Source organism: Lutjanus erythropterus, chromosome 16, assembly GCF_056507025.1.
Source record: "Lutjanus erythropterus isolate fLutEry1 chromosome 16, fLutEry1.hap2, whole genome shotgun sequence".
In the NCBI taxonomy this organism is placed as follows: Eukaryota; Metazoa; Chordata; class Actinopteri; order Lutjaniformes; family Lutjanidae; genus Lutjanus; species Lutjanus erythropterus.
Genome location: NC_139332.1, coordinates 5,521,996 through 5,594,084, shown reverse-complemented (window position 1 = coordinate 5,594,084; position 72,089 = coordinate 5,521,996). Strand labels below are relative to the sequence as shown.

The following is a 72,089-nucleotide window of genomic DNA, read 5'->3' as shown; positions in this document are numbered from 1 at the left end:
AAAAAAGAGCTCTGCTTCAACGCAGCTTTAAAATGTGTAAGATCAAGACAGTTTACTGAACACCTGTGTGTGAGAAAAGCACACACACATTTTATTAATATATGAACATACCTCACTTAAGCCCAGAGGGAACAGTGTACTGTCTTTGGAGCTGTGAATTTAGCACATGAATAAAAGCCCAATAGGACTGTGTGACACTTGTAGCCTCTTACTGACCTTTACTGGGAAAACTGCTGTCTTCACGTTCCTGAAGCGTCCAGCAGGGGGGTCAACTTTCTCTGTGACAACAGAAAAGAAAGGCGAGTGAAATTTCTTGCCACAAAGAAGAAACTGTTCAATCAAAACTCATTATGGAAGGAATATTAATACACATTGTGTCTTTTTTTGTCTGTTTCTACCTGGATTAATTACCTTCTCTTCATTACTGAACACTGTAAATACCAATGTGCTCACTCATCTTAAAGGTTTACTGTAAACTGCTTGCACACAAAACTTTTACTGCGAGCTATATCCTTTTCAGCTGGTTCAACTTAGAAATAAAAGTTAACGGAAATAAATAGGTGAATTAATTAATTTATTATTTTAATCTTATTTGAGTTAAGACTTGAGGACTTAGATTAACTGGGCTTGAGAAAACATGTTCAACATGCTGAAGATATTATTTATTTCCTTAGTTTGAAGAGAGTTCATTTTACTGAACTGTGTATACAAGAAAATAAGTTACTAAAACTTTTTTCCTTAAAGAGATAGTTCCCTCAAAAATGAAAATTCAGTCATTATCTGTTCACCTTCTTTCTGACTGAGGGTTGAGTTTATTTTGTTAGTCACGTCAGGTTTAGTTTTTTAGTCCACAAAACACTGCAGGAGTTTCAAAGGAAAACAGTGTTGCAGAATCTCCCAAACAATGGAAGTGAATGGTGACCAGGTTCCAAACGTAAAAAACAACCAAAAAAAAAAACAAAAACAAAAAAAAAAAAAACACAGAAAATGCCTCCATACTGCTTGTCTGGTGTTATCCAAGTCTCCTAATGTCCCAAAATGCTGTTTGCACACAACACGCACACCCAGTTCAGACAGTGCGCGTGTGCATGTGAATGTCCAAGCTAAAGATCTACAGTGAAGATTCAGGTTAAAAACAGGTTGTAAATATTTTTTTAGTCAATTTGGCATGTCAGGGATTGTCTGGATTACACCAGACGAGCAGTATGGAGGCATTTTATATTTTTAGTCTGTTGTTTTCTTCCATCTGAAAACTGGTCACCATTCACTTCCATTGTTTGGGTGATTCTGCAACAATGTTCTCCTTTGAAACTCCTGCAGTGTTTTGTGGACTAAAAAACTAAACCTGACCTTCAATCAGCATGAGTGCGAGTCGATAATGACTCAGTTTTCATTATTGGGAGAACTATTACCTTAAGTGAACACGATTTATTTGTTTCATTAAACAAAATAAGTGCACAATGTGTTGTTAATTGATCGCCAATTACAGTTAAATCTAAATTACTGATTAAACCAACTCAAATATTTTCTGTTATGTAACTCAGAACTTTCCTACATCCCTCTTTTTGTAAAAGTGAAACAGAACTGAAAAAGCTTTCAGTAGAACTTTTCATCAGTGAACTCAACAGTAATAAATAATATAGTTATGCTTAAAATATTAGTGTTTTAGAGACCTTACATCTCACATCAATCAAATATTATGAGTTTAATAAAATACAAAAACAAAATTTTGCTGGAACAACATTTTTAAATTCGTAGAACCTCTTAGCAAATTTTAATTAATCACTACTAAGTACAAATATACAAATAATTCATCTGAACATGGTTTTAGAGTGTAGATTTTTTTGGTAAAATTAAAAACTTTTCTTCCAACTTAACATAAAAAAGTTGGTCAATTTCACATCTTTGGTCAAGTGAACATAAAGTTTTCATGTCATTTTGATGGTCCTAAACATTTATATGGACTCTACAGTAAAGTTTTGTGGATGAATCAGGGTTTACAGTAAAGGGGGCACCAAAATAATAAAAGGATCATCTTATTTCAGGGGTTTTAGAGGAATATTCGAACCAGAAAGGTATAAAGTAGTATTCAGGTTGTCCTAAAATCTTAAAATCACATTTGGATTCATCAAACCAAACTGTTTGTTCTCAGTTGTTGGACTTCAGACTTTGCTTTCTGGGGCTACCTCCTTTTGTCTAAAATGAAAACCAGCACAAGTTATGAATTATTAATGCCTCTACAGCTGTCAATCTCCAGCTTTGTCAGATCCCAAGAAATGCAGTTTTTCTTTCTCAGATGCGTCTGGAGTTCGGAGCTGCTCACATTCAGGAGTTTTTTGCGAAGAAAAGAAGGATTCCTCTTTGAATCCAGACTTTTTTAACACCCTGCTGAGAACCAACGGTGGCAAACAAAGAGTGAATCCACGCACGTCTATCTCCATCTCCTCGTCAGGCAATCCCAGCAGGCCTTTCAGCTCTTCATCCTCCCCTGCCTGCAGCTCCCCCGGTGCGGCGCCGCCTTGGGTCTGGCTTTTTTTTTCTCCCTGAGAATGTGGACCCGTGTAGATGCCCCGAATGGCACGATGGAGTCTGATGGAACCTGCTGGGGCCTGTGTGGTTCCAAGAGTAGTCATCCAGGGAACGTCTGGAACGTACTGAACAAGAAACAACACGGCCAAAGAGTAGTTTCATTAATTTCTTATTTTGAGTATATAAAAAAGAGACAAATAGCAGAAATTACATTTTAAAAAAAAGACATATGATGATTTCTACTTTTTTGTTTCTTTTACTGGTGTGCCAAATCTTCTAAAAAGTACCACAGTACCAGGCCAGGTTCTACAAGGGTGCAAAGGCATACACTGCACCCTCAAGTTGAAATTTGAGTCATGGATGTAAAGTTCAAGGTAGTAGGTCACGCATTAATTTGGAGCATATAAAGGGCAGATGGACTGAGCGCCTCCACACACACCTTATATTTTGGCTCATGTGTGTGTAGTAACAGCATGAGAAAGGGCTGAGTGGAGGCAAATTCATCAGCAGATGTTGTGATTATTAAAAGTGACTTCCTCAGCCAGTCACATCACTGCTACAATAGCTCTGAAACAGCTGAGCCAATTACAGTTAAACGTGACCACAAGGTGAACAAACCAACAGCTTCAATTCAAGAAATGTCAGGATGGTGTGATTTTCCATCAGGTTGTTACAAAAACAACAGAAGTAAAAAGTAAAAAAAATGATTCGGTGATGATTACTGGACTAAGACTATTTTAGCAACAGTTCTAATGTATGTCTCTTCCTATATGGTCACATAGTTCGTGTTAATTGATATGATCCGTTTTAAGTATAAAATATGAGCTACTTCTGCTAAAAAAACAAGTAAGGAAAGCAGAGCCCAGGGGCCTCACTTCTAAAGCCGTTCTTAGATTTGCACTTGAACTTGGTCTGAAGATCATTTCTGACAGTGTGCTTATGTTTGATTCATAAAAGAGCATTTTAAAAAAAAAGCATTTAAAAAAACTTGGAATAGGCAAATTCTGAAAAGAAAATTTGTAACTTAGTGATCATCACCAGTTATCGATAAATCTCAGCTCAATGTATTGACAGCAGCTGCCTGACAATCTGATATAATGAAGCACAGATGAGGGTTTCATCATGAACACTGTAAAAAAAGAAAGCTGAGAAAACTCAGCTTCAAGGCAGCTGTCATCACAGAACTTTTGAGTTTTGTATAAAACTCAAACTTTTTTAAAATAAACTTTACAAAGTATTTACAACCTATAATCTTTTGTTGACAATTTACTTTTGTTCTTTGATTTAAAAAAAGAGAATCTTTGAGTTTTTGAAACAAAATATTTTGTATTTCAAAAATGATTGATTGATGATGAACTCTTTAAAGTGAAAGTGAATAATGGTTAATTCAAGTTCCCAAATAATGATAAATTGGGTGAACAATTTTTGAAATACAGAATTCTTTGGGTTTCTAAAACTCAAAGATTCAAGTTTATCTAACGAGGAAAAGGTAAATTAGTAAACCAATAAAAGATTATAGGTTGGGAAAACCTTTTTTAAACTTCACTTGAGTCAAGACTAGAATTTCTTTTTTAGAGGTAAGATCATTTTCACGTCAAAGTAAGGTTTTTAAATAACTACTTATACTTGGTTTTCTACTTAAGTCATGAGATCACAATTAATCATAAGTCCATTTTATAAATGAGGCCCCTGGTAATCAGACATCTTCATTAAAAAGCAGAACACTGAGTTATAGCTGACCATGCTGATGTATGTGGAGCTCTGTATGGTTATACTGCAGCAGCCTGGTGTTGTTTTGAGATGATTCAATGACCAGTGTACAGCGGTGCATAACAGCTGCAGTCAGGCACGGCACTTCTCAGAGGCTGCAGATTTATCAACATGTCATTGATGCCGTTCTGGCTCACAAAGCAAATTGCTGCTGAAACTCACTTAATTCTTTTTTTAACTTTTGCCAGTTGTGTTCCTGCATAATCTTTCCATCAGGGACCACACTCAGACCTGGGACACCTACAGGCTTTTTCAGTTGTTGTCAGTCTGAACACTACATATTAGTGCAGCCCCACTCATTTCCTTCTTGAACCAGGCCTGCGCAATTATTCCATGACAAGAGTCCTTTAGATGTGATACTCTTAATGGTTTACTTTGGCCTGAGACGTGCACCCAGCACACATCCTGCCTCAGCTCATGGCTGAATTCAGCTGGGTCACAGCACAGTTTGATGACAGCTTGTAATCCCACACTGATTATCAGCTTATTAACATACACATCTGGAATCATATGATTTTTTATGACAATTTCGGTTTGTCAGCTGATGAATTCCAAAAATGTATCCAGAAAGCCTGCAAAGATTTTAGTGGTATTGTTTCCTTTAAATACTAAATAAATTTGGGAAGAATGAAAAATGGAATGGAAATGTTGTGATCTGTTGATTGGATTATGATATTTAATGTTAACATGTGGAGATATCTCCATATGAATGCAGAATATGTCCGCAAGAGACATAATTTTGGTATTGGAAGTGTTCTGGTTTTTTGTTTGTAGCTGGCAGAGTACTGACCAATCATATCTGAGCAGGCTTTAGTTGCATGCAGGTAAACTGTCCGCATGATAATTAGATCTTTTTAAATTTAACTGCATTAATACACAGTATGTAAGAAAAAATGTACAGTGTGCAGGAAGGAGTGTCTTGAATCATCTACTTATTACATGGTTACTTACGAAAAAGTATATATATTTGGCACACATTAATTAAGTTTAAAATGATTTTATGGATTTCTTTTTCACAATAGCAACCTTCTCAGTCCTGCATCATCTCGTCGGGGTTCATTTCACAAAAACAGCCAGCTCACTGTTCATTATTCCACAGTTACATGTATATCTGGCACACATTTAAGTGACAAAATATTTATTTTAAAATGATTTATGGCTTTCACAATACTGACCTACTGACTTCACATTATCCTGCTTGTTACCTGGCTATGTACCAGAGGAAAACAACAATTTGAGACAAAAGATTATTTTTAAAATGCATTTAAAACAGTGATTTTATTGTTCTTTCCGTCTATAATCAGAACTGTGTCCATAGCAAAGGTGTGTTCTTCATAACGGTCTGTTATACACAGAAACAGTCTGTACAGAAATAACAGACGTTAGAATGCTGTCATTGAAAAATCTGAATTAAGTATTTAACAAAGCCATGTAATAAGTGTATATAAAGATTACCCTCCAACTCCATTCTCACATCTGACGTTGCTAATCGGAGTGTAAACAATGACTGACTCATGGAAGAGGAAGCCTTGGCCTTGATATCTGTTTCCTATTATTCAGAAATCCACTGGCTCCACCTGAAGCTCCAGAACACTGCCCGCTGCTCCACAACACTAAATCATCAGTGGGTTCCAATATTGCATAATTGAGGGACCATACTGTAAATATCCAGATCAAATTTCACACATATCCAGACAGCTTTATGAAAAACCAAAGTACTAGAGGACTTTTAACATGACAGAGGTGTGAGAGAAAAGATCGGAGGGTCACCACAGTTATTAGGAGTCATTCTCTGGGGACGGCTACCATTACAAAGCAATTTTGCCAGTAGTGAAGATAACTTGCTATAAAAGACAAACAAACTGCCTGACATTACAATGCCTAAGGGTTTAGTGTGTTTCAAAAGAACTAGATCACAAAAGGTGTTGTCCTTCCATATCTGAAGTTCTCATACCTGGTTCCAAATAGCCAGACTCTAAGCTGGGTCCAAAAAATCAGCCATCATAACGACCTCCTGATTACATGTCGCCTCCCTGACCTCTGTTTTTGCTGTCTCTACATTAAGATTTGTACAAACAGGGATAAAAAAAAAAGTCTCTCCTCTTCATCATGTAGCATAACCTGATATTCCAGGCGGTTTGTTACAAAGATCCGTTAGGAGAGTTGTTCTTGAAATATGTTTGGAAAAGGACATACACTTTTAAAACATACTTGGCAGGTGACCGGATGAACCAAAGCCAATCAAGAATTTTCCATTGGAAAAAAAAAAGCCTCAGTTGTGATATAGCTGATGCTTTAGCACCATTGTTGTTGTCGAACCAACAGTTGCTTCTCGCCGTCATCACACTTAAACCTCGCCCGCCCTCACCTGATTTTGTGAATGCAGCTGCCTCGCAAGGTAAGGTGTTGCACTCAGCTGCACAAAGTGACTGAAGTAGTAAGATTAAAAAAACAGCATTCATACCTTCGCCCACATGGCCAGCCACTAGTTTCCTTTTTCAGAAAGATACAAAAAATTATCTGATGCAGCCCATCCAGATTTCACCATTGAAAGGGGGGCTTGAGGTGCTGTAAAGCATACTGATGCTAGTGGGCCAGAAAAAAAAAAAAAAAAAACTGGACCAGATGGAAAATAAATTGAAATGGTTCAGATGACAATTGTGTAAAGGCGTTACATTAACAAACAGTGGCTGCTGTGTAAACTGTTCCAGCTGTTATGTGAGCTTCTTTTGTCAGTGAAGCAGCAGGTGGCTGGACAGGCTAATTTCATTCCACTGGACTTATTATATGAAAGAAAGCGACAGCACTTCCTGTTTAACAGCACATTCGGTTACTTAGTTAAAAGCTCTAGCGTTTGATTCCTGGAACCTCATTCCCTCCCTAGGCTATGACACTGTTCCTGTGAACTGCCCAGACTAGTTCAGCACATGCAGGCAAACCTTACTACAATGAAATGTCAATTTGACTTGCACAATGTTATTTCTCTCTCTCTCTCACACACACACACACACACAAAACAAGACACACCCACACACTGTTGCAAGAGGGAGTGTTTGGTGTGGAGTTACTTGTCCTTAGGCCATAAAGCCACATTGCTTAACATTCTGAAATTAAAGGTAGAATGATTAGAATTTGTCCTGAGCTGTTCATAAACGCACCAGAAAGATAGTCGATTGTTGAGTGTCAGTCCTACGACATCAAATATCAACAGTTTGGGTTGGTAAAGTGTCCTGAACACAGCAAAATAATGAGTGGGTCATTAGTTATGACTGGAATGTATTATTTTTATATGAATCTATACATTTTTTTGTAGGAATTTTAGAAAATGTTGCACTAATATGGAAAAAATATATATTTATGCAATAAATTACCTGTCTTACACAAAAGCCAATTTGTAGTCTCCCATTGGACAACTGTAGATCATAAAACTTTAGAAAGAAGAAGCAAAAAGCAGGTCATGTATGAAATTCCCTGTGGACCAGTCAATAACATACATTTCACAATGTTTTGATCTGTGATTGTACCTCCTCTTTAACTCATACCAACAATATGTGAATATTCTACCTTAAAATCTGTGTAAAAGAAAAGGAGTTTTATTTCGCAACACTTTAAACATATTTAAACAAATTGTTGTTGAAAACATGAAAAGCCTGAGAACTATGTAGTACTGAAATGTGGAGTTAGACAGTTGAACTGTGTTCAGGATTTTTTGAGCAGACCTGAAACATGACACAGTGACGTGCCGGAGCCCCACAAACCAACACATGAACAACACTACCTCCCCCTCACAAAAAGGTCAGTTACAAACGTCCCTTCAGTGACTCTCTCAGTCCAAATCAGTCCAGCAGTTCACTTCAGCTCACTTCAGTTCCAACAACCCAACACAAAAGAAAAAAAAATACCATCCTGTCACCGTCCTCTGCCTCTGGTGGCTCAAACATGTCTGGACATGTCCAATAAAGCTGCTAGACAGAGTGTCCATGTTTCAGGTCATAGTGGTGTTGGACTAAGACAGAAGAATGGACGGACCAAAAGCGTTTCAGAGCAGAGAAAATTGCTATGATTTTTTTTTCCATAATTCAAATTTGGCTGGGTGGTTAATAACACATTTCTGTGGTGTGAAACTCACAACACACATTTACTGTTGCTGTACAAGATCTAAGATATTTGTAGAATCCAATCAGTCCTCACATCAGTTAGTCCTGCAACAGATTCCCCCTGCAAGAATCTCAAAGTTTAATCTTTTTATACCTGACGGCCAACACTGACATAAAGGGTTGTTGCTGAGATTATAAGACTCGTACTGTATGTTCCTGATTCTGTTGACAGCTCATTTTCATGACCTATATACTGTAAGCTCAGTATACTTAATTCTGGTCTCTAGAGATACTTGTGTGAGTTACATAAACAGCTCATGAGCCATTGTTAGGAAAACTACACATAAACACACTCAACACCGACCTTTTGAAACCACCGACGGTCTGTGCATCTCGTCAACTGCAACACTTAACGCAAAGATTATTAAAAGACAGCTTGTCATTATGGAATTTCGTTTGCGCTCTGTTGGTAAATTAGCACATAAACAATGTAATATTAAGCAGTTTTTGCTGCAAATGGTCTCAAAGGTGTTACATCAGTTTAGAATTTTCTTCTAAAGAACATTATGCAGTTTATGCTCTGAAAAGTTTTATGGTTAATAAACTTGCAAGCATTTTGACTGTTAGAACTGTTAAATGTTACAGGAGCTGCTACCATCTATACAACATGCAACCTTTCTGCAGTATTTACCAGGGTGGACGGCCAACAATAAGCATTGTTTGACCATTTGTTTTCCGTCTTGGATTCTGGGAAACTGAGGACTGAGTGTAGTTCTAAAAGCAAAGTGTCTTAAACAGGGCAGGAGATTTTAAAGTCTTCTTTATATCCAACAATCATGACATCATTTGCAGGGTACCCACAAATTGACCACACAAATTAATTAAAAACCAACAAAAAATATATAATCTATACATAAAAATAATCAAACAAAGAAGCCTGAACAATACTTCAGTGCAGCAATTATTTGTAGGAAAGAATAAACTGATCACCGATTTAACATCTTTAGACCAAGACATAAGGCGATCAGCTATAGTACATAATGAATAACTAAATTTAACCAAAACAATTCAGATTTATGCGACCTTAAAAATGTGGGCAGCTTTTACATCCTGATCAGCTGTAATCCAGTACTGTGATGTCTTTATGTTTCACCTGCAGGCAATCCGCTAATGATCTATCGACTTGAAATGCTGCTCATCAATGGTTGAGAAGATGTGACCTTCATTTACCAGATACATCAAGGAGGTTCTGTGCAAAAAAAGGAGACAAAATCATAATCATGTATGCAGTATGTGCAGTGACAGGGCTTACACTGGATACTGCTTGTAGTGCATCATCACCCTAATGTGCTAAAAGGACTAGTATGGACTATATAGGACAACATCCAAAATTTACAGACACCAAAAGAGGTTATGAAGTGAGGACGTACCTGATGTGTCTCATACTGAGGTGGTCCAGCTGGGTCTTCAGCTCGTGTAAGCTGATGCCTTCATGTCGGACAGAGAAACTCCTGATCACATGCAACACCTGACACACGAATCAAGACAGAATAAAGCCTCGTGCTGCTGTCTGTCACACGGCATTTCATTAAATGTTTGAAAGGTTTAATTTTTTCCATTTTTATCAACAGCCATGCGTCTCTCTAGAAACAACATCACTTAAAATAACCTGGACAGTCTTCATCACAAACTATTTTCTATAGCGAAAAAAAAGTCTAGAAATTCTCTGCTGTTGAAGTCTTATAATGCAATTTAGAACATGCCTTGTGACTATGAGCAGTGTTGTATTAATTTGTAATTGTAATTTGATTATTTACAGTAAGCAAGTGTTTCGTTTCAGCAATAAGCTGCTGTAATTTATTGCCACATTTTCTAAATCTGATCTAAATTGTTTTCTTTCCTACATTTATCATTTATTCCCCCAATCAAAAATAGATAAATACATATGCCATTAAATTCACAAAATGTAGGCATTTATTTATCAAACGTGAGAATGATATTTGTGTTTTAATCTGCTTCTGCATTTATTTACCTTTTGATTGTCCTATTTTACTTTACTGTTATTTATTAATTTATACATTTATCATATTAATTTCTGTATAATTTCCCTTTGCATTATATACACACACTTCTTGCTATACTATTATACTATTTATTTTGGATTTTGGCAGGTACAGTCCTTATGTTTATAACTCAAGGACAGGTGAAAAAAGTTTCGTTAAATACATAAATTTTCTTCACCTGTGAAACAGTTGTAAAAAACGAAAAAAAGACAGGTGATTTTTATTAATTTCAGTAATTAAGACCATTTAAGTGTTTGTTGTAATGCTAATTTTGGCCATAAGAAGCTGAAGTGAAAACGTATCCTGACAAAAAAAGAAAAATTTCCACCACAGAAAAAGAAATTCTCTTCTTTGAGACTATGGAAGCCTATTAGGGCCAACCATCATGGAAAACAAAGGAGGAAGTTTTTTTTTTCCATTTTGAGAATAAAGTTGAAATGTGGGGAATAAAGTTGAAATGCCATTTCAACTTTATTTCTGACTCTGTTGAAATACAAGTTAAAAAAAGAAAACAAAACTTTTTTCTCTTGTAATGTGGCCTTGACTTGAAAGTAAACACAGAAAGAAGCCACATGGAACAGCCACTATTGCCAACTACATAAGGATCTAAATCTAGGTCAACTTGCGTATCTATTTTTTTTGTTTTCTTTCTTATTGTTATCATGGTGGCTGGAACATGTTGCTTGGTAAATACTGTTTGGCTAAACGTCACTACCGGACAGCAGGAAAATATGTCTGATTTGGGTGACCTGAGCCTTTAAACCCACTGACCTGACCCTGGACGGTGGTCAGACCATGTGGTAAGATGCCTCCAGGACATGTTCCAGACTGCGAGGCCGCGGTGGTATTCATATTCACATCAAACGCCTGAATAAACAACATTAACACACCATTTACACAACATTACATGCTTACATACTGCAGGAACATTTGTGCACATCAAGTGATTCAAACTCGATTATGATCAGTATCAACATGCTGAGTTCTGGGAATACTTCCTGACTTTGAGAAAAGTACCACAAGTTCCTGTACCTTTCCAAAAAGCTCCATGTGGGCATATACCACTTCTAACATGTGGGATGTGATCTCATTCAGGTCCATGATACAGCGAATATTCAGGGCCAGCAATGACCTTTGACCCTAAGGCAACATAAAATGGAAATGAGTCTCATATTGTCACAAAATCAAGAACTCTGCAGTGCTCACTTCTCTTAAAAGCTCACTTCTACTTACACTGAAGCTGCGTAGACTTCCTGTAACCTTCACGTATGTTCCAGGAGAGATAAATGACATCAGAGCAGAGTCCTGCAAGAAACAATTTCAAACTGATTATTTGCTTAAAAAAAAAAAAAAAAGAAAAAAAAGCACACATTTGGTTCCCAGCTGTAGTTCTGAACAGAGCCTGCTGCTGACCTCTGTGTTCACCCACTGCTTCACACTTAAAGGTGGACCCGTCATGTCGTCCACAGAGTACTGGACATTTGTCACGAACGGAGCAAATCCCTTGACGATGCCCACCACAGACACCTGCAGAGAGACAAAGCACACAAAGAATTTGGTGACTTAAACCTATAATCTGCAAGATTTCCACACTGAAGTCTAAAACTGTGATCTGTTTTGCATTTTCACTCGTTGCTATAACTTACAGAGAAACACAGGATGCATCAGAGTGAGGAGAGAAGCTGGCAAATGTGAATAAAACTTTAATATCACATTTAATATTTCACCTCATCCATGAACATGATTTCTACTGAGTCACCTCAGATTTTCATTAACTATGGTGGCCATTTAACAATAAAGACAACAACTCCCATGATCCCACTCTGCTTCATGATGATATCAAACTACATCTTTTGTTATCGTTTTAATATGAGAGAATTATGTATTTAATTACTGTGCGTCTAAGACCAAAGAGTTTTGCATGACACCTAAGAAAGCGTGGTTGGTAAACAAGTGACCATTTCAAGATTGCAGAATTTCTCCAGATCCCAAATTTTGGAAAAACTGACAGGCTGCACTTTTCACTCCACACATTCTTAGAGACTTACAAAGTAACCCTGAGCCAGAGGTAGGACAAAGTCATTGTTTTGCAAGTCATGAGTAAGTCTCAGGTCTGGGCTATGAAGTCCTAAACTTTGTGTTTCAAATCCAAAACAATATTGTTCAATCCTGATGATGGAAACATCAGCTAACAAACCAATCTCACCTCAAGATGAATTTAGTAGGTGTTAGTTTACTAATTAGTTGTGCAAATGTGCATTTTTCTGAGCACTTTAACAGGACTACCCATGCACGTTGTCTTAAAAACTTGGTGAGTCATTTTTCTGCTGGTGTGCACCGTCAAACCCACATTTCCTCCTGTTTGCACAACATGACTCCCTGCTATCAGATTGAAAATATATTCATCAACAGGAAGATGAAATGTTGAAAAACACATTGCAAAATTTGTGATGAGAGCTTTAAGAATGTCACTTCAGTCGGTCTGTCACTTTAGTCCTGATGGAAAGCTCTCACTATTGGATGGATTGCCTTGAAGTTTGTTACAGATATTCAAGGTCCTGTGAAGATAACTTTCCTCTAACATCACCAGCAGGTTGAAGTTTTCATTCATTCAGTAAAATTACTTTTTAGATATGTTAGCACAACATTTTGACAGACTGATATACTGTCATTATGAACTTAATGATCTGACTTTTCATACAATGCCACCAATATCTTGGCAGTTTTTACATCACGCATTCAACTTCCATGGGGATAAATTGTTGATTTATGACCAAATACCTGCTAAAGTAAGGACATGTCAATCAGCTGTACTTTAGATTTAGTGCCAATTGGCAAATGTTAGCATGCTAACATGCTAATGAATAAATAATGAACATGGTAAACATAGTATGTTAGCACTGAGCCTAAAGCACACCATATCTTCAGAGTCTCAGGCATTGCTGTTGACAGGTTGATCTTTGGTCTTGGGGTGGGACAAAAGTCCTTCCTAGACAAAAGGCTAAAGTCTAACTGAAGATAAGTCTTTTTGTCATGTCCAGTCCAGACTCATAAGTTTAGTCCAAGTGATGAGGTTCAAGCCCTGTGCATAACTATAGTGACACACACACACACGTACAATTGCTTCCCATACCTGGTTCAGTTCTAAGTTGCAGATCACAAATGAATCATGGCCGACTTGAGGGGCAGATAGCAGCTGAGACACAGTGCAGGGCAAAATCTGTAGAGCTGCCCGCTGTGGAGAGATCAGGGTGAGGGAATCCATTACAGTAACACGAGCACATTTTCTTCGGATCCTTGCATCATATTTCAGTCATCGACAGAAGACAAGACACACCTTTGATATCGCTGCTTTTTGGCTGGTCATCCCACCTGGGAACTGACTACAAGCTGTGCAGAAGCAAAAGATGCAAACCATGACGTGAAAGAGATGATACATTCAAAGCTTTTTGTTGTTCGGCTCAGATATGTTACCTTACCTTGTTTCTACAAGACAAAATATCCTCAAATTAAATTGTTATATAGGCAGCTACATGTATTCTTCAGGAACATTAGACCAAAAACCTGATACTTCAGCACTATCAGAAACCAGTACATAAAGACAGGCAGGCTAGAAGAGTAAAGCTAATTTAGCTAGTAGCTTCTTTATGCCCAGGCCATCAGGTGAATTGAATTACAGCAATTACCAGTGGTGCAGCGCAGGACCAAAGACAATGAGCTGAGGAGGAAGTGGTCAGATGTAAAGGAACTTGCATGTTCTCCATTTCTTTAAAGCAGATCAGTTATCATTTCAGTTTGTTTTATTAAAAATCCATCAATTCAACAGTGATTGACAGGTGTTCACGCCACTTTTGATAAACTTCATTTAATCTCTTCAAAATATCTTACAATGACATAAGAGCAAAAATTGTTCATACAAAAGTGTGAGAGCAGAAGTTTGCCTGGCTGTGAGTGCGGATCTTATTTGACATGATTCCAAGAGTGTTCATCTGCCACAGGACATTTTTTTATGTTACATGTGGCCCTGATCCAGGACTCAGTCATATTAGGTATCACAGTCCTGCATCGGTATCTCCTGGAACTTAAGATAGCTAGGCGGTTTATAAAATTTGTTATGGGAAGAATGTAGACAATCTGGCCCCACTGAATGGTATGTAATCTTCTCAGTGACCAGTAAGGTGGGGAAATTAGCTTATTCAGGTGCAACGTATGGATGTTCCAATGTCAGTTTTTCCTTCTCCATATAAATTCCAATGTTTGAACTTTGTGTAACAGCTGATACCAATAGTCCCATTTTGGAGCAAATAAATAAGGTGATATCGGTTTAGTGCGTAGATTTGGGAACTCACCAATACCCAAACCAGTATTTTAGGCTCTATCAGAGAAATTTCTAATACTGGTATTGGAACAATCCTACTTTTCCTCCATCTAGCTGCTGAAAAGATTGCCAACCATGCGTCGAGTTCTTATTTTAGGTTCTTCTTATAACAAAACAAATTTTCTCTGATTCTTGAACCATTTAAGATTCTTGGTGCTATCTAGTGAACCCGCCCAGGTTTCCATTGTAACAATTACAATCAAGGATGCATCATCAACAAAGCACAAAAACCTGAAGAATATGGCAGGTCCACTTGGACTTTCTTATGGGCAAGGAAATCCTAGTACTCGTGGTTCCAGCTTGTAACCAACTTTCTGGGGTCAAAATCAATTTATTTTTTGTTGAAATGTTTCAACAATTCAAAATTAGGTGAGCCAGAGCTGAGTTGATTCCACATTGATGGAAACTGTCTATTAAGGCCCTTTTCTACCAAATTAGCTCTGGTTCTTCAGCTGGTTCTGTTCAAAATTCTTGGAACCTTGATGCTATCTAGTGAACCAGTCCGCGTTGAACCAGTTTTGAGAGCAACTATTTTAACCGAGGATGTGTCATCAACAGAGGCTGTTGCACAATGCACAATGACCACTGGTTCCCAAGGAAAACCTTCTATTTTGAGTTGAGGTTATTTTTGGTTGAAATGGTCTGAATGGTTCAAGATTCAGTGACTGAAATGTCTGAGTTCCAGGAGACGGAAGAGCAGTACGGTGGTGCGTTGTTTGGTGATCCTGGATCAGGGCTAGCATAAAGTGGTGACAATTGACTGATGTCCCAGAGTTCCACAGAAGACCGTTCCATTTCCAAATAGCCTGGTACCGGACAGAAAAGACGGCTGGAGTTGACCCACGTTGTAGACCAGCTTTGCTTACACAAAATCACAAACAGGCCAATGAAAAACATACAATTATCACTAGCACACCAACAGTATTGACCTGTAAATATATCACATCTTTTCCATGATTGAAGTAAACTGAAGCTGAATTAAGAGCTGAAGTAAAATTGAATCCATCACAGCAATTTACATGTCAAACAAGTCGGGCTCTTAAAAACAGAGCACATCCAGTCAAATATACATAAACCTTGTTCATCCCCTGTTGATCCTATACAGTATTTACACATGTGCAAAAGAATTTAATACAACAAATCAAAGGGTGGAATCTCTCAATACCCCTGACCTAGCATTTGTTTGGCAAACCTCACAGGAAGCCATGTCTTCCTCCTCCTCCCTCTTGTCTAGAAGGGCTATAGGAAGAAATCTGGCCGGAAGTGACTCTACCCATCATCCTCTCCTTTAGCGCTCCGAGGATATGGGTGACCTACTTTTGAGTCCAAACTTTGATGCTCGTGAACACAAACGCCACAAAATACCACATTCTTGAAGCAAAGCAACATTGTCCAAAGCAGCTTAGATGCCCTGCAGTACAGACAGGCGTTTAACATTTTAATACTGATTGGTGGTATTGCTATTCATACCAAAGTACCACGCTGAGACTTGGTGAAGACACGATGCATCTCAAGCACTACGTCTGCCAATTCTGTGTTTGAGTGCAATATCACAGAGGCCACTCTAGTGTCAGAAAGAAAACTGTGAGTTTCAGGAATAAGGCAAATCTCAATCACATCATGACAGGAAATGAAACTATTAGGGCTGAGGGGAGAATTAAAGGCCATAAGGCAGATAAATATTGGCAACAAGTTGAAGAAATTTTGATTTGCCGCCAGAGTTTGAGAGCAGTGAAGAAGCAAGGATTGTTCGGTTTTATAGGTTCCTGTAAAAGTGCACAAATTATGTATGACCTGAAAGGCAAAAGGGGTCCCGAGCATGATCCTCTGCCAAGTGCTGCAACAACTTAATAGGCTTAGAATTAGCCTGTCGGAAGCATGAAGAAAGGGATTACTGTAAGATCCAGAGCCAAAGGAAACGAGCAGCAGTGACACAGTGAGAGGAGATCAAGTTAAACACAACAGTATTATGTATCAAGAAGAAAAAAAAAAAAGCAGAGATCCTCTGGCTCATGGAGGATTGTGCGTGCGTGTGTGTGTGCGCTGGTGTCTTCTCTCACTTCTTCCCTGAAGGTGAGAGGCACTGCATGCATAAGTCGACTGTTGGCTGACATTGTGTTGGCCTGGTAAACAAATACCGACGCAGTTATCGCACTGAATCCAGCCTTGCAGAGCTCTTCGATAGAATGCAGTAGGTAGTTATGAGGAATAAATATAAACAGCAAAAGAAAAGTGCGTTCAGTGAGATTCACTGAATCCCTCGCCCCTTTTACTCATTCAGGTCTCTTGTCTAAATGGATGTGAATATTCATTTCAGTGCTCTTGTAATACCTTTCAGATAATTAAATCTATGTTTGGGCAACATAGGGATTTCTCTCGACAGTAGATTTGTTTGCCATGTGTGGGGGAGTCACTCTACAAAGTCTTTTGAATGTAGGCCAGCCTGCTTCATTGTAGTGTGCTCGCTTATTTGGATTTTCTTGTTCATGGATAATTCTGGTTTATTACAACTTGGGTTTCATGATGATAGTTTTGGACAAGATTTCTATTGGCAATGTTAACACTGTGCTCACCAAAACAATAGAGATCAAAACACAATGAAGTCCAATGGGGCAACAAATACCACCAGACTGTTGGCTGTAACTCAGCCAACAGTGGATCTTCATTATCTAAACCACTTATTTGGAGATGAAACTGAAACTAAGGGCACCTGAAATGTCGTTACCATCCCTCAATACACAGAAAAACTGAGTGAGCATAAGTGCATTGCGCAATGACCTGTAGAACATGACATGCGCACTTCGGTTCACACTTTAGATCAAGGTCCGTTGGCTTTTCTTTAGTTCCAGCTGGGAACCAACTTTTAAGGTTCCAAACCATTTATTTTTGTTTAAAATGCTCAGAGCGGTTCTAAATTAGGTGCACAAACTGGAACAAAGGCTACAGTATCACAGTTTAAGGTCACATTAAATGCTGTGTTGTGCTACTTATTGGATGAGAAAACACGTCAGTCAAACTCAGTGCACTGATGCTCAAAGCTTTTCTCATGTAAAACTGAAATGTTACTTGAAAGCAACTTGGCAAGTAAAGCCAACTCTGATTCTTCAAATACTTACATTAAAGCTCAAATTCAACCTTTCTAATGTATGTGCAAGTTAGGTTTAATTTCTATCATCAACATCTGAGCAGCAGTAAGTATGTGTTAGTGCTGCATGTAACAATTACTTTTCATTAATGTCCCAGAATCCTTCCAAAATGTCAAATGTTTGAGATATGACCACAAATTTCTAGTGGCAAATCTGCCATAGTTATCACTGTAAATTGCATACCAGCCATGCTAGAATGCTTAGCCAAGGTGAGCTAACAGGTGAACAGTGTTTAGCAAACCGTCAATTAACTTGGTGAGTACCAACACAGTGTTTCCTCTACATTCATTTAGGAGTGGCGGGCCGCCACTCCTAAATCCTAGCCGCCACTGCTTCAAATTTCTTTTTTTTCTTTCTTTTTTTTTTTTTTTTTTTTTTTTATTGTTGACGCAAATACACCACCGCCGCATCTCTCCACCTTCAAAACAGACTCCTGTCGGGTACTTGCGAGCACTAAGGTAAACTGCAGATAACTATCTTGCTCAGTATGGAAATATACTTGCGCGTGCTCATTTGCATGATGCTAGCGTTGTTTGGGGGGCGCGGTCGTCAAGCACGTCAAGCACCTAAGCGACAGGGCAGAGTCAGAGGAGCGAATTCCCGAATTACAAATAAACAATAAAGCAGCGAATTACCGGCCGGAGAAGAGGTAGACATAAGTTATTAGCTTGAGATAACTCGACATAGATTTTACAAGTTAAACAGACGTTCACAATATGTTGATGACCAGCTAATGTTACGTAACTTATCGGTAGTTTAAGTTAATTTGGCCCGGTGCCAACTCAGTGTCGCTAACGTGAGTAAACTAATTGATAGTATTAGGCTAACGTTAATATCTACACACCATTATGTAACAACTGACTGCATTTTTCAGATGAGTTTATTGAAATATTTCTCTAAGAAGAGAAACAGAACGCCCCCCCCGCTGCTGAAAAAAATCCTAGAGGAAACATTATTGTTACTGACAGGAATTCTGATGGTATATACCAGGGGTCCCTAACTGGTCCAGACCACACGCCGTCCTATACTGACCCAGACCTATAACCAAAAAATTATTATGAGATTTTAAATTTTGACGGGAAGCTTCTATTTTAACTGGCGCAACTTTTCTAGTCTTTCCGCCGCTGGTTTAGCTGATCAAGAAACACACAGACCAACTGCAGAGAAGCTGCGTGTGGAGGAGACTGTTGTTAATGACGGAGTTCATTACAACAGTCGAAACTAACGTAATGACATCGACACCAACCAGATGCACTTATAAAATAAAACAACTGTATAAGGAGGCCTATATGTAAAACAGGAGTCTGTGTTTCTCTGTGAGAAACTTTCAGACCTTCTCACAGCAGAGTGAACAGGTGAGGGAGGAGAGGAGGACAGACTGATCACTAATCAATCACTGATCACTGATACCGTCGTCCTCTCGGACTGATTAAAAAATAAAAATGACAAAACCTGGGTGTCCACACAAATAAAGTCTTTGTGTGAAACACTGCAGACTGTAACATCGTGCTGTTTACAGACAGTCTGCTGTCTGTAGTATGACAGAGAGACAGAGAGGGTTGTGTCTAGAAGGGAACCCTAGACCCGCGAAAGATCGCGCGAGTTTGATATTTTAGTAGAAATAATGAACATGTCGTGGTGCCAATATTTTTAATGTGGTGGCTGCCATAAATAAAACACTATTCACTGATCCACAGAGAGTCACTGAAGCACTGATCACTGACCTGCTGTGATGAAAAAAATACTCAGATTCTTTACTTAGGTATTTTTACATTGTGGCATTAGTGTTTTTACTTTACAATTTAAATATTTTACATATTATTGTTTCCTTCTTTGAAAAATCAACATTTTTATTGCTGTTGTTGTACTTTAACGGTATTCTTATTGGTATTTTTTGATGACTAAATACAGACCTGCAAACTCATAAGAGGAGAAAAAGGTGGCATGTTGGTAAACCAGTCCCCTGTCCTCTGGGGGTCTGGGAGCGTCTGTCCTGCTCCAGAAGAAAAATGTTGTGATTTTAACATGCTAACAAAACATTCTGGTGACTGTTTCAGTTAAAAGAGTTAGTTCACTCTTATGTTTGTGGTTTCTGCAGACATTACTACCTTTACTTTTACCTTTGTGCTTGAAAAAAAAAAAGTAAAAAGTACAGTAAATACAGTAAAAGTAAATCTACATACTGAGTATCTTTACTTTAGCAATTTATAGTTGTTCATTTAATAGACTGTCTTATTTTCTATTTTGTATATTACCATCTTTCTTAAATAAAGCAAAAGACGTAAGAGAAAAAATGCAGAACACGCAATATTTCTTATCTGATTACTCGATTAATCGCCAGAATAATTGATAGATTATGCTTTAATTTTACTGGTTCGGCCCACTTGAGATCAAATTGGTCTGTATGTGGCCCCTGAACCAAAATGAGTTTGACACGTCTACACTGTAGACATTGATACAACTACTACACTACTTCAGTATATATCACTCTCATAACACAAGTTAGACATTATGATGTTCCGGACCTTTGCTTTAGGAAATTTTCTCTAACTGGACCTCTTTGAATTTTAGTTGAATACCCCTGGTATATACTATGGAACAGTAGAAATGTGTCCACTGCTACAGATATGGAAATACCACTTCCACTACTGGAGCTATCTCTTAGTGCTCTGATGTTCAGAGCAGGCTATGCAGCAAATCAGGGCTAGACTCATGCATGATCTCACAAATTGAGCGTCCTTGCAAGGTGATTTGGGCAACAGGACTGCTTACTGTGTTCTCCCATGGCATGACAGCGACAGTTGGTGGTGGTAATGCAACTCTGAGCTGGTTTGCCAGCAAGAAACATGGAAGCAGAGATTGAAGCTGTAAACACCGAGCAGGAGGTTTTCCAACCTTTGCAACGATGGGGGGACTCGTGAGGCAATTGGTTTTGCTTGTAGGGAAGTTCAAAATAAAAAAAAAAGAAAATAACCGAATATGATGAAGTAGGGTGTGGTTACTTTAAACCATTTCTTAATTAAATTTATAGAACAATTACTGAATTGTGATATATACTATCAGATTGTTACCAAATTACCCATACCATGTTAGAAGATGTTGGCCACATCACCCAGCCTTAACAGGAATGATGGCCAAAACCCCAAAAATAATCCGAAGTTGCAATACTGTGAACCAGAATTATCCTTTAGGCTCTCTTGCTCAATAAGTGTGTGAAACGCTTTGTCATTAAAATGAAATGTTCCTGTGTTTAAGGCTCTGTATAAATAAAGGTGACCTGTCTTGATCATTGTACATTCTGTTACACTGGTTAGGGGTGTGTCGGGTACCAAATTAGCTTATCTTGAAGTCTGTAATGGGCAGAAAGAGAAAAAACACCAAACACAAGCACGTGCTGGCTGGACACTTACTGATAAAAATGTCCCCCACCCTACACAACCAACGAAGCAGCCTTCAAAAGAAAATAAATGTTATCTTCAAGCACCAAAGTTTGGTATTCTTCCCCTCCAAGACTACGGAGCAAAACTGACCTTGAAAGTTTGTCTACAAATCCCATCATGCTGTGTGGTTTTATTACCTGAGCATTCAGGGCATATCTACATTTGACGCCAAACAGAATCAAATCTGGATGCAAATATCAATGCTGGTGATCATGTACCAGGCTGAAATCAGTTTGTAAGTCAGGTTCTGTCAAACATTCCACATATTGAGGTGATTGTGTCTTAATATTGGCCCTTTGGATAAATGTACGCTGTAATGATCACAGGATAATGTCTCATATTGCATTTAGTAACAATTAGCACCAAGTCCAAAGATGGTATTTGTAGACAAACCATTTGACTGTCACTTTGACTTTCATTTTTAATTGAATCCAGGACTTTTTGGGGTCATTTTGCTCTTCCATCACGCTTGAGTGATTCTGTATGGAGGAAGTGGAAGCTGTGATGTGATTAGCCTGAGACTAAGCTGCAGTTTGGAGCAGCAGCAGCGGTGGGTGTCGCCCCCCTCCCCTTCAATATAAAGACACAGCTAGTAGAGGACTGTATGTGCTTGGACAGTGGATGAAAGTTGAAGCCATGATACAAACAATGACTACTCTAATTATTGTTCCCTAGTTAAAAAACAATAATCCCCTGTTATGTGACCACCTAGGTTAACAGTAGCTGATGGGATGTGCACGTGTGCTTGATCAGCTGGAGTCTGTGGTGCCATTTGCTCATCCATCACGTGTCCCAGTCCAGCTCTCTGCAGGCGATACGGACCAGTCTGAGCTCCAGTTCGAAGGCGTCAGGCCGTTCCTGAGGGTTGGCTGACAGCATCTCCCTGATCAGCTGCTTCATGTGGCTGTTCATGCTCTTTTTTCTGGCGGGGATCAGCAGCTCCATCTTTGGGTTCTCTAGCAGGGCCTCCCCTAAGGGTACAATCTCTGAGCCCTGCTGTACGTAGCTCCCCAGCAGCTCCTTCTGCGTCTCCACATCCACAAAGGTTATCCGCTCCACCATGGCCCAGATAATCACCCCCAGGGCGAAGATATCTGCCTTGGCCGTGTAGTGGCCCTCCCACACCTCTGGGGCCATGTAGAAGTCTGTTCCACAAGCTGTGGACAGGAAGCACTTGTTGACGCTGGCCGGCTCCTCAGGGTTGAGCCCAGAGGTGGAGCAGACCTTGCTCAGGCCGAAGTCGGCCACTTTGAGCGTGGGCTCGATCGAACCGGCTGGCGTACATGCCTGCGAGATGAGGATGTTGTCCGGTTTGAGGTCACGGTGTATGATCTGGTTGCGATGCAGGAAGGCCAGGGCGCTGCCCAGCTGCAGCATGAAGCTGGTGTTGGTCTTGCGGCTGGGCTTGCGGGACAGAAGGTAGGCGTTCATGTCACCCCCGTCACAGAAGTCCGTGACAAACCACAAGTAGTAGGCACAGCACGGGTCGAATGTGATCTCGCCTTTCAGGGAAGTCTCCACCAGCTGCAGTAGAAACACAGAAGAAAAAAAACTCAACAGGAGACTACTGGTGGGTGAGGGATAGAGAGGGACTGAGGGACAGTCAGCCCCTGCAGGCCACTGTTCTGCTACAATTATTGCAGGCAAAATGTTAACAGTTTTGTCATGATACTACTAAAATATTCCTTAAATAGTACTGAACAAAAACTGAACTATATACTGCAAATTTGTTGGACACTTCTATGCTCTTGTCTGACCAAATTATCATTGTTGTGTTACTTTCACAAGGACAAAAAGCACTTCTCAATCCATTATTTTGGGTGAAGGAAGGGACATATGCAGACCTGATGTATTTTATTTTTGAGTGACAGGCTACATCAGCGCCCAGCCTCAGGGGACATAAAAGTGGATAGAGGAAGCAAATGAAGTGTGTGGATTTTACTCCACTGGACTGCTTTCTCAACAAGGGCCAGCTGGTAATGGTTCAAGCTCAATGATGAACCAATACTGGCTGTCCATCACCCGACTTCCAACTGTAGAGCTGAAAGTTTTATGTTGTTTTACTATTTATTTTACAGATCATCCTGTTGAACTTGGTGTTAGCATGTTGCACAGCTATCATTGCTATTCCCACAGGCTGAGGTGATGTCAGACTAATGCTGTAATACTGAGGGCCAGTCAAGAGAAGCTATTAATGTTCAGCCTTGTTTGAGGCAAACTGAATAACGAGAGTAGTAGGTCCAATAGTGATAACTGTTTATTCGTGTTTCTTTTGTTTATGCTGCAGTATTAACTTAGCTATGCATGGAAAGTAACAATACAACAAACAAAAAAAAAAACGGCCAACCTGCAGGATTTAATTTGTTTGGCAATATTGTGCAACTTTGATTAGCACCCATTTAGGCTAGCAGGAAGAGCGCATTCTGTGGCTGATTTAATCATTTTAAGATGCAGATGTCACCCCCCAAGAGTAGGTAGACTTTCAGTCAACCCAGATTTTCTTTAGTTGACTACAGCCCTAACTCTTTGAAACCTTTGGAAGAACTTTATGTGTGTGATCTTGAGGCAGCAAGTTTGCTCTTTGACAGTCATCTAAAATTAGTGCTGGTTGTACTCCAGGAAGCTGACTAGTTTGTTAGCATAGCAGAACAAGACAGACATAGAGCATGATTTGCTATCTTTTCTGTCTGCTCTGCCTCTGAATGACCAGTAGAAAGGAGCAACCTTGGGGCAAAAGAACAACCCCCATACACACAAACACACACACACAAAAAAAACATTCTGAAAAGTGTCAATAGCAAAGATAAAAGCTGAAGTGATTCTGCTTAAGAGAAAAAATAATCTCCAAACAGCCAAAAGTAAGCCACTGAACAAGCTGTCAGACATCTGTACTTACAGGAAATAAAAACAAAGGAAAGCATTACCTCAAACCCCAACACACTAAGCTGCAGTAAGCAGAACCAAAACGATTATATCGCTTAGGCCTGCTCTGGCTTACTCGATTATTGATACAGCGGGTAACAGCTCTGCAGTGTGTGGAGAAGAAAATGTCACTCATAACTAAACAAGCGAGGTGGTTCTGGCTTTGTATTCATAACAGGCTGTCTCCCACCTTCCTTTGCAGGACATTTTTTACATCAAAGCAGCGTCAGAGGCCTCTCATCTTTTATGCCTGCTGCAGGAAGTGAGTTCATTTAATCTCCTTTTTTGACAGCGGACCACAAACCTGTGAGGTTTCATCCATCTCACATTAAATTAAGATTAAATGGGATGCGCTTCTGGGATTTGATAGATGGTGTTTTGTATGAAACGCAGAAAAGCTACAGGTTTGTTCAAGAATAATAGCTAAATTTGATGAAGGAAGTTTCTGTGTGCTTGCAGCATAACATTTTAATTTGGGAAATTTTAAATCGTTGAAATAATGCAAGAAGTGGCAGTTAAAATACAAGTAGTGGAGGGAAAAAAGCTGAGATGGTGTTAAAAAAAATGTATTTATTGGCACATCGCAACCCAACATCAAAAGGTGCATATCGCCACCTATTGCATTGGTATGTAGATGCTGCACATCTTAAGTAAAAAAAAAAAAAAAAAGCAATGCAGTTTTGTGTTATCATATTTGGCTTTACATTATCATAATAATACATACTATAAATTTTCCATTACCTGGAATTAAATCATCATGCACCTTGGTTATCATGGTCACACATGTTTACAGTGCTTACACTCAAACAAATGAAGCAGCAGCAACCATTCACTCTCTAAACACCCCTGAAGAAGTTTATGCAGTTAAAATTACAGTTTAAGAGTAACAGATGAAGGACATTGAGAGTTCATGTGTGATCAGTCAATTCAAGCAGTTAGTTAGTGAGCAGTTAGTCAGTACAAGAGTGAGCTTTGATTGTAGTCAATACAGCAGTTGAAGACAAAGAGCCAGAGAACACAAAGTGTGTGCATTGTATCAGTTGGTAGGTAACTAGCAGGGCTGGGCGATATGTCAGTATATATCGTTCAATGGTAGAAATGTGTCCACCAGTAGAGATCTGGCGAAGCCATTTCCACCACGCGAACTGGTCTTTTGTGATCTTGCATGATTGCACAAATCCAGGTGCATCGCAACGCCAACCGAGTGACAAGATGACAAGGAGGAGGAGAACTAAATTGTACACAAACCAACAATGCATAACTAACTATTTTGATAATCAATTATTCAGTTTTGACTAATGTTTTAGTTTCTCTATTCCATTAAGACAGCTAACTGAATATCTTTGGCTTGTGGGCACAGCTCCAATGATTAATCGATTAAATCGAACGACTGATTCATTCATTTTTGAAATGGTTAGCAATTAATTTAATAATCGGTTTGTTTTTTTTAGGGGAAAAAAAGGCAAATTCTCACAATTTCAGCTTCTAAAATGGATATATTTTCTGGTTTCTATACTCCTTTTCTGTACCCCTTTTAAAAAAACAAGACAAGAAGACACATTTCCCACCATGTTCTGACATAGTAAAAACAAACAACTATTAATCGAGAAAATAACTGACCAATTAATCAACTATGAAAATAACCATTAGTTGCAGCCCTAGTTGCTGAAAAGACAAAACATTTAAGAACATCATCCTGTACTTTGGGGAACATTTTGTTTTACAAATTTCTGACATTTTATAGACCAAACAACTATTGATCACTTAATTGAGAAAATAATCAAGCGATTAATTGACTGTGAAAATAATCTTGAGCTGCAGCACTAATTGTAAATACAGCATAAGATTTCACATCACCCATCCCTTGGTGAAAGCACTTAAAATATTGGTAAAAAGATTACTGACAATTGAGTAAAAATTAGTTTAAATGTCAGCGGAGCCACAAATGAAAGCTTTTGATGTAAATTGTTGGACAGGCAACAGAAATGCTCTGAATGTGCATAGTAGGAAATACCTAGAGGAAACCCTGCTGTAAACAAATGGCTGCAAATTGTCTGACATGCCACTAGCCAAAGAATCCACTACCCAAAAAGAATAGATGCAAATTATCCCACAGTTGGTGCGGTCAGATAATTCTGCCCTATTATCATTCGTTCTTCTGTAAGCACGTACTGGAACATTACAGAGCAATAAAAAAGGAGCTGGAATAAAGGGATTCTGGGAAAGTGTCCAATGCTAGCGCTGCACAAAACAGAATGGATGGTCTGACAATAGCCCGCGTGCCGCTGAGAGACTATAATCAGGCACCGGCAGAGTGCCTGTGTGCCCGCCGTCAGACAGCGGGGAGGCACTGCGACATGACAGGCTGCAGACAGGTTGACTGGGGAGGGGAGCCCCCCGCCACCTCAACCTGACAACACATTCACGTGACTGTGGGGGCACAGAGGCCAGAGACACAAAAGATCCTACCAGAAACATCCAGCTCTTCTGTTAATGCACATCAGCAGCACACACACAGGAATAGAAATCAGGGTTCAACTGCTTATTTTTTTCAGTAAAAGTGCCAATATTCCCCATAACTGCAATCTCTCCCAATAACTATAATACGAGTTGACACAACTAGCATGCTGCTGATGACGCACTTTGCAGTACTGGAAAAATCAGTGACCTTTATGTTTAACTTATTAGGTCTTCATTGTCATCTTTGCCAGAGGCAATATGACAGCAATATATCAACAGTGGTTGGCGGTGGATGGAAAAATAAACATTCCTTTTATAATCTGGGATATGTCAGAGGATATCATGATACACTTTGTAAATCACAACAGGCTTCCAATTCATTACACAAATTATAGTGTTAGTCTATTTTGAGACACAGCAACATGTGGCCGACCAACAAGTGTTTTTCAAATGCCTGCTAAAATGTCAATTACACAGGGTCGAGCTGGATTCCTCTCCTGGCTGTTGTCTCCTTCCTCTGTGATCTGTCATCATCTCTGTGACTTGGGGACAGGAATGTTTGGCCCAACATCTTGCCAGCAAAGATTCAGTCTGCAGATATTAACGACATCTGCTTTTGGCAGGGGTGTAAAGCAAACAACAGTCTTCAGAAGGGCAAGTGTGTGGGGCAGTTAATGACATAACATTAGTTTATCTGATGCAACAGAATTATTAGGTGCGTTCGAGATGAGCCAGGCCTGCGCAGAACCGATCAGCGGCGGTCAGCGCACAATGCATGCCGGTTAGATTTGTGTCCGACTTGATCCCGACTTGCTCTGACGTCATGCACACATGGGCAACGATAACCTCACGAGATCGAGGCGGCCGCAGTTTGTAGAGCCAGGCACCGCAGCTGCCCTCCACCGACTGCAAACGCCTGGCTGTTACCTGATCGACAAGCTGACAGGCTCTGATTGGTTCTTAACTTTGACAACAAACACCACGTGTTGTATAAAATACTAATTTTCTGTGTAATTGTAATATTTAATGCTCGACATATCCGCCTTCTGTTCTGCAATGAAGTTTTAATCTGTCAGCAGCAGATATTTAGTGTCTGATAATAATAAAGGTTATATATATATGACTTATCAAAAGAACAGTTTAGTGCTTTACAAGGCAGATAAAAGAACAGATGTTACAAGCATCAAAAGGAGGATCTCTTCTATTTTAACTTAAATTAGCGATCAAGAACGCACTTTATTTCTTCAGCTATGATCATGATCTGCAGACTACAGGTAACCTACAGTAGTGATCTAACAGGATGTTCGTGTCTCTTCCTCTAGTCTCTCCTAAGTCTGTTGAAAACTGTCCGACTTGACTGCAGCTTTTTGTCTCCACCTCCTGCTGCGGCCGCCTGATCTCGTCTACTCTCCAGGCGAGGCGCAGTTCATCTCGAACGCACCTATTGTTACAGGCACTTTAAAACGACCAGTGTGCAGGATTTAGGTTAGAGGCAACTAGTTTGAGCTCGCAAATTCCAAACCCCTCATCTCACCCTGTGCTTCCAAGCATGTAAGAGAACCTACAGTGGCCATCAAACAAAAAAAATATATAAAAGGCTGTATCTAGAGCCAGTGTTCTGAGCTACTGTAGAAACATGGCAGTTCAACATGGCTGTCTCCATGGAAGAAAACCCTCTGTAGATAGAAATGGTTCATTCTAAAGTAAGAAAAACACTACAGCTCCTATTTTAAAGTGATTATACACTAATAAAAACTTCAATTTCTGCTGTGTCCTGCCAATAAATCCCCCAAAATCTTACACACTGAACCATTGAAATTGAGGTTTATCATTATATTTGGACAACCAGCCGATCTAAGGATTGAGATTTCGATTATCATTCAAATTTGGCAATTTTAAAAACATTTCTGGTAAATTTATATGATGTGTTATTCTGATAACAGAATTGAAGTCAATAAATAGATGCAATAACACAAAACAATATTGCTTTCATTAAAGTTGGTTTGTGCTCCACCACTAAACACAGAAGACCAAAGAGCTGAAGAGCAAGTGCAGCATACTGTTGTCTTGCTTAGAGACAAACAGGTTGTCACTGGTGTGGAAATTAAGTAGGGAGACAATGCAATATGTGATTTGGCAGATTATGTCAAAGCATTCGATTTGAATTCTTGGTTAAATAAGCCAAAGTACATTTCTGAAATGTTTTGAAGTTCTTTTGTACATTTGAATAGTCAGAACTGTTTTCCTAATTTAGTTGTAACTGACATGTCTACTGAAAAAAAAGTCAATATGGTAGCCTAAAAATATTCTTTGTGCTGTCTTGTCTGAATTTCAAGAGCCACCCTTGTTGTGTCTGTGATGCAGCACATGGTAATGGTCAAACAATGACACAGTGATATGTCTACTTTATTTATTACTGTCTCACATATTCAGTGTTTCCCTAAAGCACAAAGTACATTGGCAGGTCCGACTGCTGCAGGAGCAAAGTTTTGGGTTAGTTTCATTTTGGATGTTGTTACTTATCTGGTATCATACCTGACATTTCTGCCAACTCTAATTCTCAAGCAATTGTCATTCCCCTGACCACTTATTTTGTTTCTAACAAAAAAGAAAGAAAAGCAACAGGACACAGACCCTTGAAGTTTGGTAGTGTGAGCAATGATGAATTTAATGTCAGACTTGACAAGACAACACTGTTGTTACTGTTGCTGTAACATATAGGTGCATTACATCACATAACGTGAGCAGAGAGTCAATAATTTAAGTTTGCCTTTTGAGGATTTAAACAAAGGAAAATTCCAAACTCAAACTGCTCTTTTATCAATACAGATATATTGGCAGGTAGGACAAATTATGATATTATGATAGTATTTGCTTGAAACTGGCCTGATAGCCAAAGATTAAGCAAATGTGTATTTTAACTTTTTCCACTGGTAAATCAACTTCTGGCCTTGTTGAACATCCAAGGAAACCGTGAAAAACACTTACTTTCTAAGTGGTGTCTCTATTCACAGATTATGTTATTTACCAAAGCTACACAAAAAAGCAGCGACAGCAGGTACACTTAACTTTTACAAAACAGCAGAAAATGTCTTAATGTAGACTAATACTAGCTTCTACTCTCATTTAAAGCACATGTAACCTTGCCTAAGTCACCCCCCAGTGACATGTCTTGTATCTAATTCACAGTAAAAGTCAATCAATTATCTTCCTTAAAAAGGCTTTTACTCTGAAGCATCTGCAGGAAGTGTTAAGTATGTACTAACAGCCAACTAAACTTTGCAAAAGGTTGCTTACTCTGTTATGTACCACTCGAAGAGAAATAAACAAATTAAACATTCAGCATGTACTTGTCCAACCTCATAAACGATACGATCAAGATCCACACATAGCCTGAATGCTGGATGGTGTTTACAACAGCATTTTAAAGCATGTGTCTAACATCTTTACCATTTGCCACAAATGCAGCAACAATGCAGGATTATTGTTAAACTACAGTGTGCTGCCCCCAGCCCGATGTCCTCACCTCCAGGTAGAGTGGGGAGCTGGAGCCGTGGTTCATCCTCTGGGCCAGCTGGTCCCGCTGCAGGATGCACTCCTCCAGGTGGATGACGTTTGGGTGCTGGCTTTGGATGCTGCTGAGGGCCCAGAACTCGCGCAGGGCCAGCTCCACATTCTCTGGAGAGTGGCAGCGGATCTTCTTCACCGCCACCCGGGCCCCGGTGCGCTTCACCACTGCCTCATAGACCACGCCGTAACTGCCACGCCCCACCTCCTGGATCAGCTCGTACTTCGGCTGGCTGCTTACCATCCTAGTCCTCACTGTGGACAAAGAACATGAGGTGAGTTTTCTCTTAATTGTATTTCTGTGAAGTTTACATGACACCCATGTCCTTGGCTTAAATGCAGCCTGGAAAAGCATAAATTCAGCTTTAAGGCCATCCATACCCAGAACAAAAACCATAACTATATTGTTTTAAAAACTGTTCTAAGTGGATGGCAGAGTCCAGCATCCTGACACGCCAGTTAGTCTGACACACAGAACCATCTGAGAAGTTGTCTTTAGAAACTGTTTGAAAAAGAGCAGGCACTTGGATGAACCATCTGTCTATCACGTCTAACACAGGCTAACTTCAATCGTATCAAACTTTCGCCGAAGTCAGTCGACAAAAGAGCAAAACCATCTATTCATTAAGAAAAGCCTTCAGTGCTGTTTTTTGCTCTTCCTTCAATGAAGAAATACTCTCCAGTTCTGATATAACTAATGCTGTTACAGTATCTACGCTAACCTCTTCAAGAGCCACCATTGTTTGTTCAAGACGAGTCTCTTCCATGGACACTGCTCGCTGTCATCCCTCCTAAGACACAGATTTCCTGCACCAGTTTTGGTGCAGACACAAACAGACAACTTGAACACTGGCAAGATGGATTCTCATGTGACCACACAAAGTCAGCTGCCTTACAGGGGAAGGAGCCCAGACTACAACTATGAAGTGGTGGTCCAGACTCTGCCATCTAAGTGAGTTAGACTGACTTTCAAAACAATATATTTATAGTTATTGTCATAGTTCTTGGTGTGGACAGCCCTTCAGCCTGATCAAGTGTGTATCCTGGAAAGTCACAGTCTTTGTATTACAACATTCCCTCTTTGTGTTTACACAGTGTTTCCTCGTGTAAATCATGGTGGATGGACACATACTGCACATGTACGTTTGACGCATGGACCAAACACCAACAATAATCCTACAAGTGAAAGTCAGGACAAAGAAGTCAATTGTTTCCGACTTTCAAAACCTCATATTAACGTGGACAAACTTTAAAATTTCTTTTAAAACTTAGGAATATCAAAAATATGACAGAAGACATTAGGGGAGACTTAGAAAGCAAACCTATTGTTTAATTAACAAATCCTAAAGTATGCGCATAAGATTTGCTGCTGTTATTTTGGCTCATATCAGCCACCTATCTTTTCTAGTGGAATACGTCATTCAGCATGTTCCCCCACCAGTCTAGAAAACATACTTAAGTATGGCTGTACCACACACCTGTGGAAAAAATGTAGAAGGATTATTTCAGGTATGCTTCCATTCACATGATGGGTGTCACATGAAGTAGGACAAACGTATCAAACTCTACTACTCTATTGGTTTCGGTATAACCTTAAGGTTACTGGCATTGTAATTTTTTTTAAAAAGTACCCAGCTATATTTAGTGGTGAGCTTGTAGATTCAGAATTACAGACTGCCTCATAGTCCCCATCCAAGAGTGTTGAAATAACTATGATAGCCACTAAACTCACAAAAAAACTAGAGCTGACACCCTCTGGTTGGCTGGTCATTATACTCTTGTCTGACCAAACTTTCAGTGGTCACACAGCCAGTGATGTCACTTTAATAAGGAGAAAAGTGCTTCTTATTAAATTATTGTCAGCGAGCGGGACATCTGCAGACCTGATGTATTTTATTATCGATTGACAGGCTATTTACTGAACATTTACTCTGCTCCAAACTCACTGACGCCATGTCAGAGTTCCAGCATAAATCATGACATCGGCCCCCAGCCTTAAACGACAGAATACCTGAGTGGATAAAAAGTTTATTTTTGATGACAACTCAGGGCTCATCAATCAAGAATGTTTGCTTGCCCAAGGCAAGTAAAATGCCATTTCTGGCAAGTGACTCTGGCAACTCAAGTTAAAGACATAATTTTGGATCTGGGATGGAACATTTTTCACTATTTTCAGATTTTTCAATATATGTTGCAGCCTTAAATAACAGTTAACTTTAGTGATTGTTCTTATTTAATAACTGCTAATGCAAAAATTGACAGACAACAGACCGCTTTCCCAACAAGGGCTGGCTGGTTCCAGGTAAATAGATACCAATACGAGCTGTCTATGACCTGACTTCAAACTTGAAAGCTGTAAGTTTTTTGTGAGTTATTGTGAATTTGGCGCTGGCATGTTGCTAATGCGGCTATTACCACAGGCTGTGACGATGCTAAACTAATATTGGAATATTGAGCCTAACTTGAAATAGAAATAATGACCACAGCGAGTTGGATGCTGGTAACAGTTTCTTCGAGCTGCTTTTATGGAAGCTTATACTGCAGCATGAGCTATATTAGTACCTTGTTTGTATACTGAAGCCATGTAAATTTACTTGATATACATGTCCTGAAGGTAATGCTATGGCTATGTGTGAAAAAAAAAATGGCCAAACTGCAGGAATTAGTTTGCTTGGCAATGCTGTGTAATGTTGATTAGCACCCTTTTAGGCTATTATAGTTGATCTAAACCAATCAATTAGTTGAAAGGTAGGAAGATATTCCTTGGCTGACTATGGCCCTTCAAAAAACGTGAAAGGCTCTCGCTATAGTGAGTGTTTGGTTTGTTTGTTCTGGGCAACTGTAGTAATATGGTAGTTCAACTTTGTGGACTCTGTAGAAGAGGACAAGCACCCCCTAAATATTACACACTGGACCTTTAAATTCTTCTATAAGCTTTCCAGCCTGTTGTCAAACTCACCAAAAACCTACATAATCTCCTAACATGGGTGCTACTAGACCAAACTGCTCCCCAAAACTGTCAACTTGATAGGCATGCTGGGGCAAGACAGTGGGTGGTATTCTCATCGATAATTGACGTGTTATTGTTCCCTGAAGCATCAACACATTTTTTCCCCAAATACACACAACAGCACCTCTTTAACTTTCTCTTATTAAGCAGAACATATAAGAACAGCGGCTACAGGAAACTCTCATCCTCTACAACCAAGTCGACAACTACACATTGTACCACTGAAAAAAAACCCTCACACCTCAACCACACCGCATATTAAAGCCACAAAAATGACCACTGTGTTAAACTGACATCAAGTTTCACTAAGTGGTATCTGTTACAGGGTTATCGTGTTACCTTGTTGAAGTGTTCATGACTGCTTGTCCCTGCACATGCACATGTCACACCAACATGTGACGCTTCCCAGAGATTGTTAAGCTACTGAAAGCACGCAGAGCAGTTCACTTTGAAAAGAAGAGGCCATATGATACCTATCTCAATCAGTTTCACTCCTCCTTATTATGACGTTTCATAATCCTGATATACCTGCCAGACCAGATAATAGCTCTACAGCTGCAACTACTAATTACTTTCATAATCAGGTAGGCATAAGTTTTCTAACAATGAATTAAAGGTCCAGTGTGTACGATGCAGAAGAAGTGGAATACAGGCCTAATGTTCATGTATTTATTAGGGTATAATCACCTGAAAATAAGGGTTGGGTGCATCCAAAAAACTGTTAAGTCCCACTGGTGTGCCTGAAATTTAGCAGGTATGATACAAACACCAACTGGATATGCAGACAACTGCCTTTGAACAAGTGTATTGTAGGGTGTACCTTAATCATGTGCTAAAGCATCTAAATGAAAAGGTTTGGCGTACCAGTGCCACCGATGTGTTAAGTCTAGAGCCAGGGGAAATGGTAAAGAAATTAACTAAGGATAGACAATAAATTATAGGCCAATGTTGGCGTATCCAGCTGTATTGGTCTAAATCAGCATTAGCTGATAAATATTGCTTATATAAACATCCAATTCGACAGATTAAGTAAAAAGCATTTACTTTGAATTCTTAGTAAAAAAAGAAAAAAGCTTGATAAAAGCAAAAGTATATTTGTGAAGGTTTTTGATATTCTTTACTAGAAACAGTAAGGTGCAAATAAACTACAGATTACGTGAACTTTTTGAAATACAAAAATGTGAAATTATCAATTTTATTATCGGTAGCAGCCATGAGAAGCTGGTAATTACCAGTTATTGGTATCAGATGGTAAAAATACATACTGTGCATCCCTAAACTTAAGACCACGCATCTTTACATTAGGGCTGCAAGTATTGATGATTTTCATCATTTAGTGAATAAGGATAATTATAACATGTTAAAAACTGACAATGATTGAACTATTAATGTACACTGACTGTGAAATATAAACCTTGGCTCTGATTTAATTTCACTCCTGTCACGCTGTGCAATATGACTGTTTCAAGTGTATTATCATTACAAAAGGGCAATATCAATATTTTCATATGTGCAATGATGTAAATTTGTTAAGTCTCCTTATTGCTTATATTGTACATTCTATCTTATCCTATCCTTATAAAGAAATATCTTATCTTTTGTCCAACAGTCCCAAACCAAAATATTACATTTATTATGACAGAATTCAAAGAATGGCTGCAAATCTTCATATTTATCAAGCAGGAAACTGTATATAATTAAAATTTACATTATGTTTTTTATTATACACACAGTATTAATATGATCTTTTTACAATTTTAATTTGCAGTTTTAACAGTAATAATGCAATTCTGTTGTTTTGGCCAATCCAATGACATATGACAGCATATACACTGTATGTGTCACATATGATATATATCTGCTGGCTACAGTGGGTTCTTATTTATTCAGAGAACCTCTTAACTCACATTAATCAAAGTACTGAACTGCTATTTTCAATAACAAACTATAAGCATAAGCAAAAAAAAAGTTTAACACTAGCTAATTAGCACACCTCACGTTATGCAAAAGACGCTAGTGTACCTTATTGGAAACAACTGGACGAGCAGTCAGTGACTGTTCAAACTCACTCAAACACCTGCCTGTACGAAGCTTTTAAGTGGACAAATCATAAAACTTCATTTTAATGTCAACTTACTTGACAGTGTCAGTTCTGGAAGTGACAAAATCTGAAAAAAGTCGAAAACGAAAGTCTCCTTGACAGAAAGAATGATAGCCAGCATGCTAACAAGCTAATTAGGCATCCACTTGCCTGATTGGCTAACAGGCTAACAGCTCTGTGGCCTGGCCACCGCCAGCTAACGATGTTGTTGGTTAGCTAACGTTAGCTTAATCACGTTAACACCAGCTAACAAAGAGTCCAGCTCTCGCCAGCACAATCGACATGAACGTCTGCAGCTAGCTTATGTAATTCAAACCTAAAACAAGTCTAGTGCCCTTAAACTGTACTAATGTTGGGGCATGGAGGAACGTGCATGATAAGCATTGGCTATTGACAGTTTATTGTCCTGTGTGTATGTGTATGTGCGCGTGCCATCCAGAAATTCAAGCAGATTCCTCACAAGACGTAACGTTACACACCTGCGAGCCAAGCAGACAAGTAGCCCCAGCAGACGAGACAATAGTGGAAATGTAATAAAGGCTGCAGCTGTTCTGCTGCGAGTTGTCATGTTTTCAGTCTCACCTTTAAATCGTTTCTCAGCGGTTCATTTGTTGTCTTCCTCACTCTCCCTGGCAGCCATTACCGCCGCACACGTTCTGCTCGCACAGTCAGACCGAGGAGGTTTTGTCAAACACTGGACGTGAGAGCGTGCAGCTGCTGTGCAGTGCAGCGCAGAGGTGGCCGGAATGAATCGACTTCCGGCTACACCTTTCAAAATAAATCTCCCGTTAGAATAGAACAATGGAGTGAAGTTTTATAGTTTTCACTAGTCTTTAATTTTTGTTTTCAAAGTAGTTGTTTAATTAAATAACAGCTGGTTTTCTCGTTTCAGGTTTACTTCAGTTTTAATTTAGTTGTTTTATTAGTTTCTATATGAGTTCCAGACTTTTTTTAAATTAAAAATTAGACATGCTAAAACCAGAGATAATTCAAGTATATTTTTTTATTTTATGTTTTGTTTATTTTAATTTTATTTTTTCCCCCTAAAGTCTAGTTATTGTTTTTATCTCAGTTCATAAAAAGTCTTTTTCACACCTGTCATAGTTTTTACTTCAATTTTAGTTAAATATAATAACTTTAATATCACTAATATTTTCCAACTGAGCCAACAGGCAATATCTAAAAAAATCATCTCATGTCCCAATGTCTCCAAAGTCTCAAAACCCTTCATTCCTTTAAAGACAGCCTATAAAACGGATTGGCTCGTCATATTTTACTGTATCAATTAATCAATTAAGACACAGTGGGTATACTAATCTTGCTGTAATAAAGGGATTTTATTTCTTCCATTACATGTTTTTTTTTCAGTGGCAAACTCCATTAGCGCTACTCATTATTTCACACGTGCTTATTTTTACAGTTACATAACAATTCCATTAAAAACTTTTTTTTCGTGCTTTATTTTGGAAGAAAATCACAGCACTTCCCGCCTTACGCCAGGCCAAATCTGGAGAGCTTTACGTAGTTCCCCGTATATTTTCAGTGAAATGCGGACACCCACTGCTCTCCCCCTCAAACTGAACTGTCACTTACTGGGGTCGATGTAATCGCGTGAAGACCTGCACACATCTATGCAATATAATACTATGGCCCTTGAGACTTTTTTATCATCAGATATAACTGTAAAAGATGTGTACTAAGTTATTAAACCGTATCCCGAAAGAATTTGGTGGGATATCCCAAAATGAGTCTTGACTGGAAAGCTATCCATATTTTTGCTGTTTTTTATTTTCATGCAAATAAAATAATTTTAATCCAAGGATGCTAAAGGGGTAGTTTACCTTCAGAAAAAAAAATACATAGATTTTTTTGTGTGTGTGCAAATTGCTGAGTTTTGGAGATATCTGCCATAGCGATGTCTGCCCTCCCGCTCTGCTTGAGGTGGTTGGGGGGGCATTTTTATGTCTTTTAATGAGAGGACAGCTGAAGACATGACAGGAAATGGGGAGAGAGAGAGTGGGGGAATGACACGCAGCAAAGGGTCATGGGTGGGAGTCAAACCCACGGCTGCTGCAGAGGACTCGAGGCACATGCTCTACCAACTGAGCTATCCAAGTGCCCCAGAAAATCTACAAAACTGTTTCATGTAGGAACTACTTTCTTTCATCAAAAAAGTACTTCCTAATAGATCACAAACCCTAACAAATAGCGTTTTTAATCCCCCATTTACATGTGTTCACATGCCAGTCTTGACTGGACTGGGGTCTACATATATGTGTCTATGCTAATGATGACCCTTGATTGCAAACCATTGGTCATTTTAAAGACATATGATCATGTAAAATAAATGCATTAATTTTGCACAAACCCTAGCATGTCTTGGATTGTTTTTGAAGGAGAGGTGGAGTTTTTTTAATTGACACTGTAAGTCACCCATCCATTGAGCCCTTCCCAAGATGGAGTATGTCAAGGACTGACAAAAAACAGCATCTATGTGTACTACTTCATGTTGGATGGAGCGCTCCTTCCCTCCATTAAGTCTTCCTTATCAGCCTGTGATGAACTTTTCAACGCACATTATGTGTTCAGCGTCTCCCGTGACCACGACTTAAGTGGCATGTAGCCATTTATGCAGATCACCATCTACAATACTGGTGTAGGTCTTCCTCCCAAAACTGCCAGGGGTCAAGGACCTCAGGGCTGAGCTTTATAACTGATTATGTTATGATGTTTAGATGCTTTGTTTGCAAGTCTACAAGATTTTGGACTGTTGACTGCTAAGGTATTTTTCATCTCATATGCACGGTACTCACCTATGACCAAAGTATTCTGTGGGTTGGTTCAGGTTGCTACTCATGAGATCTAAGTGAGTAAAACTGATTGATATTGTTGAAAATATTATGTATAGGTATGTATTATGTTTTCAAGAATCTAATGTGTAAACTGTTCATTCCTGAAGAGTTAATGATTAACCCTGAGGTGCTGGGCGTACACCAGAGAAAAAATAAAAAGACTAAAGCATGTGATTGTTGTGTGTTACATGGCAGGTGTCAGGAAGCAATGAAAAGGACACACACTGCATAATATAAGCTCAGGACTATCCCTTGCCCTGGGCTAAGAGTTAATCCTGGGATAACTTGATTATCTTCTTCTTCTGATCATTTAGCCCTGTTTCACACTGGCACTTTTTAGCCCTGGCTTTAGTCGATTTTCAGGGGATAACCCCGCACACTTGGGGCTAACCCTGCTCCAGAGCAGGGTCAGCTAGCCCTTGGCTAAAGTCAGGGTTAGCCCACTTTGGAAAGTTCCAGGATTGTGCCACTGTGGAAGGTCTTTTAGCCCAGGGATAACAGCTCCTTTAGCCTGGGGCTAACTGCTCTCTTAACATGGGGCTAAATGCAGAGTGAAAAGCCATTAAAAGTATGGTCAAAAAGTACCAGTTATAGAGAACATTTGCACTCACAGTGTCCAGTGAACACTGGAAAAAGAAACTTTTGTTGAATATACTCTTGTAGAGTACAATATACACTTTCTTTGGCAGTGCACATCTGGTTGGTATTTATTGATTACATGTTTTATTCATATTTATTTTAAAATTCTAATAAATGTTTTTATGCATGAAAGCTTCTCCTTCACATCTCATTCACACCTCCAAACAATCTCATGTGCGTCTTAAATTATTGCCTCAAAGTCTTTTATGAGACATACATAGGATCTACTTGCATACAAAAATTAGACAATATTGTGATGTAGTCTTTTTTGTATTTGTCTTATTTATTGGTCCATATAGGTCATGAAGGAGAGACCTCTAAGAAACCCATGAGCAAAGCAAACAACCTACTTCTTTTCTTGTGTTTTGCTCCTTATTTCTCCTCAGGGGGGTTAAGAGAAACAGGTGAGAATTCAGTGAGCTCAAAATAAGAATCTCATTCATGTCTTATATGACAAAGACAATTGTGAGAAATAAAATTTTCCTCTGGGCAGTTTGAAAAGACACCTGAAAACACACTATCAGAGTCTGGCTGCCAAGGTAAATGTTAGTCATTTAAGTTGTGAAATAGGCAGGGATGATTCCAAAAAAAGACGTTGTCTGGATGGCATCATATGTTGGTCCAAAACCTGTATGCACCCTTCTGCATTAATGGGGTCTTCACAGATGTGACAGTTAACCATGATGCCAAGGATAACATCAGATTTTTACAAAAACTTGATTTAATCAGGCATAAAAAGGGCTAGTTATACCCTGAGCTCCCTTGTCTCATGTCCTCGTTTAAAAAAAGACAAGAATACTGCTCAAGCATTTTGCATTTTTTGATAAATTCATGAAATAATATTTTCCATCTGGACAACATATAAGGTTTAATAGCCAAGAGTTTGATCTTTTAAAATATGTTTTCCAGCATAATTGAGGAGTAAAAATAAACTCAGAACACAGTTTTGTCCAAATTCTCAAGAATGAGTGAGATGCAAGAAAAAAAATAAACAAAGCACAAATCTGTGTTTTAAATCTTTAATTTCCCATTGTGTTGCAGCAGAAATGATTTCAGTTGCAGGCCAAAACATTGGGCACAGCGGTCCATATTTCAAGACAGATTTAGTTATTGAGTTAAATAAGGCTACAGTATATGTCAGCACAGCCCTGAGTATACAGTTCATTTATACCCAAACAACAAATGTAATCTAAAAAATCTTTGTCTGCACTACTGACTCTATACATGTCAGTGGTCTGCACAGTTATAATGAGGGTGGTCTTTGTTGGAGTCCTGAGTAAGACAAAAATGTTGGGTGTGTCTGATCTGGTGAGTAAAGATATGAGTGTCTGTTTGAAGAATGCATGTAAACATGTTTTTTTGTATTTATCAGTTCTTTTGTGTTGTTCTATCTACAGGGAACATTCAAAAGCATGACTTTGGTCTTAAGTACGTAGGGTTGCCACTTTCAGTGCGGAAAAGCAAGGGACGCAACACCCAGGGACACAAATCAAGTGTGGATCTGGGTGTCCTCCACCATGAGATTTTTATGTACCGATTTGTGTTTTTTATGTTCCAAATCTAGTCCTTTGCTCCTCTCAACATGAATATCAAGGAAATAAAGAGTCAATAATGTAAAGCATAGCTGCATCGATTATTTTATGGATTAAAACATCTGATCTGATCACACATTTGTCTGTCAAAATAATCCCAGTCTGCTCCCTCTGCTCTTGCACTGCTTGGACGTGGCAGTCCTCTGCTGACTTTTGCTTGGCTACGTCTCATGAAAGTCTTTTGGTTTTATTATTTCATGTCATTCCAAGCACGTGGAAATGTATTTTGTGCGTGAGAGCAGAGTCTGCACGAAAATACGGGACAAATTGCGTCCTGATCCTGTATTATACGGGACAGGTGGCAACCCTACGAGTACAGGATCTATCGCTGTATTGGCAGCAACAACAGGCATAAAGATAACATAATAAAAGCTTCTGTGAGGTAGCACAAATCACATCAAACAGGAGTTGTAAAAAAAAAAACAAAGTAATAAATACTCAAACAGAAAAATTAATACACAAAAACTGTACAATATACTTAACAGTTTTTTGGACATGCTTTTGTCAAGCTGTCCAGAATCACACCTGAGGTAGACTTGTATAGATTTTTGACAAGACGACTTCTGTCTTGGTCACACATAAGAAACAAACTACAAGAAACAAGACAACACACTGGGACCTGGGTTAGATTACAGTATTACACATGGTAGATTAGACCTTATTGTACTGCAGCATTGTGAGCATTATGGTGAACTCAAGCACATAATACAGGCGTAATGATCCTTAATGATGATCAATAGTGATGCTTGTGCTGTGCAATCAGTGGGCTCAGTCCCCTTTTACATAAAAAGCTAGTCTATTATCCTACTCATTAACATGCAGACATGAACATTAAAAAGACGCTGGATATGTACAACAAAAACACCATGGTGACTCTTAAATATAGTGCCATGCTTGCTTTGACTTAAAGAAACCGTCAGTGGATATCTGCTGTGTCATCTCATCAGAGAAGGACTGTTAGGTAAACATGTCAGTGCTAATGGTTAATAAATAATCATTTGGATGATTTATTTAGCCTTGGTTGTTTGTACACTTGTATCACTGTGATGTTCATTGCGTTCCAGGGTTTATTCTGTGATTAACTGTTCGAATTGACTTTTTTGATTCATCAAATTTTCTTCAACATTTCCACTGTCTTTTTGCAGCCAGACAATCAGTAGAAAAGCAAAATTTCCAAGAATATTTCATCATTTTGGGAAGTGAAAACTTTATTATTACATTGACGTTTTTCATGTTATCACAAGATATTTTAAGTTTATTATGACCTATGTACATATCATGTTTTAACAAAAAACTTTTCTTGATATAACAATATGCTATTTATTTTGTTATGACATGAAATGTTCACATTATAGTGTTATAACTTATTGTTGTATGTCATAAAACATTTCACATTATAACATGATATCTTATATATAACATGTTATAGTGTAAATGTTTTGAGATATAACAACATAAATAGTACTAATGTTATATAACACAAAAAGTTTCTAGTTATAACTGTAGACTGTACAGGAAACAACAACATGAGAGTTTCCTAAAAGTGAAGCTAAGGTATCCTGATCGCCCCCTGGAGGCTGGCTGCAGTATAGGTCATTAATCCAACCCCCTCTATGTTAACGGAGGGGACATGGGCCAAACTAAATCATCAAAGTTATATGTCAAATAAATTTTTCCCAAAGATGTTCTCTGTCATTTTACGTTGTTCTTAACAAGTGTCTCATTTTTCAGGTTTTATGCTATGATTGACAACTAAGCTCTGCTTCTGACTGAGTCAGCTGACTGTGTGGGCGGAAATCGAAAGCACGGTTCCAATTTTGATCACTACTACTCAGACTGTGGTTCTGAATTACATCACCAGTGAAAGACGGCAGCGCTCATATCCAGGACATTTTGGCGTCGGCGGCATATAACAATAGACTTTTCGTGTTTTCACGATACCGATCCTTTTTTCTTTTTCTGATGTGGCAGCAATACGATGCCATAAAAAAAATAGCATATTTCCCCAGATGTTCAACTAGTTTTCAATGCTGTAAATGAAGTGAATGTTAAGACTGTCCCTCAATATAAACATACTGAAAACTAAACGGTGCTGTAGCCCAGTTAGTTAGCTAACTGGCTAATCTTGGGAGCCCTGTGGGTAAACCCATTTTGATGTCATGGCATGGCCCAGGTGACTACATGATTAGGCATCACAATGTCAACTTAATTAGCCTTTTGAAATATTTCTCTTATGTCTTATAATAACATCACTTTGTCTGTTTGCCCACTTATACACACTGTCAAATACAAACAACAAAGACTAAATCCCAACCAGAAAAGCAACTCATGCAGAGAGATACGCAGCCTTAAAAGTGTTACAGTGGACGGTTCCTTTAAGTCATGTCAAGGTTACCATAGTACTTCCTGCTGTTTTGTGTGGCAGGAAATGACATAAAGATAGTGCATGGCTCATTTGGCAGTCGATGCCCTGGGTCTTCAAACACTCCAAGACAGTAAATAACTTAAAAATCTAGACACATTCTAAACAAAACTAGTTCCAAAAAGGTCTCCCTAAGTTCATAATGAAGACGCTAAATAAGCTCCATATGAACACTGGAACTGCTGTGTTTCTTCAAGTAGTAGATTCAAATTAGATTACACTGTCAATAAACTATTAAACAGTGATAAAACTGACAGAATTTGTGTCTAAAAAGTTGTCACATGCTGCACAGTTTGTGCTATTTAGTAGTGAGTTGGTACTGAAAAGATCTTTGTGAATCACAGCAGGTTCAAAGGAAACTGTTAAAGCTGTCAAATGTTCAGTCTGCCCTTCAGGGAGAACAACTCTGAATAAATAGTTAATATAAAAAAGATCATATCTATTTACATTCAGCTGCTTCACCAAAATGAAGTGAAGGCAAAACCCAAAAAGATTCTACATTTCAGCTCCCTCCTTCTGCTTCACCTACAACTTTTAAGCACAATAACCAAATAAATATTGTTTACAGTATGTGGAAAAAATCCCTGATGTGAACATTCTCATCGGATAAATACTGTTTTGCAGACAGAGTCTGCCATACAATCAATACCGGTCTTGCATATAAGTTCAAATAATGAAATGGCAACTTGGTAATTAAGACAAACGTCACCACTAATGGGAAAAGTGGTGCAGTAATGTTGTTTTCAGTGAAATATACTGTATGATGTGAAAGCAGCTCACATCCACCCCATTGGAAAGTGGAGGTTATGGCACTTATGTTGTGACACTCATGTTTCACAAGGATACCTGAAAGTGTTTTCCCATAAAAGCTGACACATACAGTTTTAACAAACTATTTGGCAGCCCAGGATGTTATTTTTTCTTACATTCACGTATTGGATTGTTTACCTCGTGTTTCAAAATTAACAATAAAAGAAAACATGACAGCAATGCTAGTTTTGATCATCAATTCAAAATCAAGACAGAATTAGGGACACTTTTTTGAGAATAAAGTTGTAATATTTTTAGAAAAAGTTGTTTGATAATGAAGTAATCAATTCTGGAAAAAATCTAAATTGTCATAACTACTTTTATGAGAGAAAAATTTTTTTTATTATATTGGCACATTAAGTTTTCAAGAAAATAAGACTATTATGAGAATAAAGTCATATCATTACATGACAAATGTTGTCATATTTTCAGAATGAAATTATAACATTACAAGATGTTTTCAAACTATTCACGCTATTAGCTACACTTATATTTTAGACTTCTCAAAAAAAAAAAATTTAATTTCCTCACAGCGACCCTCATAGTCAGTGTGCTCATTTGATCTTTAAAAACAGAGTATGATCCTGTCAGGTCTTGTTGTGATGGGATTTTAACCCAATCCTCTCTTCAGAAACCTATAATGTTTCATTTTTTTGGGAGGTTTTGATGTTGGATATTTTAGTTTGCCATATCAGAATAAACACAGGTGAAAGTGATACCATAAGTGATTGATCTGTTCTTATGAAGTGTCCCAATAACACCTAAATGGAACACAGTCGGCACATATGCTTCTGTTATGACACGTCAAATCATCTGCTATCAAAAAGGTCTGTTATAACCATCACGCAGCCTCTATAACCCATAAGGATGTAGACTTGTGTCAGTATGGTGACGCATCTATCAAACCCATATATCAGTCAAACCTGCTCTGGTGCTTCAGGACACTCAGGAACAGTTTTTCACACCCTGTATGTGTGTAATGCTTTGGAGAGGTTTTTGTGTTTGAATTCTTGTATAAAGGCTCAGTTAAGGGAGGCACACATCCTGTCAGATCCGTCCACACAGGGACTTGATATCTGTGGCTACAACACAGCTGAACCAACAGTAGGTCTGATTGTTTCATTCCAAAGCTAAGACACTTCTCTGAGGCAGTAAAAAACAACTCAGAAAGAAAAATAAAAGCCAGTCTGCGCTCTATTGAACATCACATTACATCAGTACCACGGCGATGACTCCTATTCTGCCGCTCAATAAATAAAACCTGAGGTAGCTCTTTGTGCCAGCAGCGTTTCCAGTGGAAAAACCTCACAATCAATTCAGTGGAAGGTTTCAGAGCATGGCCCGGCTCTGCTCCTCCTCCTCGTCCCTCCGTGAGGTCGCTGTTCCCTGAGAGCCTGGAGACGAATGCTGCTGCTGCTGCTGTGCTTTGAGCGGACAGTTGGCCACCATGTGGGACAAACTCTGACAGAAATGGCACTTTTTGGGCTGAGGGGGTAGCTGACACTCTTTGGCATGATGGCCAGGTTCTCCACAGTTGTAGCACCTGAAATGAACAGAAGAGACAGGATTACCTCAGAGCTCGGGTGCAGATTCCAGAGGAATCGGAGGGGACGAGTCTCCCCAACTTAAAAAAAACATGAAGTTGTCTCAATGACTAATAGGTATGAAAAGTTCTGGAACTGGTCCAGTAGATCCCCTTGCAAATGTGAAATGGGCTGCAATGGCTGCACCCTACCAACAGTACTCGACAATGAACTGTACGTCCACTAAAAGTGCTTGTTTTTGCCAGTGACACGCTCAGATTACAATTCAAAGCATCTAACAACATTATGGAAAGGATCCCTACAGAGATCTTTCTAAAGACCTTTTTAAAGATTTTGATCCTTTTTTGTAAATAGAGTTTTCATTCATTTTCTGTAACCGCTTAAGGGTCGCGGGCTGCTGGAGCCTATCCCAGCTGACATTGGGCGAGAGGCGGGGTTCACCCTGGACAAGTCGCCAGTTCATCACAGGGCTGACACATAGACAGACAACCACTCACACTCACATTCACACCTACGGGCAATTTAGTGTCACCAATTAACCTAACATGCATGTCTTTGGACTGTGGGAGGAAGCTGGAGAAACAAACTCCGCACAGAAAGGCCCTGCCCCAGCCGGGGAGCTGGGGGATCGAACTCAGGACTTTCTTGCTGTGAGGCAGCACCACCCCCACTGCACCCCCCCCCCCCCCCCCCCACCAGCTGTAATTAGAGTTTTTATTTATTTTAAACAGACAGCAGAACAATAACTCGGAAAGTCAGCAAAAAGTTGTGGGTTGTTGATAACAACTTATTAATTCATGTATTACATATCATTTTTGGTCATATGCAATTTGTAATATAGTATTAAGTTGTAACAGTTGCTATCCTCAGAGTGTCCTAGATTAGTTAGAAATGTCATTTATTAGCATTAACCATGAAAATAAGTCCCCTACTCTACATTAGTACCCTCTAGGCTTAGTAGCATCCATGTTGTTACTACTTACGACTTAAAAGCACATGAACACACCAAAGTCGGAATAACGACTTCCCACCTCAGAAACTGGGAACATCCAGGGTGCACATGAATACACTATTGCTGTGTGACTTTGGCGTTTTTAAAGGGTTAGTTTGGATCCAGACTAACCCTCTAGCTGGTTCTGCTCCAGTTTTCTGCCTGTTAAAAGGGAGTTTTTCCTCACCACTGTTGCCTAGTGCTCACTCATTGTGGGAATCGTCAGATCTCTGTAAATAATATTGTATATAAGAGTACAGTCTAGACCTGCTGTAGAGGAAAAGTGCCCCGAGATAACTTCTATAACTTCTATTATCATGATGTGGCACTGCATACATAAAATTACTTGACTTGACATTTACACCATAGAGGGAAAAATGGAGATTGGTCAGTGGACATGCAGCAGACAGACAACAGAGACGGCACAATAGGTTCAGAGGGAGAGGTGGACAGAAGGAGGACAGAGACAGACAAAAAAGCACAGAAATCTATAAGGACACACAGGCATGCAGGGGAGAGTTGCATAATGCCAATCCCATAACATAATAGTGTATTTTGCTATAAGGTAAAATATCACATATGCAAAAAATATTGTGATCTGATAGACAGCAGTGATGAACCTGGTGATTGATTATAAGGTTTTATAAACTGCAGTAATGCTTCAGAAAATTTGCTGAAGCAATTCAGAAAAATATATGAGATGTAACAGTTGTAGTTTAAAAAACTGAATTATTAAAACTCATGTCAGAGTTTTCTCGAGTGGCTGATTTTCAGTTGAATCTGAATCTGAACTCTGAAGTGACATGATTAAATTGTACCAGCAGAGGGCAGCACACTCCAGCTTTCACTTCAGATCCCCTCTGTTGTTGAACATATCTGTCACCACGCTTCCACAGTAACTGCCGTCCCAGTGGTGGACAGACAGCTGTTACGGGATTTGTCCAAATTGATCCATGTCCCTCGAGGGACAGCATCAGGGATAGTTTGACAGCAAAAATGAAAACTGGTTTTGTTGTTCTACCAATCAGTATAAGAGGGTGGACCTTGGCTTTGCAGGGTGTTTTAAAGTTCACAGTAGTTCCTGTAGAAGAAAGTCGTACTGCTCACAACAAGGTCTGTGGATAATCTTGAGTGAACAGGTCATGATTTTTGGAAAGAGACACTGGTTTTGAAATGTGTTTCAAATGTATTTTTGGGTGTCATTTAGTCCCAATATATTGGAGAGAAGTCATTCACACTCTGTCTCCCCCTTTCCTGTCCTCACTTTGGCTATCTTATCAAATTAAAGGCATACATGCCAAAAAAATTAAGAAACCAAAATATTCTGTTTCAAGAAAATGTGCCTTATTATAATAATATGCTAACTGTAAATCTTAAATTAAGACAGAAATTCCTAAAGTCAGGTCTTTGAAGAGACAAGTGAGTATTTCTTTAAAAAGTTAAATATTTGGCATCTTTTCTAGTATTAAGGGCCCATTACGATAAAACAAGACAGTTTCATTATATTTAAGAAAGTCTGACTTCTTTCTTGTAGGGCTGGTTTTTGCAGTGCAGCTGTACGATCTGGAATAATAAGTCTCAAAACGCCCTTAAAAAATCTAAAAGAAGACCACAATTAGCCAAAACATCTAAAATATTCCAGCATCAGTACAGTTTATAATGGGTCTTTTGACAGCCAGAAAGCCTTGTGATCACCTTAAAGTCAGGTCGTTGATCGTTCAGGCAGTTAATCAGGTGGGTGGGTGGTAGGTGTCATAATCGCTCTAAAACTGCACATCAAATCATGAAAACTGATTAGGCAGAAATTCGTCCAGAGAACTAAGATCAGTCAGGAGCTGCTTATTCAGGGCTTAAATCTGTAGAGTGTCTGTCTGACTTTACTGAGAGACTTAATGGAACAGAACCACCGTTATATGATGAACTACACCGCTGCTGTCTGCTGAGAAAAAGTTTCTGTCCCTTCATGGTACACATTATAATGCTACCAGTAAAAAAAAAATAATGTTCATTGTAATAAAATAGACAAAGAGAACATGATTTAAAGAAAGTTTCAAAGAATTATTTTTTAGGGTAAACTTTAGGGTGCATTACCTTCAGCAATGGTCAGTACATTTACTGAGTAATGTACTTTCAAAGATAAATATTGCATATTTTGACTCCACTACATTTCTAGGAAGGTTGTCGTTATTTGTTATTTTCAGGCTAAGCACAGCTTTGAAGGCAGTCATTGCTGTTTTTTCTTTTTGAAAATGCAATTGGCCTCACGCTGTGTTCCTTACAAAAGGAAACTAATCACAGTACTCACTCTCAACTGGGAGTGACGTAAAAGCAGAAATACATCATCCAGGTGCTCTGTGACAAGAACAAGCAAGTTCTCCCTCTTTCATTCAAACAAAACTGTGTAATGAATGAAAATTAAATCTCAAGATGTTATTATAATTAGAAAAGAGAAATTATTCCAGGTAGCTTTTAAAGTTGGATTGTTTTTATCGAGGTGAAAAATACAGCATAATTCATGTATATATACTGCCTCTGAGGACAGAAAGAAATCTCAGTTTATTTATTTATTTATTTATTTATTATTTTATTTATTTGTTATTTAACAGACTTGGAGAACTCCTTACAGTTGACTTCAATCTAATTTTATGCAGTGATTTTAATACAGTTACATCAGAAAATGACAATAACTGTCCTTTTTGGTTTTGATTGTATTTCTATGCTGAAGTTTTTATAGGTGTTTCTATAGACTTTGTGTAGCAGAGTGGTTCTACAAGCATCAGTGCATCATTAGATGATTTCAGAGAGTTACAAGCTTCTGTAAATGTATCATGAAAACAATACAGCATGTATTGATATTAGAAAATGTACTTTGCAATTTGTACCTTTGAATATTTAAGTATTTTTAAAAGCAAGTACTCTGGTACTTTAACTGGAGTAAAATTTTGACTGATCAACTTTCACTTGTACTTGAGAAATATTTGACCAGGAGTATCTGTACTTTGACTCAAGTACTGGGGTTGACTACTTTCTCCGCCACTGGTTACCTTAAAGCAGGCATGTCCAAACTTTTTGCATAAAGGGCCATGTGGCTGCAGGTTTTCCATGTGGCTACCAAGCCAGAGCACACGAGGCTCGACTCATATCATGAAATGATTTCAGTCTTCAAACAGCTGATTGGTCAAATCACATGTGCTGTTGATTGGTTAGATCGAAAACTTGCAGCCACTCAGCCTTTTATGGAATATTTTGGACATGCCTGCCTTAAAGCACACACTGTACCATTATGATAAAGAATGGAAAAGAGAGTTATTGTGGTTAATTTGAAGAAAAAATATTAGAATAGTACTGGAAAACATTAAATTACCTCACCAATTTAAAATTTATGCCATTTGAAATTGAAAAACATTAAAAGTGACCTCTTTTGATAAGTTTGTTTGTCGGGATGTTACCTTTAGGCAGCTGTACCACTGTGGAACAATCTGTAAGAATGAATGTGTTAAAGAGTCAAAACAGTGAGTCACATTTCAGTGTTGGATCACTTGTGCTACATTTACACACTTGTTGTGTCTTCTCTGACATAGTGTACGTTGTTGTGTTGCTGCCATCTTTGACTCAGATAGTCATCAGTGCATTTTACACCCAATCTTATATTGTTTAAACAGTTTATAAACCTAAAAACACACAATACCATAAATGTTATGGTGGGATTTCACAATGAAATGGTGTCACTTCATGGCAACATTTATGTTTTAACAGTTCTCCATTATTTAATTATCAAATAAAGTGTATTAAACAATTAAAGATTTAATTTATTAGTTTCCTGAGGGTCCTGTCACTTTTTTTTAAAGTAATGCACCATAATTGTGGATGTATTGTGTAAGACTAAAGGGCAGAAAATGGGTATGTTACTTAGAGGCAACACTAGCATAGCGGGCTAACTGCTGTTTACAGTGAATCTGTCATTAAAACAGAAAACAATAATAAGATACCATGATATCTTCACCACAGGATTCCACTGAAAGTCAACAGATGATAACATTAAATCATTAACATTATCTTCCAGCCCTGATCTCGCTGTTAACAGGTCAAGCCACATTTGACTGTCCACACAGAACAGTTCAGCGAGCTGTTTCTGTATAATCTTGCAGCTCTGTGTGTGTGTATTGTTCTCAGTAAATCTCCGCTGAGAAAGCTAATGATCAGCAGCTAAGTGAAATCCTGTTGGTGAATTCATTAGAGCAGGATAAATAAGGCGAGTGAGGCTCGAGCACCGAGCAGTGTGACACAAAGAGACACTGACCACTTAAACAGGCAGGAATAAAAGCATTGATTTTTTTTTTTTTTTTTTTTTTGCATGCAGACAATCTGGTTTTCTGCAGGCCCTCTGCTCTCCATCTGCAGTCAAACGAGTAAATGAACAGGGTGGATCCACTGTCCATCACTACATCAGTGTTATACTCTGATTTCAACATGAATTTAGAGAATTTAAGCCTGCCATTGGACGCTTGTTTCAGGTGGCACTGTGGCACCCACTATATGTGGTTTCCCAGGAAGTCCCAGAGAAACAACAAGAACGTCTGAGCTGCAAATTAGACACTGGAAATGGCAAATGAACACCTTGGTCCAAATGGTACAAATGTAAACAAACCAGCAGTTGTTACCTTTTCTTTTGCTGTGATTTATATATTTTAATGCACAGGCTCAACACCGTCACATGCAAATGTTCCACCAAAACAAGTTCCCCCTGGCATTACTTTGCAGGGGTGCTGTTGCTGCATCCTGTGCTTAGTGCCACCCAAGATGATTGTGATTGGTTTGGAGTAATGTTAAAAATTGTAAGCACTTTCCTTATGCGACCACTGATAACATTAATGATCAATTAATCAATTAATTGCTATTGAAAATCAAATAAATAAAGATTTTGCTCATACCAAACAACACCAAATGCATTTTTCTCCCTTAAAGGGCACCCAAAAATTAAAATTCAGTCATTATCTCCTCACCTGTCGATTGAAGGTCTGGTTAAGTTTTTTTAGTCCACAAAACACTGCTGGGAGTTTCACAGGAAAACAGTGTTGCAGAATCTCCCAAACAATGGAACCAATGTCCAGTTTTCAAATGGAAAAAACAACCCCCCAACCCAAAAAATATGCGTCCATACTGCCTGTCTGCTGTAATTCACTTGTTCGCTTTCGTGCACACCGTCACGCCACATACACTCAGTTCAGACAGCGTGCACGAGCATGTGAACATGGCTCCAAGCTAAGGATCTACAGTGAAGAGTTAAGGTAAAAACATGGTGTAAATGACATCTTTCGAGTCAACTTGGGGCTTTAGGACACTTGGATTACACCAGATGAGCGGAACAGGGGCATTTTCTGTTTTTTTTTTATGTTACAAAACTGGTCACCACTCACTTAAATTGAATCTGCAACAGTGTTTTATTGTGAATCCCTGGCAGTGTTTTCTGAACTAAAAACTTAAACTCAACCTTCAATATCAGCATGAGGGTGAGTAGATAATTATTTTTTGGGTGAACTATCCCTTTAATCAAGGCTCAATTTCCCCAGCAAAACACTGCATATTTCTGACAGCATTATATAGCCTATAAACATATAAAGGCCACATATTTACATACATATTTAACACATAATCTTGAATATCAGATAACTCACACTCAGAAATAATCTGTTATATTTCACTCCTTTATTTGATAGTAGATTGATTCAATTTTACTCGAACACATTTTTGACGATGATTATTTCTTTATCGATCAACAATTATCACCCAAGTTTGGAGAAACACAAACAGGCCAGAGCATTTTCCCCCAGTAGCTGAATGATGATGAATGGAGCGAGCACCGAGCACTGTGGAGACACTCCAGTGGTTTTTGGTTTGATTTATGGTTCAGTGTTTTCTGGCTGCAATCATTTTTTTTTCACTTGCTTGAAAAGCTTGTTGTTTTGTGGTGTGGTCTTCAGTGTTGCCACAAATTAGATTTAAAAAGAAAAATGCAATGTATTGCCTTGCTTACAGTATCGCAATGTATCACAATATATTGAATGACAACCCCTGTATTGTGATGCATATTGTATCGACAGATTCTTGCCAACAGTCCCTAGTTTCTGCCCCTCCTCTAAACTCATTCATGTCAGCTAATTTACAGAAAGAACATATTTATTCCAACCAAAAAGAAACAGCCAGATTTCATGGTTACGAGGTGCTAATATTTTCGACTTGAATTTCGACTTTTCAATTTTATTCTGATTGGTCTACTGATATGTTTTCACACATTCGTTGATGGTTTGGCTCTTTTCATGAGACCTGTTGATGACATGGAAAACATGCCTTTTAAAGCTGCAAAACTGAGATAGAGTGATGAAACCCAGATCTCACATCTAACCACCACTTCCTTCCTCTCGTCCTCCTCCGCCCTGTCCTCCCTGCCCCCCGTCAGGGCTCGGTATCGATCCGCGTGGTCACGAGGGCAGAGAGTGAGCTCCTTTGTTTCATCACCACTGTGACCTCTGAACTCTGACCCCCGCTCGCTCGCTCGCCACCCCCTCCTCCCGCCCTCCCCTCCGCCTCATTCGCGCACCACATCCCTTTGTTGCCATGGCGATGGTGACCTGCGACCTCACTCAGGCACCTACATCTGTTATCAATTAAATGGATAGGATCCTTCCCTCCTCTGAATACTACATTTATGTTCAGGAGAACATGTGAATGCAATCAAACCTATAGCAGCGGATTCTTAAAGACGGGAAGTGGTGGGATTATTTTTATCATCGCCCCCCCATGATTAATGAAGCTCAACTTAATAAGATGCTATCACATTAATAACATCTTAATGGGCTGCAATCTGCAAATCAAACTCCTTCTCTCTGAACTTCAACACTCAAGTTTTAGAAGCAGAAAGAAGGAGAAACATGTGAATGCAATCAAATCCAGCAGGTATTTAAAGACAGGAAGATTTATTTTATCAGCCAGACATGATTAATATGCAGAAATGTACGAGATGCTATCAGATTAATAGCCTCACTGGATCTTAATTACCCAACAAGCTTCAAAGACAAACACAGCAACTGCAAATAAATTACAGTTTCCTCCAGTAGCTTTGACTTTGTGTTTGGTAACAAAGAGATAAACTCTGAACTGATGGAGCTACACTGTGGACGGCACACAGGAGAAGAGACGGAGCGTTGGGGGTTGAAGAATCCTGAAGAGATCAAACAATCTATTGATCCAGCTCAGCCTGCCGCTCCACAAAGAGAAGAGCCAAAAATCCAGTCAGCAAAATACTTTCTGAGTGATGAAAGTTCTCTTCAGCTCTAAACAGGGCTGTATCTAACAATTATTTTCATTGTTGATTATTTTTTATTGTAAGAAATTATTTATATTCTTATTCCTATTATTATATTCTTCTTTACTGTAGTATTCTTACTAGCTTAGTTTTGTCTGTATTTCTACTCTTTAATTGTTCTTTCCTTCAGTTGTTTCATTCTCACTGCTGTTGCTGCTATGACACCTGAATTTTAGAGATTAAAAAAGGTTTATCTTACTTATCTTAATCTGCTGATTCACAATTAATCGCTTAATTTTTGAGTCTTTAAAATCGCGTGAAAAAACAACATTTTCAACAACAATTTCCCAGAACCCAAAGCAACATCTTAAATTTGCTTCTTTTGTCTAACCAACAGTCCAAAACCCCCAAAACTCTTCATTTACCAGAAATAAATGACAAAGAAAAACAGCAAATCCTCAAATTTAAGAAGGTGAAACATGAACATTTGACATTTTTGCATGAAAAAATAATGCCAAATAATTGAGAAAAATGCTCATTATAATCTCCCAGAACCCAAAGTGACGTCTTCAAACTGCTCCTTTTGTCCAACCAACAGTCAAAAGCCCAAACACGCTTCATTTAGCATCATAACTGACAAGGAAAAGCAGCAAATCCTCACATGAACCAGCAAATGTTTGACATTTTTGCTTTCATCAGTATGACAATGAATCACTTGTAAAAGTGCAAGGATGAAGACTGCAAAATTTTCCTTTCTCAGGTTATTTTCAGTCATACATAAGCCAAATATGGCTCTCTCTCCGAAGTCACCAGACTCCTTTGACAAACACAGTAATTCAGTTTGTGTGTGATCCGAACTAACCCTAAAAAACACAGAAGTCTCACAATAAAACAAACAAAATAGAAGAGGTCACTCAGTAGAGCGTAGATATCTGGAAATGAATATTTGGATGTAACACCTTTGTAATCACCAATGTTTTAATTGATTTAGTCCTCATCAATTCTTGAATTATGGCCAAACATGTCAAAAAACTGGTCATTTGTGTTGAGTTTAAAGAAATTTCCTCAAACCGATCTTGAGATATCACTTTCACAAGAAATGGATCACTTGAAAACATAAAGCCCGTGGCTGAGGCGACAATGTTTTTCAAAAATTGAGTTCCTTCAGCATACAGTCATGAATGTGTATAAAAAATAGGTTGACCAGTCCAGTAGAATTTAAGATTAGTTGCAGACGAGCTGCAGGCCCATTGGTCACTCACTTACGCATGACTTCACACACACGAAAGCAATCGCATGATCCCCTCCAGAATTCTGCCTGGCAGACATAACTAGCTGACTGTGACAGTGGCCTCATCACCAGGCCTCATATAACCCTTCTTCAAAATACCTGAATGATCCCTATTACTTGGTTAACAACGTCCTGATTCCAGATCTGCATTTTACTCAGACATGAGATTATCAGTCTTCTCATCTTAAAAGAAACTAAACTAAACTAAACCAGCATGTCGACGTCCTCAGACTGGACCTACCTGTCACCCTTGGACCGTCGTTTCTGGCTCTTTGGTCTCCTCTCGCTGCCCAGACACGGTGCTCCGTTGGGCCCTGTGACCAAGACGGACTCCAGCCCTTTGGATGACTTCTTGAAGGTGAACTCCACGGCCTCGCCCTCTCTGAGGCTGCGGAAGCCCTCCATGTGCAGTTTGCTCTGTTGATGAGAGACAGTCAGGTTCAGTTAAAAGCTTCATCTTGAAATATTTTTGAGAGCTAATATCAAAAAACTTTTATGGCCCACAACTTTACTGTTCTGGTTCTCTTGCACCGCTCTCGTAGAGTCTTTTTTCAGCTACAACAGTCAGCTATTTTCTGATAAAAACCCCACTGTGCACTACCTGCTCAGCAGCTAACAGCAGAAAGATACTAGAGGATGAATGTAGTGGAGAATTTAGCAGCTAAAGATACAGGTATTTCCTCAAGAGCTGGTGGAGACCAAAAACAGAGCAAAAAGAGAATGAACATTGGACATTTATCAGGTGGACACAACGTGTAGAGCCCAACCAAAACTGGGTATTTAGCGCCAATGTTGATACCAATATCAGCTAATACTGACACGCTATAGCAGGCTAGCTACCTCGCTAACATAGCAAACACAGCTACTTCACTGGATGCAGGAGAACTCAGCTTTCTTGGCTAGCAGCACTGAGGATTTATTGCTTCAATTAACTGCATTTACCATCAACATTGACTGGACATCCACATGAAAAGTGGCAAATTTTCCCTTTAAAAATTGACCGGACACTTGAGATAATCTCCATCAATGTTGCACAAATAGAAACGTGCAGCCACTCTGTCAGGGAATCTTCAGCTCTCTCATAAAAATCCAATCCTGTTGACAGCCGTGTTAAAACGTCAATGCTCTCAAACAGCCCTCTTCTCCTCCCCTCGGGTTTCTCCAACCAAACCTCCAAAGCATTCCCTCCCCTCTGGCCACATGCGGCCACAAAATAAGTTCATCTGGGCAAGTCTCCAGGTGAGCATTGCAGTGAAGGATGCTGGGAGAGCATTCCTGGGATAGCAACCAGAGGAGGTGGCGAGAACGTGTGCACCCTGAAAGGAGCAAATCACCAAACTGTGAACTATTGATCTGTCACTAATAAGCTTTCCAATCGTGGTGCTAAATAAAAAGAAGGATGAGTTACCACAGTGACCAGGACAAACAACTGGACCGCAGCCTCAGCGATGACACGGACTTTTCTGCTTTTCTGTGAAATGTTAGTTCAGGAACTATTTAAGAAAAATGTATGTTAATATATGGAATATGTGGAATTCTTGATGGATAGAATGATGTGTAATTATGATTAATTGACTTGATAGCCACATTACATCTATATTTTTTAATGTTTTAAATTCACCCCAACTTTTCCTTCTTCTCTTTTTCCCATTTTTCTCATTTTCTTCTTCTTTTTCTTCCTTTTTTCCTTTTTCTTTTTAAATTTTTTGTATTTTATTTTTTTTATTTTATCTCATTTCCTTCTTTTTTCTCCTTTCCTACTGTCCCCCTCCCCTTTTCTTTCTTTCTTTCTTTCTTTCTTTCTTTCTTTCTTTCTTTCTTTCTTTATTTTCCCCTTTTTTTGTCATTTTCTTCTGGGTTTTTTTGTTTTTGTTTTTTAAAATTTCTTCTTATTTTTTGTACTTATATTTTTTTCTTTTCTTTTCCTTTCTTTTTTCTCCTTTCCTTCTAGCCACACTTTTTTTTCACTTTAATGATGTATCATTTCCTTGGTGTTCGACCAATAGGCTTGCACTTTGACAGGGAACCAGCCTCCCATTCAGCTCTTTACTTCCTGACTGAGACTGATGAGGACCTGTGTTGGTCGATATACGCTGGTCATTTTGAACTCTTTTTGCGATGTAAAATAAAGGCATTTTAATTCTGTTCAAACCTTACAGTGCGCCTTGGATTGTTTTGAAGGAGACTTGCATTTTTACTGAGACTATTTCACCCAAACAATGAGCCCTTCATCAGAAGACTGAGTACAAAATACCTGAAGTATCAAAAGAACAGCTGTAAGTGATAAACAGAAAGACCCAGCAGTGCTTCACATCTCAAACAATGTCAATGTTGCATTACAAAGACATAACTGACTGAACGACACTTGATAAAAACAGTCATAAACTTTCACACAGACTTCAAGTTCCTGACAGTCTTATTCACACCCCTTCAAATAAAGTGTTACCATTTTCACACCTGTATATATCTCCTTTGAGTTGAAAGGTAGGCCAAACTATGATGTGATAGCCAAGACTCTAGAGGTTCAGCCACCCTGCTGAAGGTTTATTTGGTTCAGTGACTCTCTCAAAAGCCCATAAATGTGCACTGTAAAAACAAAAAAACTTCAACAACTGACTGCTATGCATTTTAAGTTCTGAGCTCAAAATCTCAAAAAAGTTTCACCGACAATTTTCTTTTCTTCTTTCGATAAACTTAAAGCTTTGAAAGTTTTAATATTTTCAATTAAAACTACTTATGCACTAAAAAAGGACAAATCAGGTTTACAGCCCACTGTGAACAATTTTGAAAAAAATTTTTTTTTAGTTTCTAAAACTAAAAGATTCAAGTTTATCTAAAGAGGAAAAGTAAATTATCTCGACTGGATCAGCGAAACTTTTTAAAGTTTATCTCAAGACCAAAGAGTTTGAGTGGGGCTCAAAACTTTTTTAAATTTTAAGTCGTCTCAACCATGTTTTTACAGTGTGCTTCTAGTGACTATCAAAGCTCCACCAGACTCCCTGTCTTTCCAGCGCAGAGAGTAGCTGCCTGTATCTGGTTAGCTTCACTGTGAAGTGGTCGGCGTCCTCCCCCCTGTCCACATGCCCCCCATGTGGTCGCACTATGAAGGTATGAGGTCACACCTCACACCTAAGTTTGCCCGAACACACAGCCCACTCCTCTGTAGAACCGTTAACATATGCCAGGTTTGATTGGTGGACTTAGATTTTACGGGCTACGTATGCTTCAAAGTGCTTGTTGGATTGCTGCACTTCCTGAGAGTGAACTTTTTATGTTTTTCTAAGTGAGAAAGTAGACCCGACACTTTTTATGTGAACAACTGATTGAAACACCATGAGTGGGGGTCTGAAAGTGCCACGTATGAATCATCACATTGAGACTACAAAGACGGGCAAAAGACAGAGTTCTTGGACAGGGTCAGACAACACATAGTACAACCTACTTTGTTTGAAGCATACTGAGGCCCTAAAGTGATACTTAGGGTTTTTGAAGTTTATGGTTATATGAGGTACACTCGGCATTACCTCAGCACAACCCCAGATTGTAGAAGAAGCAGGAGTACCAGTGTAGGAAGCTAAGCAATGTGCGTCTGTGGACAGGGTCAGCAGTATTTTAGAGACTTAAAACAATGCCCACCTAAAAAACCTAAAGCCTCAGGGGGTTTTACAATCTTACCTCACCATTAGCCGGCCTTTTTCTACAGGAAAACACCATCATACGGTACAGACTAAATATTGCTTTCTCCAAAGCTACTGCACTCCTTTGACAGTAATTTAACCTTGCAGAACATGGGGGTTGCTGGTTTACCACTGACTTAATTGTCAAGGGTACGGTAAACCAACAATAAACAATAAACAACAATCAATTCTGATGGTTTCCTGACAGAAAAGGCTGTCTGACAGCAAGGCTAAGTGGTAGAAATATTCTAAATATAGCATACAATTAAAGCAATATTGATTTTTTTAGGTTTATATATGTTTTGCTGCTGACCCTGTTCACAGTAGTATTATACTTAGCTTCCTGCACATGTACTTCTGCTGATTCTCCAAAACTGGGGGCGTGTTGACTGCCATAATACACCAACTATGGATAAGTACCTCACTCAACTTCAAAAACTTCAAAAGAAATAAAAATTGAACTATCCCTTAATGCTTTGAAAAAACCTCTTATTTCAAATGTTATCTCCTAAATTCATTTTTAATAATAATTCAGTTGTTGTCATAACAATACAGGCTACAATCTGTCATCTAATCAAACCTCCACATGCCAAAACAAGTCTGTTCAGGGCTTTTCTCCTCACCACATGATTTATAGCTACACAGCAGCAGGTAACCTGAGAAGACCTTTCTCCACATGGGAGGTGGGACTGAGACTCAGGGTTGGGTGGGCTCCCTGATGCTTTAATGACATTATAACAGGAAGCAGGGCTGGATGTGCAGAGAAATGAGCCTTGTTTTCTTTGCTTTAGCCTCTAACCCCTTTAAAAAGAAATGTTTGAGCTCTGACTCCCCCTCTACACCTCTGAGGGTCCACATTATAGCTCAGTCTGTGAGGCGGAGCGAGTGGCAGAACGGACTGTGGAACTGCCAGGACTTTAAGACGTGATAATCTTCAGATAATTTTACACAAAAACACACACACAGACTTCCACTGTTTGTAAACTGAAAGATTATTGTAAATAATACCCAACACTGTTTCTTAAAAAACAGTGACACATTTCAGAACCTACAACCAAAGATGTTTATCATTTTTGCTTGAAAAGTAACTTACATGATGAATCCTGTATAAAAACAGATGCCAATTAACTTTCTGGACTGATCATTTAAAGGACCAGCGTGCAGGATTTAGTGGCATCTAGCAGCGAACCTGCAAATTGCAAAACACCTCATTTTACCCTCCCCTTCCAAGTCTTCTGTAGATATAAAGGGCTCATTCTAATGTAACAAAAACACGTTTCTAATTGTCATCAATGGAAAAATGCTGACAAGCAGTACTCAAGTACAAGCACTTATAGATTACTAAAATATTACTTAATTACAAGTAAAAGTATTGATGTTAAAATACTTTAGTAAAAGTAGTAGAAGTAAAAGTATTCTTCTCAAAAATTACTCAGAGTATTAGTTACTTTGAACCATTTATGTTAAATGAATTATCAACAACAGAAATTCATTCAAAGGGGTTTTGGTTTCTCCAAAACTAGTCTAAGTCTAAATTACTCCCAAATGTAGCGATCTGGGATTAGTGTAAAGAAGGCATGCTCTGTAACAAGCATGAACAAGCTCTCCCTCTGTCATTCTAACAAAACTCAGTAATGGCGACAGTGGGAGAAAGACTAAATTACATTTTTAATCTGTTAAATTCTTAATGGTGATTGATTGATTAATGATTAATGATTAACACACCCACTCCCAGCTCCTACATTGTTCTGGTCAGTGATCATGGTCACCTCACCAAACCTGTGCCTGCTGTGTGTTTTGTATTTTGTTTCTTTTTTCATCCATATGTCCTGGTTTCCATGGCCTGTTTGCAAACAGATCACCTTATCAGCTAAAAAAAATGCAGATGAGCGGTTTTGACCTTCATTCAAATTGTACTCAGTAATCAGTTCTGATTTTAAAAGTAACTAAGTAGATTACATGGTGTGACGCATACTTAAGTAAAAGCACAGACTTGAAAATCTACTCATAAAAGTACAAGTATCCCCACCAAAAAATACTTTTGAGTGTTTGCCATTAGTTACTTCCATTCCTGATGTTCAGGTGATTATAAACTAATGAAAACATACTGATTAATATTATATTCCATTTCTGCCATATTCTGCAGGTAAATGCCCATAAATCTTACAGACTGGACCTTTAAGCTTTGTTGGTTTTCATAAAAGATTTTTTACACGTGTTGACATCAGACTTTTACCTGGTGGACGAAGACGTCGAGCGGCGGGTCCAGAGGAGCTCCGTCCCTGCTGTTCATGGAGAGGAAGCCGAAGCCCATCCGTACGTTGAACCACTTACAGACCCCGCTGCCCCGGGACAGAGCCGCGGCCTCCTCCTCCTCACCCTGCGCCGCACAGCCTCCTGGACCACACACACACACACACACACACACACACACACAGAGAGAGAGAGAGAGAGAGAGAGAGAGAGAGAGAGAGAGAGAGAAAGAGAGAGAGAGAGATACACAGTGAGATGATGAAGGTCTGTCAGAAAGGCTGATGGACGGACGCACGTCAGAAGAGTGAAACCCAGAAGGACCAAGTTCTCCCGCGTGTGTCTGACGTGTTATTGCGTAAAGGCCACGCGAACAAAAAATCCAGCGATAGCAGAGCTTGTAATGAATAAAAGATGACTAGAGGGATTTCATTATCGATTAACCTGCAGATTATTTTCCAAATTATCAATGAATTTATCCCCTAAAATCAGCCAATAGTTAAAAAAAAATGTCCATAACAGTTTAAAAAGCCCAAGATGACGTATTTATATATTTTGTTTTGTTAAACCAACGATCCAAAATCTAAAGATATTCACTTTACCTTCGTAGAAGCTGGAACAAGTCGACGTTTAGTATTTTGCTTTAAAATGGCTTGATTGATTATTGATGTTTTTCACCCTCACTTTTTTTACTTTATTTACCCTCAACTGGTCAAACGTGATTAACATGACGGGTACTGACGTAATTAATGACGTAAAATAATGACAATTTAAAAATTCCTATAACATTAATAGTTAATCAACTTTTTCAGACTATAAACAAATAATGATTATAATAAATTAATGATTTAATACGATTTTTTAGTTAAATTAATTTGCACAGATTGATTAATATCTTATAAATATACACATTCTCGTATTTGTCTATAATAAGAGTGCAAATTAAGCAAATTTCGTAATACTCTTTTTTAAATAGACTCATACATATGCAACATATGCATGTCTTAACACTTACACTATCAGCAGGGGATCATTGTGGATTTTAATATTAACATAGACATTAAGTATACTTATACGTATTATCTGCGCAGTTAAAGTGCTTTTTAAAACCAAGCAAATAACATGAAAACCAGCCCTTAATTTATACAGTAAAGGTAAAAATTCAGACAGATTTAAAGGTGTTTTTACCCGTTGAAAACTGTCGTGTGAATATATTATTAAGATATTCAAGCATTTGCAAATTTCGTAATATTTTTTAAATACATTGTCTATACATGCATGTCCTGGCAGACCCACCACCAGCAGGCCTTCAAAATAAAATGTCAACATTAAATTTAACATTAAAATCGATAACCAGCTGAGTCTTCTCAATCTTCTAAAAGCCTTCAGTATTTTCTAACAACACTTAAAGTTGGATCCGTCAGTAAATGGTTTTTTGTGTTCTACCTGTGAACCTGGGACTGGAAGCAGAGCCCATCCTGCCGCTCTGTGCTGGCTGCTTCTCTCCGGCTTTAATAAAGTGCACTGAGCCTCTCACACCTCCATCACCTCCACATCAACAAAGACATGCCTTCACCCAAACACCAAAACACTTCTCTGAGCAGAAAACCGCCCAGCTCCACAGAACGGACAGGAAAAGACAATGCAAGAGGAAGAAAAGAAAAGTCATCCTCTTTGTCTCCTTTCTATTCAACCTCCTTCCCTTCCCTTGCAGAGCATCTGCACAGCAGCTCCTCACCTTCTGCCATGGTGGAGCTCTCCACAGACAGCCTCCAGCAGAAACAGCTCCGGCCTTCAAGATATTAGACGAAATGAGTTAAATGCATCCTGGACATCCGTGCACCTTTTCTCCGTGTGTGTGTGTGTGTAATCCAGAAAGGGTCAGAACGTCTTCTCTCTGCGCGCTTCTTGCACAATATGCAGAACCTCCTTGACCCTCCTACCTCTATACTAACCCCCACCACACTGACCACACACACATACACACACCACCACCACCTTTTCGGTCAAGTCCATCACGTGACTTCCAATCACAGATAAATCACACATGTCCAATAAGATAGAGAGCCAAAACAACTGACTAAATGACCAATCGGAGGTTTGGAACACCCAAGGGCCCAGAAGGAGATCACCCCGCCCACTGCCACCCTCCACACACACACACGCACACACACAATAAAAGCCCATCTGCAAGGCATTTTGCAGCTACACTTCAAATGAAAGATGGTCTCTCTATTTTTATAAGGCTAATCCACATTTATCAGCTATTTACAAATTCTGTGTCAATATAAACAGAACTAGATTCTCAGAATCCACTGAAAAACATGTTGTGCAGTGAAACCTGCACATTCTCATGATTATTATATATTATTATATTATATATAATATAATATTTTAAAAATTATATATTTAATATTTGCTTCGACAGATTTTAGAGTAGATCCTGATACCCACCTGAGAGCTTCTTTGGACTGACTCAAAGTGTACTTTTAAATTGTGATGATGATGATGATGATGATGATGATGATGATGATGATGATGATGATGATGATGGTGGTGGTGGTGGTTGGTGGTGGTGGTGAATGTTTAAAAAAAAAGACTTATAAAATACTACAGTACTGAGGAACCCAAATTATAAGAGCCTTCAATGAAATTTGTTTTGACAATTCATATAAAGAAAAGTAATATAAAGGGCAATAAGAAGAAGAAGAAGAAGAAGAAGAAGAAGAAGAAGAACTTGGATTTATAGTGCCTCTCAAGCTAAAAGAAAGAAAGAAAAAACAAAACAAGGACAGAACACGGACGTAAGCCATCACTAAAGTGAATCCCTTCATTTTTCACCTCAGTGTTCTATTAATTTAATAATGATTACCTATCAGATCCCCTGGAGTGATAGTATAATGACACTGTATGGCTTACTTCAATGAATTTTAATAATGATAAGGTAAATAATGTATTTTAATGAGATTTTAAGGGCAAAATTAATGAATTGTAATATGGTATTTTCCATTAATTATCTGCACAGTTTAATAACATGAAAGCCAACTCTGAATGTATTGTAGAGGGTGAAGATTCAGGTAAATTAGGAAATGTTTTTATGTTTTCTATTGAAAACCCCTATGAAAATGAGCCATTAAAAACCCTTAATTAGTTATAATTAATTAATTTATCCCTTAATTAACCCCAAATTTGGACCCTGATTGAACATTTAAGATTTTTTAAAGGACAAATTAGAGGTATTTGTCATGTTATGACGTCCATTAAAAACCCCAATTAACTTTTCAGTTAATTGACTTCAAATCTGGTTGAAAATTTCTCAATATTGTACATCTTAAAAATGAATGTTTTTTCATCATCTACTTTATCATTTAATAACCCCTTAAACTGATAATATAGAAGAAGAAGAAGAAGAAGAAGAAGAAGAAGAAGAAGAAGAAGAAGAAGAAGAAGAAGAACACACAAATGCCAAGAGTACACACAAATTGTAAGCACTTTCCTTAATTGATCATTGATAACATCAGCAATCAATTAATAAAACATTGTTTTAAAAAATATTGCTTATGCCAAACAATACCAGCAGTGTTTTTACCTCCTCAATCAAAGCTTAATTTCCATAGCAACATATTGCATATTCTGACACCGTTACATGAAACTTAAGTCTTACATTGTTGGAAAATTGGATAACATAAGTATAATCTGTTATATTTCAGATCTTTACTTAGTAATACTCACTGTACTCAGTAGATTGATGAAATTTTACTCGAGTGACCAAATTCTTAACCACTGATTAATCAATCATTGTTAATCAATCGTTATCATCGCTGATATATACATACAGTCAGACACCCAGAGCAGTCTGGGGTTCGGTGCTTTGCTCAAGGGCACCTCAGCAGTACCCAGGAGGTGAACTGACACCTCTCCAGCTACCAGTCCACACTCTGTACTGACTGGACTTGAACTGGCTACCGCCTCAAAAAAATAAAGGAAAAAAACATGTAAAAATGAATGGGTACATTTAGAGGAAAGTCATGCACCAATTACAGCCAAAGTGGGTATTTAAGGGCTTATTAAGTTAATGAGCTTTTAAAGGTTTTAGTTTGGGTCTTTTAAGAAGCCTCTATAAAGAAGCCTAATAACACTTCAAAGTGTAATATTTCAAATTAAGGGGTCATGTACCACTTAAATTTTAGTGGTTTGGTTTTTATAACACAAATGACGGGATCTCTACTGCACCAGAAACCTTGTGATGAAGGCGTTTGATATGTTTTCACTGCTAAATGAATGAATATAATAAATAGTACGTTTGTTTTAGTGATTAAAATGATCTTCTGTCTGTCACAGTGTTCTGGCCAGTATAACAAACTGCCTCTGCACAGTGTAATAAAACATTAGACATACCTTTCATCATCAAGCCGTCATCTCAGAGGAAAACGCTGCTCCTGAATGTTCTCTGTATGAACAGTTTGTGAACATCAGTGGGTGTATTTATGTTGTCCATCATCATTATACAAACTACTTGTAATTTAGACACCAGATGGTATCTCCCTCTTCCTTATTTTCTTTCAGGATGAATCATGTGTGTTGCAGATGAAGTTAAGCTCCTTGTATTGTCTCTGCTGAGGTGATTCACATCCACCTGTTACAGTTTGTAAGGGGACATACGGAGGCCTGTTGGAGTCATTCACTCACACTCATTAATAGGTGATTAGTTGCTTCCAAGCTGCTGTAGAGGACCACAAACCTGCTCTCATCACTGCTGAGTCAGAGAACCTCCTGTAATGACACACGAATGCATATTCATTCACACAGACACACATACACAGACGTTACATATGTGAGATAATGAGCTAAAGCCTGCAGTTTGTCAGATTTCTTATGAACACGTGCAGCTTAACCCTGAAAGAGCACTGAAACTTGCAGAGTCCAGCGTTTTGGTCCCCCCAAAGATAGTTGGACCCCACATGCAGACACACAAGCAAGATGTGGAGGCATTAAAGAGCTCCTATTCTGCTCATTTCCAGCTCTATGTTTTCATTCTGTGGTTCCACTAAAGTAGCTTTACATGACTCACATTCCAAAAACATCTTTATTTATCTTGTACTGGTCCATTACGCAGCCCCTCTGTTCACCCTCTATCTCAAACAAGTTATTTAAGCTCCTGTCTCTTTAAGGCTGCCCTCCACTTTCTTCTGATTGGCCAACAGTACAACTTTATGCACTGATCTGAGTGAAACAGGGTAATATTTTTTATGAACATTTTCTGGTCTTCCCTGTGATATCCTCCAGCTTCTCTGCCTCAATTTTTGATTGCCAGATATATTTAATATGTCGTTGGCAGTTAACTTTAGCCAGATAAGTTAGAGATTGGTCAGGCTATGCAAAACTACAGTACATCAGGCTGCAAATGGGAGAAAGATTGGGTTGGAAAATGATAGAGCCAACTGAAGCAGAGTGTTTCTGGGGATTGATTTCTGTACACAAGCACGCATCTCAATAATTTTATTACTAATTTTGGTGAAACTGGATAATATTTTATGTGTAAAATCTTTTCTGGTTTTCTCTCTGATGTCCTTCGGTTTCTCTGCCTCAACTTTCTGCGAATTTCCTGAAGGACAAAGGTTTATTTGTGGGCAGCTATTGGCTGCTCTGGCCACTTTCGCAAGTTAGCTTAGTTTTATTTGTGTCTCTGCCTGGACTGGGAGCTCAAACACTGGGGGAGTGCAGAGCTAACTAGCTGTAGTGATTAGCGACATTAGCAACAACCTTTCCATCAGAACCTCTGTAAATCACAGAGAGTTGAACAACAGCATCATCTTGAGCAGAGTGCTCAAGCGAAGACCATCCAAGTTGGTAGGTGTTCGCTGCGCTGTGCCTGGCACAGATGACCATATAAAGAGACAACAACAGGTCAACATCAGCTGGTCGTGTCAAGTTGTCCAAAATAGAAAAAAACATTGAAACATTGCATTTAGGGCAGTTACTTCTACATATGTTTACCTCATTATTTGACACTTTGGCCATGTTTAAAATGGACATCCAACATTTTAACATTTTATGCCAGATAGTAAAGAAAATCATAAAAGATTCCATTTAATAGCCCTATGGTACTTTGGAGGCCTGGCTTGCCTAAACAGACCAAAATGAAATCATTAATATCTCCACAACCATAAGGTCTATATTTATAACATTCTCTTTATGGATAGGTGAGACCTCAGAAGGTGTATTCCCAGTGCAGTAACATTTCGTGTGAGTGTGTCTGCACTCAGCTTGTGGGGTCCAACCATCTCTGTGGGGGACAAAAATTTAAAAATTTAAAGTGCTGTTTGAGGGTGAAGACTTTTTGGGTGTGGGTTAGCATTGGGTTTAGATTAGTTGCCTCGTTGTCATTGGTAGGTTAGTGTAAGAAGCTGGGGAAAGCATTATGTCACTGACGGGTCCCAGCGAAAGTCTACGTGTGTGTGAGAGAGAGTTTTTTCCTGATGAAAACCAAATGACCACCTCCATTCATGCATTTAATAGTCCATCCAGAGGCCCTCTGAAAGTCACCATGGAAATGGAAAGGCCCACCGGCTGCTGTGCAACAAAACAGGCCACCATGAGGTGACCCAGGTCACCCAGAGGGGCTTGTGGGAACAAAGCCTTGGCACGTGCTCATTCAGCAGCCATCACTGAATCAAAACACACACACACACACACACACACACACAAGCTGTTAAGTCACTGTAAGATTAGGTTCTTAAACACCAGAACGTGTGTCTAGATTGCACATATTCAGATTTTGCAGTATTTATGTTGTGTATGTCATGATGTATGCCTTAAAACACACTTTACGAATGACTGGCCGGGCCCTTGTGTATCGCAGAGGGGGGAAAATAAGCAGCGGTCCCATGGGACGCCTGTCAGCTCACCTTTCACCTCTCCTCCAGAGGGAAATAAATCAATAACCCTGATCAATAACAAATCTATAATGTGCTGCCATGTTGTGACAGATATCCCTCCCACAACAAGCTTCTCGGTAGGAAAGCTTGCTGCGGGCTACGTCAGGGCCAAGCAGGCAACAATGACATGCTGAATCCTTCTTAAGCGAATAAAGTACCTGCCTGGAATATGACAAGATGTTTTGGGGGGTTGTGATTTTGATTCTTGCTGGCAAGAGAAACAGAAAACAGACTCATTTTTATTTCCAATAAGGTGGATTTTAAAGCTACAGTGTGTGTGATTTTTATGACATCTGTCAAATAACTGTTAGCATAAATTAAACTATTCAGATGAAAACTTGTGCTGCATGTGTGTTCCTTTAGTCCATCTCACTGGGAACATGCATTTATTTATCACAGGGTGACTCCTGACACTACCACCAGGTGGCGCCAATTTGAAAACTGGTTCTAATCCCACACATAGTGACTTTAAGTATAACGCTGCATTCGATTGCAACTCAAAGTGGGAATTCCCGATGTCTGAAGTCTTTTTGAAGGAATATCTGTTTTTAATCCGTCTAATGCTGGCGGGGAGCATATGCCAAGCTGATGTTTGTATGACAAGTCTATGAACTTCACATGCTTCTACAGTAGCTGATTAGGCCACTAAAAAAGAGGAAGGAGGAGCAGGATGGTACCACATGATTGCAGAGTCTTCTATCAGGCACAAGCCAACTGAACGGAAATGGGAACACCAACTAAAAAGTTGTTACAGCACGTTTCACAACAAAAAACACACTACATATGGCCAAAAATGATGAAAAGGTAAATCTCCTTGCTGTTCACTGTGTGCGATGCCACACTGATGTGTCGTTAGGTGTATTACAATGTAATGCAGCATTAGGTTAGTGTTATTCTATATTCTTCTCATTGTTACAAAAACCCATGAAAAGACCACAACCAATTATGAGTTGATGATTTTAACAACAGGGGGAAACAATGCATTTCTACGGGACTTTTTTCAGCAGCGGATTAATCCACATCCATATCTACTGCAGCTCGCTGAAGTTAAATGACATGCATGTAAATGTTACTATTATCAAATAGTTTTTATTCTTTTCTTGACGAAAGGGTCCCAACAGGTAAAAGTCAGTGCCTTCGTCTATGAGGTCAAAGATTGTACTATTGCAGTATCACAAGGCTGTGTGAGCTCTCCCATCATGTTTACACTGTACACTAATGAAGGCAGAAGGACCTACATCATCAAATTTTAAGATGACACAATTATGTTATTAAGTTAATTAAGTCTTCTGCATGTGTAATACAAGGAAACGGCTACTTTTGGGGTTTGATGTTTCTGGTTTCATAAACATTTTCTTTGACTCAAAGTTGACTTCATATAGACACTGTGTAGGAGGGAAAGAAGGCCAATAGAATCCATTCTTAGTGTTTGATACTGATGATATGGTTAACAGAAGCATCTGGTGACAGGGCCGTGCGTAAAATGACAAAAATGAGAGTTTGATGTTGAAATAATGACCTGCTGCTGGGATTTGCTGCCTAATTAGCACTAATACAATTAACTACAGGTGTATAGAAATTGTTGAAAGGAAGCGACAAACAACAGACAAAGCTCTGCTCGTGTATAAACTCATTAGTGGTTTACACACACAAAGGGTTCGAGAGCTGTAAGCAACAGAGGAGTGTTTCAGCACCAGGGACAGCTCGACTAACAAAGCAAAGGCTTCCTTTTGTGATGTGACTGACATCTCATGTCTAACGCTTAAAGTATTTGCAGCACAAGTCATTCATGTTTTAGGAAGATAATGTTGTTGATAAAGGCCAAAAGTCTTTCAAAGATTAGGCATGAGGTTGATCCATGACCAATTAGCAGATCTGTGGAATATCTTGGAATAACTCACTGTTTAATCAGTGAGTCCATCTCATATTCATTAAAAAGATGCAACATAAATTGCATATACTGTGGGTACAGTGGCTGTATGAAATGCAGATTAATTAAAGCATGGAGGAATAATTAACTGGAAAAGAAAAACTAAATAATTCCTTAACATACAGTACAGTATAGTTGAATAACACTGTTTTATCAGATGTCATTGGGGTTTAAATGTCTACCAAGTAATGTGATAATGAATGATGTTTTAGTACTTTGTCTGTCAGGATATCAAAAAATAAAAAATAAAAACCTCTGTCTCCACTGCAGCTAAGAACACTTTTAATTTTAAGATGGAAACCCTCACATGGTATACTCAAATTCATGTATAATATACTATTTACCACAATGCATATTTTTCACCTGGCCTGTAGTGTTATACTGTTTTGGTGTGAGCTGCAGAGTTTTTGAGATATCAGCTGTAGAGATGTCTGTCTTCTCTCCATTATAATGGGACTAAAAGGCTTGTGGGGCTAAAAGCGGCAAAACTAACTACTTTAATTTCTACTAGACAGAAAATGGTTCCAACCTGAAACTGCTCACAGCAAGGTGTGTGGATTATCTTGAGTAACTGCGTCATGATTTCTGGGAAGGCGCTTGTTTTGAATTTTTCGAATGTATTTTCTTGCACTAGCACCACAAGCTGATTTCTCCCAAATCTCTCTGCAGCTCACACCAAAACTATCTAGATGGATAAATTTGCAATACAGGCCAGAGGAAAAATATGTATTTTTGATTTGGGGGTGAACTGCCCCTTTAACAATGAGGCAATATCTGCAATTAAGACAGTAAATATATCATTATGGACTATTTTATAAGCATCAGTTTCAGCTTTACAACAACCATCCAGATTATCTTTAAAGACTGTTTACAAATCAATTATTAATCATTGTCTAATTATTAACTATTTATCTGAATGTTTACAGAGTAGTTATTAACAATTTAACAAAGTGTTATAATCATCAGTTGCAAGTTTATAATGGCCATGCGTTATGTTTATAGACAATTTAGGAGGTGCTTATTAATCATAACATGTCACAAATATCTGGTCTGTTTATCTATGTGATGATTATAGATGTTTTACAAACAATTTATTAAATGTTTACTAATGTTTGATTATCATTGACAAATACTTATACTTTAATTAAATTAATTACACTTGCCATTTTTAATTTGGAGCAACTTCACAATTCTGTAAATACAAATAATATTTAAACATACACACACACTTAACTAGTGGACATAAAGTACACATAATTTCAGACTAATAGTTATATTTATTCATCTTTTTCAGGGCTCCATTTAAAAAAAAAAAGATCAACTTGTCAGATTTTAGAGTGTAAATATAGTATATGAAATGTTATAATCTAATCACAATGTAATTGTTTGAAATTGAAAATGATCCATTGGCCAAGTGGTGGATTTTCTTGGCAAAAACATTCATGTCAAAGTAAGGTGGACTGTAATTTATTCTATTTCAAATACAGAGACACCCTCTACAGGTGACATTTGGACATGCAGTCCATGCAGAGATGGTAACCTGCTCTCAGAGACTGCTGGGAGATAATGGCCAGTTTTGTCCACAGGGACTTGCAGCTACACTCACCAGGCTGTAAGTAATAGATGCACTATTTCATTTTTCCCACTAGGTGTCACCTCACACATGTATTCTCTGAGACCATCAACACCACAATAAAAGCAATAATACCAGTCTGATTCATACATACTCCAAAAAAACATGTGTGCATTATATACTACAGCCAGTACAGCAGAAAATGCTGATCCTAAATCACCAGACAAAGAGCACTTTCACATAAAACAAGCTACTATTCATGTCTTTATGATGATAATGACTGTGCAGAGCCAGAGCAGAAACTCAGACACATTAGGGATTCAGCTCTTACTGAAGCAATCCGAGCTAAAAATGTATCATGTGTTTTATGCTAAAAATATTTCTTTGTGGGCTGTTGCTCAAGGGCCTCTATTCTGTTCCACTGGGTAAAAACTCATTCTAATAGTCATGTTTTGTTCTTTACTCTGCCTACATTATTCAATACAGGTTGGTTTGAACTGAGCTGTTACTGTAAGCTGCTTTATATTGTAGAAGATGAGTTCAAAAAACACCTCACTTCTCAGCTCTGTTTTACAGCATCAACAGAAATTGAGCCTAAGTATTAATAGTGACTGTTGACACAACGGTGTCCATAATCCTTTTGATAGCTCATGTGTTTCTTTGTTGTATGACAGAGGTACATGATGTGTAGACAATCCTTAAAATTAATGACACTTAGTCTGAGTTAATGAAACATCAACCTTAAAGAAGAAAATTGTTTCTTTCCTTCCTTCAGATTAAAGTAAATTGTTGCA

General features: G+C 38.6%; 3 protein-coding genes across 3 annotated transcripts; all 3 read right to left on the bottom strand.

Annotated features, from left to right (window-relative positions):
- Positions 1-9,198: 9,198 nt before the first annotated feature.
- Positions 9,199-13,911, bottom strand: LOC146312669 (replication protein A 32 kDa subunit-like). The gene is made up of 8 exons (XM_084739332.1): positions 13,797-13,911; positions 13,593-13,694; positions 11,873-11,986; positions 11,693-11,764; positions 11,492-11,599; positions 11,231-11,326; positions 9,827-9,924; positions 9,199-9,645 (listed from the first exon to the last, which is right to left on the bottom strand). Exons 1-8 carry the CDS (start codon positions 13,896-13,898, stop codon positions 9,564-9,566), a joined length of 774 nt encoding a protein of 257 aa, XP_084595458.1. The 5' UTR covers positions 13,899-13,911; the 3' UTR covers positions 9,199-9,563.
- A 6,586-nt stretch (positions 13,912-20,497) lies between these two features.
- Positions 20,498-36,215, bottom strand: pdik1l (PDLIM1 interacting kinase 1 like). Its single transcript, XM_084739812.1, has 3 exons — positions 36,066-36,215; positions 30,332-30,627; positions 20,498-22,947 (listed from the first exon to the last, which is right to left on the bottom strand). Exons 2-3 carry the CDS (start codon positions 30,614-30,616, stop codon positions 22,207-22,209), a joined length of 1,026 nt encoding a protein of 341 aa, XP_084595938.1. The 5' UTR covers positions 30,617-30,627; positions 36,066-36,215; the 3' UTR covers positions 20,498-22,206.
- An 8,101-nt stretch (positions 36,216-44,316) lies between these two features.
- On the bottom strand, positions 44,317-62,722 carry LOC146312667 (protein lin-28 homolog A-like). The gene is made up of 4 exons (XM_084738802.1): positions 62,593-62,722; positions 60,841-61,001; positions 55,169-55,344; positions 44,317-45,341 (listed from the first exon to the last, which is right to left on the bottom strand). Exons 1-4 carry the CDS (start codon positions 62,600-62,602, stop codon positions 45,128-45,130), a joined length of 561 nt encoding a protein of 186 aa, XP_084594928.1. The 5' UTR covers positions 62,603-62,722; the 3' UTR covers positions 44,317-45,127.
- Positions 62,723-72,089: the final 9,367 nt, after the last annotated feature.

Excerpts from the sequence above, each read along its gene's own strand:
- LOC146312669 (XM_084739332.1), bottom strand. The coding sequence starts at position 13,898 with ATGTATCATCTCTTTCACGTCATGGTTTGCATCTTTTGCTTCTGCACA. Across the intron at positions 11,987-13,592 it reads GCAACTTAGAACTGAACCAG|GTGTCTGTGGTGGGCATCGT; the intron begins GTATGGGAAGCA and ends GTCTCTCTGCAG. Across the intron at positions 11,765-11,872 it reads AGCAGTGGGTGAACACAGAG|GACTCTGCTCTGATGTCATT; the intron begins GTCAGCAGCAGG and ends TGTTTCTTGCAG.
- pdik1l (XM_084739812.1), bottom strand. The coding sequence starts at position 30,616 with ATGGTAAGCAGCCAGCCGAAGTACGAGCTGATCCAGGAGGTGGGGCGT. Across the intron at positions 22,948-30,331 it reads GCTCCCCACTCTACCTGGAG|CTGGTGGAGACTTCCCTGAA; the intron begins GTGAGGACATCG and ends TTTCTACTGCAG.
- LOC146312667 (XM_084738802.1), bottom strand. Across the intron at positions 55,345-60,840 it reads TCGACGTCTTCGTCCACCAG|AGCAAACTGCACATGGAGGG; the intron begins GTAAAAGTCTGA and ends TCTCATCAACAG. Across the intron at positions 45,342-55,168 it reads CGACGGTCCAAGGGTGACAG|GTGCTACAACTGTGGAGAAC; the intron begins GTAGGTCCAGTC and ends TGTTCATTTCAG.